This window comes from Lissotriton helveticus, chromosome 2_2, assembly GCF_964261635.1.
Source record: "Lissotriton helveticus chromosome 2_2, aLisHel1.1, whole genome shotgun sequence".
NCBI lineage: Eukaryota > Metazoa > Chordata > Amphibia > Caudata > Salamandridae > Lissotriton > Lissotriton helveticus.
Window position 1 is genome coordinate 66,794,576 of NC_136060.1, and position 72,089 is coordinate 66,866,664.

Here is a 72,089-nt window from a genome sequence, read left to right on the forward strand (position 1 = left end):
AATGGTGGACCTCCTGGGCCAGCTTGTGGGGGTTCTGAGAGACAGGCCTGCAGCCCAAACAACAGCTCCACTTCCCTCCAGTGTCCCGCAGAATGACAGTTCTCCCACCTCCCCTGCAGCCACAGAGATGGGTGAGTCCTCAGACCCCGCTGAGACGCAGCAGAGGCCCCACCGTCAAACGCTCAAGGAGCGGTCCAAAGAAATCCCATGGCAAAGCACCAGGCAAATGCCAGTCAAGGAGCCAGCCATGATGGCACCCCTGTTCACCTTGCCATTGACTTTGTTGACTGTCCTTACCCACATTGCCAGGTTAATGAATTGCGTCTGTTGGACTGGGTCACCACATCAATGTGGTGACTACTCAATTGTCTCATCTGCCATCACAGGCAACTCATTGTTTCCCTTTTCACCATTATGTAAATATTCACTTCCCTGTCACATATACCCATTGTAAATAAACACTCCTTACACACCTATGTTTTCGTGTCAGCTCATGTTTATCACAGGATGTACATTTTTGACTCTGTTTACAATGTACCAGCAGCACTGATTTTCTGGACTCATTGAGAGGCTGAAGGTACCTAGGAAAACACAAGAGAACACTATTCACTTGTCAGGTGATGGCATCGCAGCCATTACACAACACTTGTCATCAAGGTACTCAAATCTGCACACATTACAAAGAGCAACAGTACCAACATAGACATCCAGTAGCTGTGCATGACTACCCTGTCCTAGAAACATTAAGCAGCCCGCACCGAGCCAACAACAGGCAGCAGTCACAAAGCTCACCTAGGCCTTTTCACCAACAACAAAATCAGCAGACAATGGCACTGTTGTACATTTTCACTCACCTTGAAGGGAAGTAGCGGTTGATGAGCTAATGACGCATGTCGACACCTTCCTCCTCTCCACTATCCTCGTCACTTGACATGTGTGGGTTTGCAGGCGGTGGCCTCAGCTGCTCATCATTGTCCAGGAGCTGGGGGATCTCCTTGCACAAGGCCAGATTGTGGAGCATGCAGCATTCAACTACAAACTGACACACCTTTTGGGGAGAGTACATCAGTGCACCTCTGGTCTTGTCCAGGCAGTGAAATCATGACTTAAGTAGACCAAAAGTATGCTCTACCGCACAACGGGTCCTGCCATGGGCATCATTGTAGCGGATATCACCTGGTCTCCTGAGATTCCTCAGTGGGCTCAGCAACCATGGCCGATTGGGATATGCAGAGTTCCCTAGGTGTGAGATACACAGACCAATTTAGTAGGATAAACAGTAGCTGAGAACAGCATGTCACACATGCAGCACTATACTTGACTCTGCCTACTTGCCCACAATACACGCAAGCTCTGGGTGCAGATTTGCGATTAGCTGTGGTACGATGCTGTTCCACAGGATGTAGGAGTCATGGACTGATCCTGGAAATTTGGCACAGACATGGGAGATTATCATATCCACCTGGTATACCAATTGCACATTATTGAATGGAAATGCTTCCTGTTCCTGAAGATGTGCTCACGTGCCTGTCAGTGGCACCAACAACATTAGGGATGTGGCCAAGGACATAAAAATCACCCTTCACAGCCGCCAATTCATGCGACCTGGGGAAATGGATGTATTTGTCCTTGTAGGTCATCATAGCGGATAGGACATCATGTTGCACCATGCTGATCATAGGTTGCGCCATCCTACATGCGGTGGACACTATGTACTGGAATGAGCCAGTAGCAAAGAAAATCAGGGCTGCCATCACATTACACGTTGGTGTCAAAGCAGTCGGATAGGTTCTGCGCAGCCTTAGAAGGGGCTCCAACAGAGCACATAGATCTTCAGAAGACTCCTCAAGATCAGTAGCAGCACCCTCCCCCCCCCCAGCGCCTTGATACCCTCACGGGTATATAGTGCGCTTTAGAAGTGTCCTGATTGAGGATTGATCGATTTATTGGAAGGTAGGCCAATCCAGACGGAATTTACGTATGATGTCCTCATTCTCTATGTCCGCCAGCACTGTGAATGTACGATGCACATTTGGTCACCTCCTAGGTGAGAAGAAAGGGCACACATGCCAATTAAATCCTCCCATGGGATGTGCCCAACATCTTACATGTTGACTGAGACAGAGCCAACAATGATTGGAAAAAACACTGCAGTTTACAGCACAACTCACATGTAGGGACAACTTGACCTAAACTAGTCAAACACTTGGCCAGTATTCACAAACAGATTTCCCACAAAACAGATTCAGACTATGTAAATTCAAAAAGGTACATCCCAACATCTAGCACCACCAGCCCTGAGAGTAGATGACACTGCACATGTGTGAAACAGCAGCACTGCTAGCTTCAACGTAGCTGCTGTACCTGCCACATCTTCATGTGTAATTCAGAACAGGGCACAAATAAACAACACAATGTGCACAGTGTGTGCACAAAGATCAAGTATTGACATGAGTTCAGCAATCTACCCCGTGAAATAGGCAAAATATGTGGTCAGACCCTCATTACTGTGTCTCAAATAAACATCTCATACATTGAAATGTGTACACATGTGAGGTTCCATCACACCACAGATCTGTGTACATAAACAATAATTTCATAAGTGACATGTGAGTGAGTACTGTCTGTGCATGTAATCCTGTAAACTGACATGACATGTGTAGTCATCAGTGGTTGAAATGTCACACTAGAACTGGTATGCACTATCTGGTGGAATGATTTAAGTGTCTACTTTTGAATGTTGAGAACTGGCCATTGACCCTGCCACAGCATAATGTGTCCATAGGTGGCTTAAATGTGTACCGCCACCACAATCACAGCTATGGGCACCAATATCAGGTTGCCAAATCACGGTAGCGACCGCCTGGCCCCTGCAGTGTGCCACTGCCAATGCCCACCGCAATCACGGTAGTGATATACATATTGTAAAATGGCAGTTGGTGTGCTCTGCCACCACAATCACGGTAGCGACTGCCTGGCCGATGTGGTGTGCCACTTCCAATGCCCACCGCAATTGTGGTAGTGATATACACATTGTAAAATGCTTGTTTCCAGTCCATGGAGGACCTGGCTTGGCAGTTTGGGCTGGACTGTTCCCATGGGGCACAGGGTCAAGACTGATTTGCATATGGCTAGGTTCAAACTGGAATGGCATGGTGAGCAAGAAAACGATGGATTTAGGTCCAGATCTCTGTACTGGGGTGAATGTATGACATTGTTCTGAATTCTGTCCATCAACTGTTATTTTTACTTTGAACTATGGACTGGCCACTGGCCTTGCTGTTTGTTACTATGGATGCCCATTCCCTGTGCAGGTCCTCATGTACCCATGTGCCTACTTTGAACTATGGACTGGCCTCTGGCCTTGCTGTTTGTTATTATGGGTGGCCATTCCCTGTGCAAGTTCTCATGTACCTATGTTACACTTTGTAGTTGCCAATGGCCTTGCTGTTTCTCACTGAGGATACCCATTTCCTATGCAGGTTCTCATGCACACATGTGCCTACTTTGAACAATGGACTGGCCACTGGCCTTGCTGTTGTCTACTTTTGATGCCTATCTGGGTAATTTTAATAAATACAGTCAATCCTGGTGTCTGCTTTGTCAGTGTCCTTGCTTATTAAAAATCTTTTCTGTAAGGGTATGGTTTCATGTGACACATGCTCTATATGGGATGTATGATGGTACAACGCGTGCTTTCACAAAGCGTACCGTTACCACAGGTTTTACAACGCAAGTCGTTACAATGACTTGCGTTGGGGGGCGCTGGATAGTGAATAGTTTAATTTACTATTCCAACTCCAGTCCCCGTGGATAGTAGGGAAGGTGTTGGATAGTAAATTAAACTATTCCCTATCCTACAGCGCCCCCCAGCGCAAGTTGTTGTAAAGACTTGCGTTGTAAAACCTGCGTGGTAATAGTACCGCGTTGTGAAAGTTTCGTTGAAAAGGATGTTTCCTCTCTATATGCCACTTTGACATTGGCAGTTGCTTGTTTCACTTTTTCAGAGTTTGCCAGAGGTGACAGGCGCTTCAGTTCTTCTTGATTTGGGAGTACAATGGTGGCTGTTTGTGATGATCTACTGTTATCATAATTATTGTTATTGTTATTGTTATTGTTATTGTTAACAGATTTCTTGAGCGCCTGGCAGCCTGTAAGCGTCCCCGCGCTGAATAAGTACAAATGGAATCTGAGAGGAAGGTTTTATGGGAACAGCCAGGTTTTCAGAGATTTTCGAAATGCCAGTAGGTTGGGCTGTGCGCGGATGTCAGGGGGAAGGGAGTTCCACAATCTGGAGGCGTTGTAGGAGAAACGCCTACCTCCTGATCGTGATCTCTTGATCTTGGGTGTTAGCGTTAGGTGGGCATTAGAGGATCGAAAGGGGTGTGGAGGTGGTATAAGGACACACCAGGTCTCTGAGGATAGGAGGGGCTTTCCCGTTGAGGATTTAATGCGTTAAACAGAGCGCCTTGAACGGCACTCTTTCCAGGACGGGCAGCCAGTGAAGCGCTTTAATGGCTGGCTTGGCCGAACAACGGCTTTTGGTGTTGGTAAGGATCCGTGCTGCCGCGTTCTGTACTACCTGTAGTTTAGTAGTTACTTTCTGCGGGGCGCCCAGATACAGTGCTTTTCCGTAGTCCAGCCGTGACAAAATGAGGCCCTGGATCAGGAGTTTCCTTGAAAGGAGAGGGAGAAGTGGTAAAATTTTCCGGGCGGACCGCATAAGTCCATAACAGACTCCGGCCGTTTTCCTTGCCTGGGTATGCATCGTAAGGTCTTGGTCCAGCCATACTCCGAGGCTTTTGATCTCGGATTTGGGTGTGGGAGGTTTACCCATGCATGGGGGCCATAGAGAGTCCGGGCGAAAGTGGGATTGATTCCCCATCACCAGTATTTCTGTCTTGTCACTATTTAGCTTCAAGTGAGATCTGTGCATCCAGCTAACTATGTCTCTCAGGCAGGAGTAAAGGTCGGTGGTGTGATTCTCCTGCTGGGAGAGCGAGACGACCAACTGTGTGTCGTCTGCGTAGGTTAAGAGTTTAATACCATGGGGGGTGACTATATTTTCCAGAGGGGACATATATACGTTGAAGAGCGTAGGTCAGGTCAGGTTTGCTAAATGATTGTCATGTTAAGATGCACTACCAGCACAGAGGGCAATTCTATCCACAAGATTATAGGCAGTCTGGCCAGGGTCCATAATGTCTGTGTGATCTTTCTTGATGTGTGAACAGCAGTGTTGATGTATGCTCATCTTGTGATGGCCTGTCTTCCTAGTCACATGGGTACATTTGAATGTGTGCACTTGATTGGTCATACAGTGTGAATGGTCTGACATTGTCAGGAGCTGAGTGCCTGTTTGTTTCAATTGTCTTCCATGTGCTTGCGATTGTGTGTGCATGGAGGAGTTGTAGGTTGAGCACTGTGCAGTGTGTTGGTGTGTCCTTGCACTCCTGGGAGACATCTACTTCTTGTTGCTGCCGGTTGTGACTGCCAAGTCTGTGTCGTGTTTTGTTGATCAGCCAGGTGTCTTGTCACTGTTTGTGCTCACTATGCAGACCTGCCCAGCCACACTGACATTGTTGGTGCGTTTTCTCATGCTTTGCTGTAACTTGAGCCATTTTTGGCTCCAATATGGTATGTGGGATGTGGAGTCATACCATCCCCTATCTGTGCTTCTGATGCCTACCCATTGTGAGTGACTCCTCCATGTGTTTGTGTACAGTACACTCCTGTCGTACAAACCACTTCAATCTCATGTCACCTACCCCTTGGTTTGCCAGTGTGTGAGACTCCCCACCACTACATTTGCTGTACTATGCGTTGTGGTGCTGATCTGTGCACTTGACAAATGTGCCACTCAGGACATTTTCCCAATTCATATTGTGTGATTTGATTTTCTTGTACTGGTTTGCAGTAATGATTGCTCATGTGCAGTGCAACTGTTTGGACAGCACAGTCGCCTTCCTGAGTGTGATGTTGTCTGTGTGCTGTGCTGATGTGTGTTGTGGGGTACATGTTGTGGCACTGAGATGTGTGTGCTACTGATTTGGTTGGTGTGCACACACTGCTTGGCATGCATGCAGTGCTGTGAGTGTATGTTTCCTTGTACTTGCCTGTTGTGCATCCCACTGATGTCCAGTTGAGTCTGCAATGGGATGGATTGGCGTGTGCATCTCTTGTGTTTTTGTTGTGGATGTATGCAGTGTTTGACCTGTGTTGACTCTTTCTGCTGACAGATGCTCTGTGTGTGATTTTCTATTTGCATGACATTGTGTGTGAGTAGTTTGTGCATTGTGTTACATTCTGATGTGTGTTGCAAGTTTAGTGTGCATTACGTGTGTGTCTGTCACATGCAGCAAGGTGTGTTCTTGTTACGGGGCTTGTTTTGAGTGCACACTTGTGCTATGTCCCCCTATCTTTGACCTGTCACTTGTCAGGAATGTGTATGTGTATGCTTGTGGTACACTATGACACCATGTTAACTTGATAGGTGGTGTGGTGTCTCTGTCTGTGTTAGTTTCCTGTCACATTGATCCCAGTTTGTGTTCATGATTGTTTTGAGATGAAGCAATTCCTGTTTGTGTTGGGGTATGGTGTCTGTGCATTGGTCCTGAGAGACAATGCTGTGTACTCCTGTTCTGTCTGGGGTCCCATTGCCTTTCCACTGTTTGGCTGGCGGGAATATGTGGGCTTGTTTTACTTCTGTGTATGTCTTTTGTGAGGTTTGTGTTTGGCATCCCTGAGTGTGTGTGTGATGTTTGTGGATGCACCCCAGGGAATGTGATTGGTTGTCAGTGTACTGACAGGACATCATTTGCACCAGTTTGTGTGTTTAACACTGGTATAGAGTGTTGCAGGTGTGGGTTGGGTAGAGGAGAGTATTTGTCTGAAGGATCCAGCTTGTGTTTGACAGTCAGGGAGTGTGACAATGAGCCATGTGTGTTGTGCTGATGACATACACATGTCAAGTACATTGAGACAGATGTTTGGCTGATCACTGTTTCACTTCAGACACTTCCTATTATTTCTGTGCCTATGCATGGCTTGCCTTGATGACTCCCTGAGTTGTTGCACAGAGGTCACTTTGGTTGATTCCACTAACAGTGCCATCCATGTCTGATTTGATGGCCTAAGGGTGGTGTGATATGTTCCTTCTCTTGCATGTGATGTACACATGCTTTGGGGCTTGTTCCATGGGTTTCCAGCACTGCCCACTTCACTTTTGCCGAGCCCATTTATTGTCCTCCATTACTGCTGCCCTAGGGTATGAGTATGTGTCTGGGGGTCAGTGTTGGGTGTTTGTGTGTGACTTGACAGGCAGTGTGGACAGTTCAATGGTTGTTCAACTGCAGTGTGAGTCTTCATTTTGTGATTGGACTCAGTTTGCTTGACATGAGTGGAGGGTAGGTGGGAGGAGGAGTAATGCCCTGCCCCTGAGCTTCTACGCAGGCTGTTCCTCTTTACTCCCACCTTCTAAGACAGGCTCCCTGGTTGTTTGGTGTGTGTGGTGCAGGGTCTGGGTACACCTGGCTGGTAATTGTGCAGGGGGGCACAGGAGGAGCCCACAGCATTGGCTGTGGGGGGCATAATATGTGAAGTATGGAGGTGGGACCCTGTGAATCTTTGTGGACTTCTCATGCCTGGCGCTTGCCCTGCTTACTATATTAGTTGCAGGTCTCCCCACGTTTGCACCACCGTAGTGTCGTGTCCGGGACATTGCTGTGACTGAGGTTGATAGGTGACCCGGATGCGTGATTTTGTGACAGATAGGACATGTATGAGTACAAATGGGAATGTGTTCCTGTCCCCACCAGAGTGCCTGATGTGGACAGGAACCATATATTAGCCAAGGATATGTGTGTTGTATTTGTGTGCGGAGTCGTGTTTGCGTACCTGCTGTGTTCTCCGCGATGGTCCATTATTTGCTGGTAGAGGATCAGGTACAGCACCGGAAAGGCTTGTATAGCTGGATCGGTTGCGGTCCGGAGCGGGTGGAGGGGACCGGGAGTCTAGTTTTGCGCTCCGCTGTCATGCTTCCTCCGACTCCGGTTGGATGGTTTCTCAGCTGCTGTGTGACGGGCTGTTTGGGGCATCCTGTTTGTATAGACGACAGGACGTCATTCCGCATGGCAGTGGGTCTCTATTGGCTCCCACAGCCGCAGTGGTGGGTGCATTTTATTGGCGGTTCACATCACACTGCGGCGGATGAGAAACAGGATATGTTTGCCCATTGTAATATAGTGGCCATGAGGACTGCTGCTGGAGAGTGGAAAATGACATTTTCCACCACCGCCAGCACCACAGAGGTGCCTCCTCCCACCATCCTAATGAGCCCCTAAGTGAGGAGAAAGACTTGGGCACAGTGACTGAACAGGGCATTAGTGTGCCGACAGGTGAATATCCGAGGAAAGGCTCTGAAATACACAATTTACATTAAGAAGATAAACAAACACACTGTTGTTAAAAATGCCACCCCAACAGAGAACCAGTGGTTGACTGACATAAATGAGCTTCCGCAATTAACAATGAGTGATGAGCCTAGTATGCAAACGGAAAGCTCATAGTGCATGAGGGCCCTTGTTGTTTTCTGAAAAAAAACTCTCATTTTGAAAGTTACATTTCATAAAACAAAAATATTTATACAGAGGGTATATCAAACATTACACCTACTCAGTAAAGGAACACTGCCTTCAATGAAGCCACTTCAGCAACAGTCCCACTGAAGGAATGAAGAACAGAGATCGCTTCCTAACTGGTGGAGAACTCTAAATATGACTGTCAGTCATTCACCAGGCTTTAAATTATGTAACCCTGGGTGGTGAACTCCGCTCAGCTCGTGGAGTTTGCGGAGATTCCCGCACTCCGCGTTTCCTCGCTCGCGTTCACCAACGCCAAGTTATTGAGCACAAGCGAGGAGAATTCCCCTCCTGGCGAGATTTTTCCTTGTTGACGATCGCCAACATAAAGTTGGCGAGCGCAAGTGTGGAAATAAACCTCCCGGCAAAATTTCTGAATGCGGGAGGGGGGTCAGGTTTCTCATTGCCAGTTGTCGCGTACGCTTGTGACAGCTCACGTTGAGAAACTGCCTGTTCAGGTTGAGAATGCTGTCGCTCGAGTAAAAATCTACTCGAGCGGCAGAAAAGGTAAGCTTGTGCAGTGCATGGTGCTGTTCTAAATGATTGCACAGTGCGTAAAAGCATCCAGCACTGTGCAATCACCTCGAACGGCATTTTCCACGTAGTGCGCCTGAGTTTTTTTTGCACTTCGCGTAGCTTCGCATAGTGCAACTCTGCGTACTCTGCCCAGGGTTAAAATAATGCCCTTTTACTCACAGGGAATACTGGTGTAAGCTGAAATGCTTAGTATATCGCAAATGCATCTTGCAGGAGGACCCCATTATTGTTGTAATGTTCAGGTTTTGAAAATGTCCTAGCACTTCACATTTGAGCTCAGAAATATTTGTTTGTACTGTTGGGCACAGTAGGTGGAGCCTTAGGCAGTATGAATGAATGAATGGAATGTATTTCTTATAGCGCCAAACAGCTACTCAAATAGAGTGTCCTGGCGCTGACAGAAACGCGTGGCAGGGAGCTAGAATATGCAGCTAAGTTTTAAAAAGCCATGTTTTCAGATGTTTCTTGAAAACTGAGAAGACTGAGATGGCTATCAGAGTGGCAGGGAGTCTGTTCCATGCCAGCTCCCCCATGAAACCGAATGACCTGCCGCCAATCCGGGCCAAGGAGTAAGGGCAGGGTCAGAGAAGGAGGATATTAGAGAACGTGCTGCTTAACTCATTTGCTATGGTAGCTTGCTCCTTTTCCATGAAGGGCCTTGAAAAAGACAACAATGAATGAAATGGGGTTTTATAGAGCGCACTTCTACCCTGAGGCCTCGTAGCGCTTAGGACGGGTGGGAGGAGACAGCCATTAGACTGTGCAGTTAGTGGAAGAGGAAGGTTTTCAAAAGTTTGTGAAACTTAAGTAGGTCTGGTTCGCTACGTAGGGTAAGGGGCATGGAGTTCCAGCAGGAGGCGGCGTTCCATGAGAAAGAACGTCCCCCCCATCTAGCTCGTTTAATTTTCGGAGTTACTGCCAGGAAGGTGGTACTGGAGCGTAGATTTCTTGGGGAGTTGTAGGGGGTGACTAAGGAGCAGATCAATGCAGGGCCTGCGTGCCACATAGCTTTATGGGCTATACACATTGCTTTGAATTGGATCCTGACCTGTATAGGCAGCCAATGGAGTTTTTTCGAGGCAGCTGACCCTGAGTGTCTCCGAAGCAGTCCCAGCAATAGGCGTGCTGCAGAATTCTGAGTTACCTGAAGTTTTTTGATGGAGCGCCTAACTACAGGGCATTCCCATAATCGAGGCGGGACAGGATAATAGCCTGCACCATGATCCTACGGGCCTGAAAGGGGAGGAGAGACAGAATTTTCCTCAGCATGCTCATCAGGCTGAAGAAAGTAGCGGAGAGCTTGGTGGCTTGATGGTTGAAACCTAAGGTGCTGTCTAGCCATACTCCAAGACTTTTGATCTGGTCTTTGCGTTCTGGTAAAGTGCCCATACAGGTCAGCCAGTCAATGGCTGCTCTGGGTGATGGGGTTTTACCCAGGAACATCAGTTCCGTCGTGTCCCCATTTAATTTTAGATGGGAGAGTGCCATCCAGTCGGCTACTGCTTCAAGGCAGCTACCCAGAGTGCTAGACGAGCCCTCGGGGTGGTTGAAAGCAACCACCAGTTGGGTGTCATCTGCATAGGTGACAATTTTGATGCCAAAAGGGCGCACTATCTCTGCTAAGGGCTCCATATAAATATTAAAAAGGGTGGGACTTAGGGAAGAACCCTGAGGGACCCCGCAATTGAGGGGCCATGGTTTGGATTGAGTGGCACCCTCCAAGACCTGGAACACCCGATCTTCCAAGAAGGATTGCAGCCAGGTGAGAGCTAGCCCTGTGACTCCGAGGTGTCTTATACATGAGAGCAGGATATTTTGATCCACTGTGTCGAAGGCGGCACTAAGATCCAGCAAAATGATTGCTGTAGTGCCGCCTTGGTCCAGATACCTCCGAGCTGATTCTGTCACTGCCAAAAGGGCAGCTTACGTCCCGAGCTTCGGGCAGAAACCTGCTTGAGAGTCATGGAGTAGGTTGTTAGACTCCAGATGGTTGACCAGAGTGGAGTTGATATGCTTCTCTAGCAGCTTGCCCAGCCATGGCAGGAGGGATATCGGACGGTAATTAGCCATGATTTAAGGATCAAGGTTGGGTTTTTTCAATAGTGCTCTGACTTGGGCGCATTTCCATTCCAGCGGCACCATTCCTGCGGTGATGGAGGCAATTAGAATGTTCAGAATTACTGGTCTGAAAATATCAGCGACTAGCAACAGATGGCGCGGCGGGGCTGAGTCAGTTGGAGAACCAGATGATACTACTCGCATTAGTGTGTTCAGTGAATCCTCGTCAAGCAGGGGGAATTCCATTAAAGGGCAGAGTGCGGTTGAGGGAATGTACTTGACAACAAGGGCTTTGAATTGTATCCTTCTTTCAATCGCATCCAGGGATTTAAGAAGGAGGACATATGAGACCTTGGTTTAGGTCTGAGGATCGCCCTGGCCGTGGCATTTTGTACTACTTGCAGGCGCTGTACAAGACAGCTAGGAGGGTCCAGATACAAGACATTTGTGTAGTCCAGTCTTGACATCACTAAGGCCTTGACCAGTATTTTCCTCTACTCTTTGTTTCAGAAGTGGAAGACATTTTTTTAACATGCACAAAATGCCAAAGCAAGTGCCAACCAAAGTTTGGACCCCGGGCCTCATGGAAAGGGCATTATCCATAAAAACACAGAGGTTTCTCACCAAAGACTGCTCTGCATGCGGGGGCAAATACTCTTCTGACCACCATGCATTCCAATTACTAACTGCGGGTTGACCAAAGAAGACAATCTCCGATTTATCTGAGTTACATTTCTGCTGATTCAGCTAGAGCAGAGGTCTCCAACCGGTAGATCGCCAGCTACCGGTAGCTCGCTGAGACCCTGTGAGTAGCTTGAGATGCTTGCTGCTGAATTTAGTAGCCCTTTAGTGTTTGGGCTATTTAGGCTATTCCCAGGCTTTGTTGCCCGCCCTCACCCAAACCATCTGCTCTGATTGGCTTTGGGCTTAGCTGGAGCGGGGCAGGTTGGCCGAAGAGGATGACCTTCCTACACAGATCAGCATCTTCTTGTTACTTGTGACCAGGCATCTATGCGCCCCCCCTGCCTTTTCCTCACTGGCACCGCACTCATTGTGTGAGTCACGAGTGCGAAGGGTGCTACTGTGGAGCTGCATTAGGCTTTGAAGGGCAGAGCAGCTGGTTTGCAGGTTGCACAAGCAGTACAGAACTGCCGGGACCCGCGCCATCTGCCCTTTTCAGGAGTACAGCCTGCCACCTAACCTACGACAGAGCAGCAGGTAAGCAGTGGGAGCGAAGAACAATTCTGGAGTGTTTATTTACACTGGATGGCACGGGGAGGCAAAAAGCACAAGTTCTTATTTGCAGCTGCTGCCATTTTTTCAGAAACAATCTACTGTACACTGTAAAATAGGTAACGGTTACAGAAATTATTAATGAGCTGACACGGAATAGAGAAGGGGCCTGATTCATCCTATGTTCATGCCATAACCCAGTAAGACAATGTCTGCTTTCTCAAACAATTCCATACAGATTACAAAGCAAATTTAAAAAAAGGGAAGCTAGGCCAGTTGCCGGGTAGTCACAATCCCAATCATGCTTCATATCTACTATGGTGGAAATTCTTGCCAAAATCATAGCTAATCGCTTATCACAGTTGATGAAATTCAGCATATCTCCTGCAAAATCAGGCTTCGCCCCGCATCATCCTAATTCTCTGAATCGGAGGACGTTGTTCTCAGTACTGCATAGGACTAACACCAAGGTCCCAGCTACGGCTATACTTCATGATATGGAAAAGGCCTTTGACACATTGGAATGGCCCTTTTTCATGTTCGTCATGCGTCGCATAGGTATGACATTTGGCTTCATTGCCACCACTGCATTACTTTACAACCAACCCACAGCAAGACTTTGTTTAAATGGCACACTGTCCAAACCTTTTCATCTTTCCCGTGGCAGCCGCCAGGGCTGTCCCTCACCCCGCTCTTGTTATCCTCACGATGAACCCTTTAATCCGACATTTCCAAGAAAAGCACCTACACCGAGGTCTCCAATTTAATACTGGCCCCCTCCTGGTTTCATTATATTCTGACGACACAATATTATATGTCCGCGAACCCCAGGTAAACCTTGAGCCGGTCATCCGGGAGATCCTCCGCTTCGGTCAACATTCCGGGCTAGGTATCAACTGGCACAAATTTTTCCCCTGACCAGTAGTACAGTCAGGTGAGACTGTGAATTCCCCCTAGAATGGGGTGCTGACTCAGTCAAATATTTGGGCTTCCATATCCACCTAGACACAGAGCAGATTATTCGCCTCAACTATGGACAGGCGGAAGGGACACTCGAGACCCAAGTGGAGAAATGACTACGATTCCCTCTATCGATTGCAGGCAGAGTGGCCATCATAAAAATATTTGTTCTCCCCATCTCACTAGGCTTGTGTGTGTGGGGGGGGGGTAAACAGGCACACGTCCGCTGGCAGGTTCTCACTCTACCGTATGAGAGGGGCGGATACGGGGTACCGAACTTTCACTTATATTACTTAGTGGTCCAGTGTAGCTACACCTATGTGTGGTATCATCCTGATGCCAGGATCCCCTTACTTTGCCCAGAGGCAGATTTTATTCCAGACGCATTAAGTGCTGTCCTACCTCAGGGAGTGCCCATAGACCCTTCAGATATCCAGACTGTCTCGGCTACCAGCTGGGCTTGGGAAAAGCTTAAACAATACAAGGACACGCAGGTACTATACTCCTCAGCGATACTACTTCTGAACACCCGATTACTTCCTATAACAGGGGAGAAACTAGTGCAATGCACGCTCTCCAAGTTTGATATTTCTATGCTTGGAGGATTATACCCTGGAGGGCATACCTTTTCTATCTCAGACAACAACCGCTTCCAGGACGCCACATTCATGGACAGGTTTGCACTTACACGGCTGTTTTCTGCATTGCGGGCCTAGCTTACCGGGTTCCCTATAGAACCGGACTCCTTCAGGCCCCTTACACTGATCATCGAAAACGAGAAGGGAGTGCATCTCATATCCAAACTCTATAAGGACTGCGCCACAATGATCCGAGTTAACAACGACAAAGTTCGTAGGGCGTGGGAGGGAGACCTAGGCCGCCCCATAACGGACGACCAATGGGCCAAATGCTGTGCGGTCACGAGGGACATCTCTTTAAATAGCCGGCCTAAACTGCTACATTTTAAATTCCTGTGCCGGATTTACATTACTCCTGCCAAAGCTCATAGGCTCGACCCTACCAGACCCCATATTTGTAGGAAATGTGGCCCTCCACAGGCCCATTTTGCACATCTTACCTGAACGTGTCCCCAGTTACATCAGTATTATGAAATTGTTCGGCGAAATGACTAAGCTGTCAGTAATCCCCACTTCTGAGGTGGTGCTCCAAGGCTACACAGTAAATTTCCCTAAACCAATGTGAAAATTTGCATCCTCTAGCTTATTGTTGGCCAAACGATGAATCGCCCTTCACATGGGGACACAAGACTGCCCCTACCATGCAAAGCTGGTTGAACCGTTTAGCGAACTGCAGTACCAACAGTGACATATATTCAAGCACAATGCCTTGCTCTTCCCGACCTAAAGACATGGTCTGTGCGCCTGAGGCATACAGTGCCTCGGGCGCACAGCTGGGGTGTGGAATGGTCCCTACCGGGGCGGGCTGGATAGTTCAGGAATCAGGCACATCACACTTCTCACCTGTCCTGTACATTATGGGTCCTACTACTGCGCCCTTAATTCCACCCACACGGGGATGCCACCCAGATGGGCACGACCTGCATGGATATAATCCAAAGACCGGTTCTGTTGACACCACACAGGGATCCGCTGGATCAATATGCTAATATACCTATACACAAACTGGGATGTAATTGTCTACTGCTAATACTCGAAGATTTGATAGGAACTATTATGCACCATGTCCGCGTTTGGTATTTCACTGATGAATGCAATGTAATACAATGTGCATCTGAATTACAATTTCTTGTATGCACAAAATGATCAATAAATATCTTTCTATGGTGGCATATCTGTTGGTATTTGGCAGGGTGTTAGGAGTCATATATTTAGGAATATATGACGTAATCCCGCATACCATCAGTCCGCATACCATCAGTCCGCAAAAAAAATCTTGCATGTACTATTAGGCCGCAAATTAAAATAACTAAAACTTTTAGAACGAATATGCCTTTAGCACGCATGCCTTAGGCATGCATGTAAAAGGTATACTGTAAAAGTTGTAAAGGTAAGTAAAAGTACATTACCCTACCCTACACTCTAATGTAACACCCAGCACGACCCCAACACTACCATAAAGCACTTTACTACCCTACAAAAACACTACAACAGTACCTTAATACACTACCCCCAGCATAACCCTACACAAACACTACAATACTACACTAAACCCCTACACCCCCTAAACCCTAAAACAATACCCCCAGCATGACCCTACACTACAACACTACCCAAAACCCTAAAACACTACACCCCAGCATGACCCTACACTACGCAAACACTACAACACTACCCTAAACCCTAAAACACTACCCCCAGCATGACCCTACACTACGCAAACACTAAAACACTACCCTAAACCCTAAAACACTACCCTGCATGACCCTACACTACAACACTACCCAAAACCCTAAAACACTACACCCCAGCATGACCCTACACTACGCAAACACTACAACACTACCCTAAACCCTAAAACACTACCCCCAGCATGACCCTACACTACGCAAACACTAAAACACTACCCAAAACCCTAAAACACTACCCCCAGCATGACCCTACACTACGCAAACACTACAACACTACCCAAAACCCTAAAACACTACCCCCAGCATGACCCTACACTACGCAAACACTACAACACTACCCTAAACCCTAAAACACTACCCCCAGCATGACCCTACACTTCGCAAACACTACAACACAACCCTAAACCCTAAAACACTACCCCCAGCATGACCCTACACTACGCAAACACTACAACACTACCCTAAACCCTAAAACACTACCCCCAGCATGACCCTACACTACGCAAACACTACAACACTACCCTAAACCCTAAAACACTACCCCCAGCATGACCCTACACTACGCAAACACTACAACACTACCCTAAACCCTAAAACACTACCCCCAGCATGACCCTACACTACGCAAACACTACAACATTACCCTAAACCCTAAAACATTACCCCCAGCATGACCCTACACTACGCAAACACTACGACACAACCCTAAACCCTAAAACACTACCCCCAGCATGACCCTACACTAAACAACCACCACAACTCTACACTACGCTAACACAACACTACACTACACAACACTACACTACACAATCACTAACCCACGAAAAAATTAACACAAACCCACTTACCTCTCTCGTCATCGTGGTTTTCACAACGCAAATGCATTTACCATACATGCCTTTAAAACGTAATTCGTTGTAAAGGCATGCGTGATAAATGCACATGCGTTTTGAAAAAATGCGGGATAATGGTATGCGAGGTCAATGACCTTGCGGGATAATGGTATGCGGACTGAAAGTCCGCGTGATAAAAAATGCGGGAAAATGGCTGCAAACCTATTTTTGGCAATGAGAAAGCTAAGGATTAAACAGAGCTGCATTGTGTGCACCAGCGTTAATCATGTCTGGGATTGACTTTTGGAAGAGACTTATCCAGCGTCCAAATCGCAACAGAATTTCCAGGACAGGAAGTAAAAACAGGGATATTACCTTCATCACCACCTTGGACAGGGCTAAGCGTCTAATGGGTCCCTGCCCTGGGCAGATGGCTGTTTAAAAGGTCACCTGCAGAGTGATAAATTTAAATTCACCATGAGAAGGGAAGAATGGTGGCACTGTGAAACTCTTGTTTTTGTTGGTAGAGGATGAAAGGTAATCAGTAATGTCTCTTCTCTGATACCGAAGGACATGCACACCTAGAAAAGCCCCACATTATTTTTTTATACGGTCCGCTTAAAAATAGCTTTTTCTAAAATACATGCACCCTGAGTCTCTGAGAGTAACAGTAACCTATGGAAAGTTTCACAGGAAAATTGTACGCACTACTGGCACTTTCGGCCCGGCCAGGTACTCGGAAGCAGTGTCATAGATATCCTGCTGAATGGTCATGTTGCACACAGATTGCTTCCAGGCTTGATATTAACCCCCCTGCTCAGTATTCCTTGGTGCCCCATGGTGCGCCGAATTGTAAATGCGGCGCACCATGGGTGGCGGAGCAGCGGCGCAAAATAACTGGCGCATCCCTGGGGATGCGCCAGTTATCATAAATCTGCCCCTAAGTATCCAAACCAGCTCTGGGTACTGCAGCCCAGCTCGTTCCTCCTTAGTAGTTTGGTGTGTCACAGGCAATGAGCTCCAATGAGCGTGCAAAGTGCTACAGACCTCACAATGGCAGTGCGGCATTTGGTTAATTGATGGGTCGTCCAGATACTGTGGGTAGAACACCACAAACTGTACATTTGGTAATGCTGTGAAATACAGACTGTAAGAACTTCAGGTTATGCAGTGTGGTTCAGTAGTAGGGTTGATGGAAGGGACTGCGTGTTGATTGGAACTAGGGAAAAGAGAAGGGCAGATCAGGGACGCAGCAAATTTTAAATGTTTCTACCTGGACAAAGAGGGGAGAGGATGCGCCGTTATTACCAGCGCTGTTGACTTTGGAATTGGGGAAACAGGTTCAAGCCTTGGCGTCTGATCAGCATCCTGTGATCAAGACTGTCTAAGATTTTTGGGCTAGGAGGGACATGAACAAGAATGGGTGCGCCACGAAGATGAATGGGCCGTAGCTACAAAACAACAAAGTATTTCAGAGATTTGATACTTTAGGCCAGCGATTGACACCTGTCGAAATGTTGTCATTTTAACACCATAACCACCAACCAAGGATGTACGTATCTTGTTTTCTCCTCTGACCTTTTGGTACTGTGGGTGATGCTGAAATCCGTTCTTTTTCCACTCCTGCTGTGTAACTGCATCAAAACACGTATAAATAAAACAAAGGATTTTGTGGATATTTCTGTGCTGCACTTTTGTTTGTCCACTGTAGGGAGTAAAACACCCAGCATAATATAAGACGGATATTTGTAGGTTACAACGGTTGATGTCAACAAGGCATGGGGTGTGTTTAAGTGGGGAAAAACACTAACGTTGGGATGAGGATTAAGGCATTGAACTGCGGTTTCTGGTTGGTAACCTTGAGCTGGTCACCTGCACCCTCTGGTCTTAGTTTACCCAGCAGTCATTAGCTAATAATTACACCTGATTCTGTAAACTAGTCTTCAGAGCAGCTATATTATTGTGCTGGAATTCTTTCCCGATAGGATGTGTGGAGTGGACACAAGTACTAACAAGAACTTCCCAAACTGGGGAGCCCCAACTGAGAATTCGACCCCCTTACTCACCCCTCCCACGAAAGAGTGCACTGACTGTCCTGATGGCTTAGTGGCCTGGTCAAGTCCTGACTCGTTTTAGGGCTAGACCATTGCTCCTTTCACACTGGATGGCCCTGCTGAGTGAGGTGAGGGGTTAGAAAGGTTGCAGGGGCGTAGCTTTCTGTGGTGCAGCAGGTTCCGGGGCAATGGGGTCCAGAGTACTGAGAGGCTAACCGAACCATCATTATTGCCGTAGTTCACAGTTTAAAAAATGGCCAGGGGGCTTATTACCGTCCTTGCAGTAGTGCCCATGACACACTTGCCACACCACTGAAAGGTTGTTTTTTTGAATGTAGGGACCAGGGATGTTCTGAAGCAGCTTCTTATGAAAGCAGCAAGATTAGTTTGTAATGCCCTTGAACACCTTTGTGTTACTCAGCATGTTCCAAAACAAGGTAAGTTTTGAAAGAAAACAATATTCCTTTCCCTGCACTGGCACATAAACTGCTGCCTAGTGCCAACACAGGCACTCCCTTCCATGGTGCAAGGGTGCCTGTGTTGCAGACAAAATTGCTTTTGCGCAGGAAGGTGCACCTTTTGCACAAAAACAATCCTCTGAGGTATTTTCCTCTTCCTATATGTGATGCAGAATGCAGCACACATTTAAAAGTGGGAAAAAGAGGAGTAATAAAGGTATTTCTCCTTGTTACGTCTCACCTGTGGTGGCGTAGCATTTTGACGCATTCCCAGGTCCACCACTAATAATAAATCTGAGAATGAGCCAAAATCTATGGGTGGATGCATGGTAACACCCATGCTCCCACTCATGGAACGCCTCACTGGGGCAGAGTAACGCAACATAGCAATTTGCGCTGCCTTGCCGCCATATCTATGAGGCCATTCAAGTCCACACAGGGTGGCTATGCGTCGCCTCATTGATTTTGTACAGTGCACACTCAACCTATGCATTTCAAGGTGCTGTCATATGTGATAATGAAGAAAGGGGTGGCATTGTGTCACATTATTATTAGCCCGTACTAACCAAATGTATAGTTCTGAAGCACTTACCTACATGGGCAGCAGGCTGTGCCATATAGGGTGTGTGGTTGAAAGTGTTATCCTTGGTTTGTAATCTTATGTGAAAAGTTTTTCCAAGGCATGTCTGATGAACACCAAGCTGCGCTTAATTTTATTTATTATCTGATTATCATGTTATGGGACACACTATAGCAGGGTGGTGAAAAATGAAGTGTTAGATATTGGTTTGAAATGTGGGTGATCCCAGTCACCATAAGCCTGAGGCCGCAAGGCTATGCCACAAAATCTGCAGCTGTAATGGAATATCATTATCTGGAGTAGTTTTGAATGATTGTCCGAATTCAAAAAAGTCTAATGTTTGCTACAAATGTAGGAGTACCCAATAGAAATGATTTGCAAATCCTTCACCTTTGTGAATCAGGTGCTTGGTGTGGTACAATTTTGAGTCATCTTCCTATTTACAGAAGTCGACTAAAGTCCATAGAAGCCCAAAACTATGCTTTGGTCATCAAATCTCAGGTCATTCGTGAAAAGCAGTCTTCCTGCGTTCATAATTAAATATAGCTAAGGTGAGTTAATTATCTCACTTTCCAATGGTGCTGTTTAATTTACCGGCATTGCTGCTACTCACAAATTGTCTGCAATACAAATTATTAAAGTGTCCACTTGGTATTCTTGCCTATTATGGATTGGGTGTTGACTTCATCAACATTTTTACTCTTGCTTACAGCCTTAACAACGAATCATGCATGAGGAGCCAGGTCCCCCCAAAATAGCAAAGAATAAGACTTACTACTTCCATCAAGAGTGGGAGAACACATTTGTATTCACACAAATTAAAGACAACTGTGTATGTTTAATCTGTGAAGCAAAAGTTGCCATGGGAAAAAAGGGCAATGTTGAGAGGCATTTTTCAACAAAGCACATGCATTTTGAGAGGAAGTTCCCTAAAGGAAGCATCCCGAGGTCACAAAAAGTAAACAAACTAAAATCTGCATTGCAGACACAGCAATTGTTTATTACAAAGCCAATGAAGAAAGCCAATGTGGCAATGGAAGCATCCTTCATAGTTACTCATCACTTGATCAAGCACAAAGCAACATTTTTAGATTGAGTCAGTGTTTAGGAAGCAATGCTTCTAATGGCAGAGTCCTTATTCAAAGACTTTAAAAATAGCCCTGAAATTATGTCTGCCATTTCAGATGTGCAGTTAGAGTCAAACACTATGACAAGAGGGGTATCTGCATTATCGGCCAACATGATAGAGCTTTTAGAGCGGGGTTTAAAGACATGTAAATATTTTTCACTTCAATGTGATGAATCTATTAATGCAAGCAATATTGCATGGTAGGCGCTGTTCGTTGGGATGGTTTTTGAAGATTTCACTGATAAAGAGGAATTTTGAAATCTTTTGCCTCTGAAAATCACAACCAGAGGATCTGACATCCACAATTAGGTAAACAATTATTTTGTGAAACAAAATGTCTCATTGAAAAAGTTAGTGGCGATAACAACTGATGGTGCACCCGCAATTATAGGGCGGCATTCTGGCTTCATTGCCAATTGTAAAGCAGATCCAGATTTCCCTCCGTTATTAAACTACTTTTTCATAAATAAATCAACCGGCAATGGGGTTTGATCATGTGATGAACCTGTTGTTAAAATTATTAATCCAATTTGTGCAAAGGCCAAGCAGCACCGAACATTCAAATTGTTCCTTGAAGAACTACCAGCTGAGTATGGTGAACTTTTACTGCATATTCAAATCTGATAGCTTTGCAGAGGAAAAATACTGCGAAGATTCCTTTCGCTATTGCCAGAAGTCAAAGCTTTCATGGAGTCTAGAAATGAAGATACCACACAGTTATCTAAAACTGAATGGTAGCTCGATTTATCTTTTTTGACAGATGTGACAGAAAAATTAAATGTATTGAACTACAAGTTGCAAGGCAAAAACAAGACAATAACCAGACTGCATTGCCACAGGTGACTTTAATACTAACTTATTCCAAGGTAAAACAGCCGAAACCGAGGGGCCTTTCTTATTTCCCCTGACCGAGGCAGTAACCCAAACAAATCCGCCTAATCAAGCCTACTGCGGTCTAGGAGAATTCTGTGTGATGCGATTCTATAGTGCAGGCTATCTGGTAATGAATGGTAGATCGGAGGGTGATACCCCCCCCAACTGGTCTTGGACAAACGGAAATAAACGATCCTACCTGGATTACACCATCTGTAATTCAGCTCTGCTCCACTGCTTGGTCAGTTTCTGTATCCATCCACGATCTGAAAGCGATCACCGACCTCAGGTTATATCCTTCAACATTAACTAAGAGAAGCATAAACCAGCACTCCCAACCTGTAGGGGAATACATTCTGAAAACTTAAAGCGCCTCAGATGGAGTGAGGATATTAGTCCAAATATTCTACAAGCAAGCATGGTCCTGATTAGTGATGGAAGTGATCAGAATGTCTCCCTGATTGCGACATGGACAACGCTATGCACGCACCTTATTAACCTGTTTCCAGCAAATTTGCATCCCCCAAGGAGAACCTCCTCGCGCCAGTTTACACTCTCACAACAGTCAAAGCTACTTGAAAAAGAGAGAAATAAAGCTCTATGGTTACTCGGAAAGGCACCGGGGATTAGCGAATGTTTAAACGTATATCAAGCAGCTCAAAAGTCATTTAAGCTGGCGATCACCAATGACAAATGGACGCACGAAAACCAATTCTGGTGCAAGTTAGTTTGGGAGAGCAAGAGCCGCAATTCACGAAAATTCTGTGCCCTAGTCAACCATTGATATCAGAGTACATCAAGTTTTGGATCGGCAAACATCCAGGAATCGGACTCGGTAACTTTCCTTACAGAGCACTTTCGGTCTCCAGAAGGCTCAGGAACAACAGAGAACAGCCCTCTAAGTGAGAATGACACAGAAACTAGTAATATACAGATTACAGCCCCGGAGTGCTCTCACGCTGCCTACGAGGACCTCCAGATGTCGCAGGAAAAGGTTGCTACGGCTATGTCAAGAGCCAGATCAGATGGAGCGCCGGGCCCAAATGGCCTGCCACAGAAACTGTTTATATCTGATATAGCTCTCTGGTCAGGCTTGTTGACAAACCTCTTCAATTATGCTCTAAGAACTGCAACAATCCCAGACTCATGGCGGGGTGCAATCATCCAACCTATTTATAAATCGGGACCCCGCGCCTCTCCTAATATTTATAGACATATAGCTCTTTTGGATATAGAGGCGAAGCACTACGCTGGCCTCCTCCTGGAGGAGCTGAGGACATGGGCAAAGGACCAAAAACTGATCCCAATGAACCAAACAGGTTTTGTTGCCAACTCTGGGACAATGACCAATCTATTAGCACTGTCAACTATTGTCGACAAAGCACTCTCAACATCTAGGCCAGTGCTTTGCTGCTTTGTCGACTTTAAAGCCGCTTTTGACAGGGTCCCAAGGGCGGCTTTGTGGGAAAAGTTGAGGAAATGGGGGATTCCTGATAGACTATTGGACGCAATTATTCAACTCCATTCGAATACTTGGGTTAGGGTGAAGCTGGGGTCCGGCATGCATCTCTCGCGGAAAATCTTGACAACCAGAGGTGTGAAGCAGGGATGCGTGCTGGCCCCAATGCTTTTCATTCTGTTTATAGCAGATTTGTCAACTACACTGGACGAAACCAACAGTCATTCCCCAAAAATAGGAGGCACGGCATTAAGCAATCTTTTATATGCCGATGATCTGGCACTTTTCAGCCTTACGAGGGTCGGGCTGCAAAGGCTCCTTGATAAACTGCACATTTATACGACCATAAATCAACTAGAGGTTAATTTAAAGAAAACCCAAGTTGTCCCCTTTGGTAGTAAATATCATGCGGGCGGAGGATGGTCATATAACAACACACGCCTCGCTATAGGTCAATCATATAAGTACCTAGGTGTCCATCTGGACTCTAGGGGTAACCTCATCAAACATCGGAATGAGATAGCAGTTAAAGCTATGACCCTTGCGGTCTCATTAGCCAAGATCTCAAAAAATCTTTCTGGCCCAACTCTCCTGCCACTCTTAGAAGTCTTGAGAGCAAAAATTGGCCCTACTCTATCATATGGCATTGAGTTATTCAGGGGCAAATTAAACACTGCCTTAAATCGACACACAACAAAAATCTATAAAAAAGTACTCCATCTCCCAAACTCTGCATCTGCAGCTCAGGTAAGTCTAGAGCTTGGGCTATTAAGTTATGAGGCCTCTAACATCGGCTCATACTTAAATCTCTGCCACAAACTGAGACAGGCGGACATTGGCACACTGGAATCCTTAGTCTGGCTAGAAATTACCCAGAAAAATCCAGGAGGTACGTTTGGTCGACTTTTCAAGGACTATATTAATCAATTGTCGGCAAGCGACCTTTGGGCTCTCAACCCCAGTCGGACTGCATTCAAAACAGTCATTAAAAAATGTGTGAGAATTAGTTCCCTCGCAATAGACAAAGCACTCTTTTCCAAACGTAGGCATGCTTGGGCCCTTGTCAATTCTTACGAGCGGGTAGTACCGGCCACCTATCTGCCTTGCACATATTCATTGTACATAAAACGAAGTTTAATGGCAATTAGAATGGGTGACTGGCGCTTCCTGCAAGATTTGCCTTCTTGGCGACGAACGGCGGATGACCTAACCTGTAGAGGGTGTAGTAAGGCATCTGAAACTTTGTTACATGTGGTTTGCCTCTGCCCAGCCTTTAACTCCCAGCGTAAGCTTAAACTCAAAGCAGAATGGAATAGGTTGGGTGTGCGGACATGTAGGCAAGCCATTATCGTGGCCCTGAACCCTGAAAATACGGTTTTAAATCTAGGATTAACAACTTCTATCCTACAAGCATACCGTTCCCTTAACTCAAAAGAGGCCCGCTAATAAAACTTAAGGGAAGAGACACGAAATGATATTATGTTGTGCAACCTGACAGTTTAATACATCGAACTGCTCCTTAGGATTTCCAGTTGTCTTCGATATGCATGCGGTATTTTGACGGTCAGTGTAACTAAAAAGGGGTGAACAGCTTTTTTACATAACTTTTTTAAGTTCTTGCTTGTTCCTTTTTAAAATGTCACAGAATTAGGAGGTCCAGGATGAGGAAGACTTCCATTTTTTTTTAATAGCCACTGAAGCGTTTGCTTGCTTTCTCCCAATTTTAAAAGCTTGTATATAATGTGTACTTTGTAAGTTTCTTTTAAAGATATCTGTGTAATATCTAAATAAAGATTATTATTATTAAGACAATAACCAACATGATTAGTTCTGTGAAAACATTCAAATCAAAATGTAACCTTTTTATACAGCATGTACAGAAAAGAAAAATGCAGCACTTTCCCTCTGTGCTCCAAATCCTTTCAGAAAACAAAGCTGAGGCTGAGCTCCTGGACATGGAAAAATACAGTAGCCTCCTCCTGAGGCTTATTCAAGATTTTAGTGACAGATTTAGTGATTCTGAGAAACTGGAGCCCTGTGTGATGTTCACTTCAAACCCCTTCTGAACCTTGACTCTGCCACCATGGAAGTGGAGAGTGTCACACTTTACAATGACATTGAATTGAAATCAAGGCAAGCTGACATTCATTTCTGGAGTCTTGTGGATGTTGAAATGTTTTTAAGAACATCCACACAGCTGCATTGAAACTTTTTTCCCTGCTTGGCTCTACCTATCTTTGTGAAACAGCATTTCCCGATATGAACTTCATAAAATCTAAGGGGGTGATTTATGAAGGCCTTGCGCCGCCGGTGCGTCATTTTTAACATGGGAAAAAGTGACGCACCGGCGGCGCAAGGCCTTCATAAATCTGCCCCCAAGTTTCACACACATCTGACTGACGAACATTTAAATAACTCCATAAGAGTTGCCCTCTCAAGCGACACCCCAGATTGCAAGGGATTAGTGGACACCAGGCAGTGTCAAGTCTCTCACTGAAATAATTTGTATGCATTCACAATCTGTGACAGTTCTTGGTGAAAACTCAAATCTAGGTATCCGTTTCATTACTAACACCGTGATTAAAGTTGCTGCAGAGAAGAATCTTCAGCCACCTGCAAAGTTTTTTTATTAGTTGAACAAAAACAAAGCAATGTGTACTGCGGGCCTGGTTTACAAACACAATAAAAAGTAGCTGGAGAGAACAATCTTTAGCACCTTTCCAAATTGTTATTTGCTGCACAAGAACAAAGCAGTGTTTGCTAAAGGACTGGTTTCTTGAGATCAAGGAAAAAAGATCGCTTTAGAGAAGAATCTTCAGCATCTTTCAAAAGTCCTTTTGTTAGTAACAGTTGAACAAGTTAAAAGCAATGTGTAGTGCAGTCCTGGTTTTCAGACGCCAAGAAAAAAGTACTTGGAGAGAAGAATCTTCAGCACAGTTCCAAATGTTTATTTGCTGCACAAGATAAGTACAAAGTAGTGTTTACTGGAGGCCTGGTTTATTGACTTCAAGAAAAAAAGATAGCTACAGAGAAGAATCTTCAGCTAAGTTCTTTTAGCTGAACAAGAACAAAGCAATGTGTACTGCAGTCCTGGTTTACTGGCCCTACTAAAAAGTAAAGCAAGCAATGAAAATAATACTGCAAACATGACCGGTGCCATATAACCTTAAAGTCAAAACTGAAACTTCTGAAGAATTCATAGTGGAGGACACAATCAGTACTTTTCAAAACAAAGCTGAAGTTCAGCATTTCGGCAATTGAAAAACCCAGCGATCTTGTCGAAGCTACAGTAGAAGAATCCATCTGCAATTGTGATTAAGCAAAGCTTTGCACCAGCTGACTGCCACACACTGTGACTACTTCACTACTATAATGACTTCTTCAGAACTGCCCCCCGCCAGGCTATCAGATTACACAGTATGGGAGGACATTATACAGTACCACATTGAAGGTAAGATAGCTTTTCCTGTATGTTTGTTAATCGAGCTGCATTAAAATGATTATTTCAGTGACAGTTATTAATTGAAAGGTCTTGATTTTTTGGGATTTGTGTTTCTTGACAACACAAATCCAAAATCATACCTTTCAGTGTTTCTAGGGAACTCTTAAGTATTTTGTTCAAACCACAGTACGGGCTCTGAAGAAATTAGGCTTAGAAGTCAATTAAACTGGGCGTGGGTGGTCTGTCAGAAAAATGTGCGATTTGCTCTTGGGGTTTAGTAGATCACCCCGATTTTCACTGACCAGAAGTAGCTCTCACTACACAAAAGGTTGGAGATCCCTGACCTAGAGCCACTGAAACACCTTTGTAAGACATGCTCTGATATTAACACAGTCAAAGGCAGTTACTTTTTGGCAGGTGAAATTCAATTGCGGGTCGTCCACATAGGATAAAATATTAGCACCGTTTGCTTCTGCCACAGATGCCAAGGGGGACAAGTACAGGTTAAAAAGTTTCAGGATAAGAATAGAGCTCTGGGAACTCCAATCAGTAGGTGAAAACTCTAAGCTATGCTTTTCAGCCTTCACTGAAACTTTGAGAACAGTTGCTTGGTAGCTTTAAGGCAAAGCTGACTTCAAAGTCCCAGCTCTCCTGCCAGAGTGCAACCTTCTCGAAATTTCGAGTTCCTTTACAAGGTTAGATTATAGCATTGAAAAGATTCTAATTCTGAATCCCTCATGATCTGATTCTGCATTTTTACAGAATGCTACGAGGCAAATAAAATAAGTAAACTTCATGCTGAAACCAAGCTCATATCAACACCTGTGAAAAATAACTACAAAAACTAAGGATGACTATGATGACCCAACCCAACATTACAACCCTGCACGGGAAACAGCCATCACATCACATGCGTTACAATGCATGCGATTACATCGCGCTACTATTACAATGCAAGTCGTTGTTTAGGGGGCCCTCTAAACTAAGGAATAGTATAATTTACTATTCCAACTGTTGCACACTCTAAAGTTGGAATAGTAAATTCTACTATTCCTAAGTCCACACTCTTCCCAATAACATCAGAAAAATTGAAAAAATACAAAATTACTCATTCCTTGACCGCATCATTTACATCAAAGCTCATGCTGGGTCACCAGCCCCATAACACTCACTCACCCCACGCTCCAGGATTATATGCCTGGTCAGTGTACGGCCTAAATATCCTTCATGCCTACTAATGATAAGACACACCTCAAAGTTTTAGGAGGTGCCAGTCTTTCACCTTGCATGAGAATCCCATCTTCCACAGAGACTTCTGGTGCTATTTTCAAAAACAACTAGGGCACTCAATTGTAGCATTTTCTTTTCTTTGGCCAACCATTCTTTACTGACAAAATCACCTGTTAAGAAATAGGGCTGACTACTATTTCTCCACTCTATTCTGATTCACAGATAGCACTCGTAGGTTCTAGATCAATAGCTGTGATGAGACAATAAGACAACTCTCTTTATCATTATTTACTGGCAAACCTACATCACCCTCTTCTAAAGGCAACCGAGAGAGATAATCTGTCCTAATATTCTTTCCACCTTGGGTGTAGGCAATATCAAAATCATACTAGGGTAACTTCATTGACAGTATCCCTATGAGTAGAGCATGATCATTAAACTTCTCACCATAAAGTATAGAAGCTAAAGGTTTATGAACAGTTTCAACTGTACTTTCAATAGAGTAGAACAGAGTGGAATTGAGAAGTCAGATTGTCACATTGCTATCTCACCTATGTTGAATGAAAAAAAAACTATTGGTTGAAGAACGAATAATGGTAGGCGTTCTGAATGAAAACAAGGCTTAAAGTAGCATTACAATTAGAGCTTCAATTACGGTTTTCACCAGATCGTACATACACAAGACGATGAAGCATGGTTACTATTTTGCATTTCAGTTGGAACTTAGATGCATAACGAGGCTTGAGTTCAATCCAATTGAGACTTCAGACGCTTCTGAAAAAAACAAGATCAAACACCTCCAACATGATAGTGAGGCTCCAAATCAAGCTTATGTTTCAATCAGAGTTTTGCCTACACTCCAGAGCAGGAGTTGAAAGAACAAACTTTAAAGTGGGCCAGTGCAGCAAGGCCTCAATCAGCAACTGCACAGAAGATGCACACCTGAAGCACCTACGACATAACAAATGGGTGGCAGACACTATGACCAGTAAATGTTGGTCATGTAGAAGATTTCAAAGGAACCACTTGTAAAGATGACGGATTAGTGAAAACGAGGTGATAGCGACATACCAGCAAGCATGTGAGAAGGTGATGTTAGCACCACAGCTTGAACACTTGTCGCAAGCAACCGACTAAGGTACTGAATCACAACTCACACACTGGTGCTTCCATCTGTCAATGTCTGTCCAATTGAAGACCAAAGATCCTCAGAACATAGAATAGTCATATCTAGAAAAATACAGGCTTGATGGTAACTAATACATGATTTCTCCTCTGAATAAGTTTAACAAACCTAACCAAAACAATATTACAGAATATAAATGAACAGGTTACATGCAAACTACATTTACCAAAGGTGCTTTTAGGACCAAATGCTGAAGAAATTCTAACCTAAGAGTAAAGGTGAATTGAGAGGGGGTATTTCCCTTTTCAGGGCAGTAACCCTCACCCACACCCGCTTCACTAAGGATTGCCTCCTCACACTGTTGAGAGTTGGAACCAGTGTGGGCTAGAAACCACTAAACAGAGGAGCACTTATGAATGTTTTCAGAGGTAATATTCCTATGATACTTAGGTTTGGAGGGATTAACGCAGCTCGGTGAAAATATACGTAGAATTTTAGAGTCCCATGAACAAAAATACCTGCAATGGAACACTGGAATACAGGGGAATATTTCAACCCCTTTTCTTGGTGAACATGTTTAATCCCTCTTGCTGTCCTCTTTAGAAGTGCTGGGGACTTTCACCAGGATCTATATATTCCAATTCTCTGTGTACATGCCTAATTTCAGCTTGGAGATAATGTAGTATTACAGGGGTGTACCCATGGTATTTTTCCCCGTCTTTCAGTTCTTTGGTTTGTAGACATGTAGATTACAGCAATTTCTCTTAGTGCAATTAAAAGAAAAAGCTCAACTGCAAACACACCGTGTTATGGTATGCCATGTTATGTGTTTTTGTAAAGTGCACAACTCACACAGGAGGGTATCACGGTGCTGAAAGCAGGAGTTACATGAGCCACACCTTGGCCAAGGTTAGTCCAAGAGCCATGTCTTCAGTTTCTTGCACAAGAACTGAGGGGTGGTTCTGATGTGTAGGGGCAGGTCATTCCGACTTTCTTACAGTGGTAGGAGAAACACAACTGCTGGATCTAGTTCTGAGTATGTAAGGTATGTATGCAAGTATGAGTCTGGTCAAGTGGAGGTGTCTAGTAGGTTGTCCCATATTTGGAGGGGGAGAAAGTGAAGGTCTTTGAGGTGCAGGGTGAGGTGGGTGCAATGGGGTAGCCTAAGTGTGACTTTGGCAGATGATGTCTGTGTGATCTGGAGTCTTTTCGTAGGATGGGCATTAATTCATCTGTAGAGTGTGTTGATGTAGCTCAGCTTGCTGGTGACAAGGCCGGGGTGAAGGTTATGCTGGTGTTGAGAGGAAGTAAAGAACTCCAAAGTTTTAACAAATGCATTTAGACATTCAGAAACTTCATAAGTTGTTTATCCCAATGCATTTCGGGATGCAGGATCCCTTCTTCAGGAGAACTGTTGAGAAATAAACAACATTTCACAAATAATTGTATAGCACAACAATGGCGGCACAAATTACATATGACAATATTGCATAAAATGAGCTCGAAAAATGCTGGCAGGTTATCAGAATGAAACTCCACCAAACTGAAAACACCCGATGTGTAAGTAAGAAAAAATTGTTAAGACCATGCCACTTACCAACCAAGGAATTCAAATGCTAACAAATGTGGTTGATGAAGTTTAAAGCGTAACACAATGAATTCTGAAATCAAAAAGCGAACTTGTGTTTAAAATCCCTGCTTACTAGAGTATCTCAATTGATGTCTGTTGTTTATAAGCCCAAACGTATTACCTTTAAACAGTCCTGCCAACTGCTGTCTCTGGGTGTTATGTAATGGACCGAAGCCACTGGTTTTTCCAAACAAAATGATCACTGCAGACATAAAAGTACACTGTAAATGACTGGTCTACTGTCAACTGATGTGACCACAATAGCTATATGTACAATAAGTCAACCACTCTCTGAAGCAACTAATCATTAAATCTCCCGAGTTACCTTGAAGCGCAATGCAACATGGTTCTCCAAAGATGACAATGAGTTCATCAAAAACCTTATGGGACGCAATGCGAACCCCGCACTGTCAACCGCCGCGTTTTCAACCTGTGATCTATAAACAATAAAATCGGTATGTGAGGCACACCAAGATGCATGCGCCGCATTTTATATAAACTCTTATTCTGCTGAACTGACCTGTAGAGATGCCGACAATCTTGCCTTGAACACCGTACCGATGGGAGGCTTTGAACGCTCATGGAGTGCCGGGTTCCCCCAGTTCAAATACCGTAATATCCATAACCATAAAAAATGGACTACTCTGAAAATCACTGAAATGAAAACGGCGGCCATCTTATGGTGACTCTGAATCCCTCGCTTCTAACATACTGGTGTGCCGATCAAATGCGATTCAAATGTCCACATGCCAGTTTACCGATCAAACGCGATTCAAATGCCAACAGGCCCCTGTTAACACAAGTTGGGGTTGTTCCAAACAACACAGACAAAAATGAAAAAGCAACAACCATAGAGCAATAACTCTATCAACCTGATTTCTGAACCACTAGTGTGTCATCTAAACCACGTATTCGTCTTAGTGTATGAAATCAAGAGGTGGAGACTGCTTTTACTTGGTTGGTCATAGCGAGCTGGTTATAGACTATTATTGTCAGATTCTTCCCATTGTTGGGTGAGTTGGGTGTGGGTTTGAGTTCAGCTGGTCACCAGGTGGAGTCCCAGAGCAAGTTGTCTTTGCCGAACATGGCTACTTCCATTTCAGCTGTGTTGAGTTTGAGGCAGTTATTTTTCATTCGCCTGGCGACTTCGGACATGCAGGCGATTACGTTGGTACAGGAATTTGTTGTCTTATCAGAGAGGGAGAGAATGAGTTTGGTGTCATCTGGTTGGGATATACCATTGATTCTATGGGCATGAATGATGTTGGTGAGTGGGCCATGTAGGTGTTGAACAGTGTAAGGCTGAGCAAGGATCCTTGAGGTACTCCAGCGAAGAGGTTAATGATGACAGAGGTGAAAGGAGTCAGGTTGACAGACTGGTTTCAGTCTGCAAGGAATTAGCAGATTCAGTGAAGTGCAGGTCATGGAGGGCAGTTTTAAAGTAGGTGTTCAATGAGAATGGGGTGGGAGACCAAGTTGAAGTCAGCGGACAGGTCTGGAAGGATAAGGGTTGCCACTGCTCTCTGACAAAATGAGCACTGATTTCTGCATCAAAATAAAATGTAATGCAGATTTGTGAAGGACATTTTGCCGACCCCTCTCAATTTTATGGCTGTTATTCTATGGGAAATATTTAGTAAAAATTAGGTTTGTAAAAAAAGAACAGTTGATAAAGAATAGCTACAGATCTATATAATTTCTGGAGATTTGGAAGAAAATATTCACACACAGTGTATGTTAGTAGATTCCTGAATGCCAGTAAAATCACGGGCATATCCAACTTAAACAGAAATCTTTCCAAAAAATACAGTCCCTACAAGAAGTGCACAGCAAATGGTTTCAGCACAAAACTGCTTACGCTGCGGAACAGTCCATGAAAAATGTTCGGGAACAAATGGTTTTAGAGCTGAATTGTGTCTGATTCTTTTTAAGCTTGTATTTTGCCAAGAAAAATAAATTCACATTACAATATTAAAGCCCTGATTATGAGTTAGGCGTAGAGGTCATTTCTGCATACAGGTTTACATAGTCCAAGACTTTTAACAAATTGTCTGATCACAGTTAAAAACCACATGTGCTATTTAGCATATCCACTAAATATCGCATCTCTGTAGTCCATGTGCACTATTTACCGCACATGCTATTTACCACACATGCTACTTACCACCCACTATTCACTAAGAAAAAATGCATGTAGTAATTAACACCTAACAAGTAACAGAGGTAAGTAAAAAACTGTGGAAAGTACTACCTTAAAATACCCACAGTCAAAAGTAGGTAGTAAAAATTCCTGAAAGTATAGAGCATTATTGAAATGTGTAAAACAATACAAAATAACAATACCAACACAATAATGCAAAAAAAGAAATACTGTACATACATTTTTTGAACTGAAAAAATTAACATTTTTCAGACTACTCCTCACAGGCCCAGTCCTACTTAAACATCTATGGATAGTTGAATCTCTCACAAGTTGACTGCAGCAGCTCATACTTCCATTCTGCAGTACACCTTCATAACTGTAACACTTCTAGGCCATGATATCATGCTATGCCAGATCCCTGTTCTGCTGCAATAAACCATGCAGCATGAGAATGGAAACCAGACCACCAATCAATGACCTGAAATGGTGCAGCGACACGGGATATGATCCATGATTGACAGAGTAAGGCTGAAACCAAGAAACATGAGTCAGCTTGGGATCTGTAGGACACACAGTCTCACTATGGGCATCATAAAAATATATTTTCATCATTACAGATACTCTGACACCCAACATAAGGATTCACTAGTATACCCTCTGCATGAAATTGTTAGCAACTCTAGAATTCTTTGCTGTAAGCACCACACTGACGACAGTAGGAATGGGACGTGGCATTTCTTAGTTAACCTATAGTAAAAGACTCCGCTAAGTGCTGGATTCCTTGCGGTTTGTGAATGAGCAGCATATACGGTCCACTTGGACACCCACACAGCTAACGCTAGCAAAGCATCATGTTTGCTGTAGCAGGATTTACTGACATCCTAGGGCCAATTGACTGCACTCATGTATGCCTGGTGGACTCATGAATATAGGAGCAAGTGTGTTGAAACCATAAAATGCAGCACACTATGTATGTGCAAATGCTGCGTGGTGTGGATCAGTGTTTGCTGAACTGCTTTGTCATGATCCTGACAAGAAGCAACACTAATCATACTGTGGTGACACATCACTCATAAGCTACTGGGAAGACAAATCAATCTTTCACCATCAAGATTACAATGCATTATGGCTGTTGTAGTTCAGTCTCAATAAATGCCAGCAGCATCATTAGGGAGTTATTAGCACCCTATGACATCACATGCATGGCTAAATGTGAATATGTGCAACAAATTACATCAGTTGTTTTCACAATCAAGTTGATTGTCAAGCAAAGCTAACTTTTTAAGAACTACATGCACTTACATTACAACTCTAATATCTTTTACCTTGTATTCCTCTAACATGAAGACCTTCCTTTATGTTTAGTCTACCACTCAAGACATGTTGAGGATGGTTATATTTTATTACCCATGGCTCGAGGTAGATACTGAGGTGGAGAGCTACCACCATTTGCCATGCTTTAGTGCTTGACAACTCACTTAAGTACCTAGGGTCTCATTTATGAGGCCGTGCGTGACTTTTACGCCGCCAGGTGCGTCACTTTTTGTGACGCACCAGCAGCGTAAAAAATGTGCCTTGTTGCACCATATTTACAAAGTGACGCATCTAGGTAGATGCGTCACTTTGTAAACCCCTGCGCTACATTATACCCGGGCCAGGTATAATATATGCAGGGGGGCGTTCTGACGCAAGAAAATGTCATAGAAGGAACACAGTGAAATCTATAATGAATGAAAGGCATTTCAAAACGCGCGAACTTAGCCCCAAGGGGCATCAAGGCGCAAAACAGACACACAAAAGTCCAAAACTACCAAGTGCAAAATCAAAATACCATTAGGAGCGGAGCCGCTAATAAGCCTGAGAGAAAAGCCAGGTCTTCAGGCGCTTCCTCAAAACCACCAAGGAAGACTGACTGGAGAGCTCCAGAGGGAGGGCGTTCCAAAGTTTTGGAGCCAGGGTGGAAAATGCTCTACCTCCCCATTTAGCCTTCAAAAATCTAGGAGCCGAGAGCATGTTCCTAGATGCTGAGCGGAGAGTTCTTTGAGGGGTATAGATGCGTAAGAGGGACCTAATACCCTCTGAGCCTGAGCCATGAATTGCACCATGGGCCAGACAAAGAAGTTTGAAGAAAATCCGAGAGGAAATCGGAAGCCAATCTAGGTCCCTTTCTGGCCATGGTTACAGAAGCAAGCCTAGGAAGATTCAAGACCATCCTGGCCGCGGCATTCTGCACCATCTGGAGGCGGTGGATGGAGCTTTTGTTAATGCCACTATATAGGGCATTACAATAGTCTAGCCTAGATGAAACTAAGGCCACAGTGGATTGTTTCCGGGCTGACTGAGATAAATACGGGGCAATCTTCCTCAGTGTTCTAATGATGGCACAGCAAGTAGACACCGTTCTGTTTACCTGAGAATCAAATGAGAGAACGGGGTCAATTAGGACTCCAAGGTTCCTGGCGGAAAGAGTAGGAAGAGGGCAGTCCCCCAGTGAGGAGGGCCACCATTCTTTTGACCACAGATCTTGACTGCCTCCAAAGACCATAATTTTGGTCTTTTCACCGTTCAGTTTTAAAAAGTTACGCACCATCCACTGGGAGACTGCCTCCATACATGCTCTAAAATTGGATGCAGAGTCACTGGCCGACTGGGTAATAGATACCAGGATCTGGGTATCATCGGCGTACGATAATACCTCAAGACCAAAGGATCTCACCACCTTGGCAAGTGGGGTAACCTAGATGTTGAACAATAATGGGTTCAATGAGGAGCCCTGTGGTACCCCACATTGCACTTCTTGAGAGGCGGAGAGAAAATTTACCATTTTAACTCTCTGCTCCCCGTGAGGTAAGAAGGAGGAGAGTAAGCTGAGGGCAGTACCCTCTACTCCGATGTCCACGAGCCTGGAGATCAGGATTGACGGGGACAGTGTATCAAACGCTGCTGTGAGATCTAATAACACTAGCAGAGTAGGATGTCCCCTATCAACCTCCATACGGATGTTGTTAATCACAACCGTTAGGGCAGATTCGGTGCTATAAGCTGCTCGGAACCCATGTTGGGAGGTATCTAAGAGTTCAGAACTCTCAATCAAAATAGAGAGGTTTCGGTTTATATGAGACTCCAGTATCTTAGCTGGGGCTGGGAGCAGGGAAATGGGACGATAATCTTTTAGAACTCCGGGGTCCAAAGAGGGCTTTTTGAGCAGTGGTTTAACAATGGCGGTCTTCCAGGATGAGGGGAAGACTCCCTCACTGATGGACATGTTCATAACCTCCAAAAGAGGAGGGAGGACCGACCCTCTGCAGGTCTTCAAAGTTCTTAGGGGGCAAGGGTCGAGAGGTGAACAAGACTTGGTGTAAGATTTCACTGCGCCACTTCTACGCAGGCCCTTTCACATGGGACTTTCCCCATGTGAAAGGACACATTGCTGGAGTTGCGTCACTTTTGTGACACACTCCAGCAATGCGTCACTTTTGCGCCATACAGATATGTCAGAAATACTGACGTATCTGTAACTCCTTGCGCAATGATGCGTCATACTGTAAATATGACGCATCATTGGTGTCGCAAGGAGGGCGCAATGAATAGTGACGCATCGCTGTTTTCACGCAGCGCTGCGTCACTTTTCATAAATGAGGCCCCTAGAATCTCAAAGTGTTGATACTTTTTTATGTTATCAACATCATGTGGATATAATTCAATATTGATTTTGTACATTATTTCCTTTCACAGGCATGCTTTTGTTTCTTTTATTGGCATCTTCAGCATGAGAAGGCACATTAGAGGCTCATGTTGTCTTACCAACTCCTTGGGCAGGACCACCAGCTCAGAATTCGTAAATTTGTACTTGTTTTTCCTGCTTGGGTCCATGATGTAAGAGCATAGCAGGTTTCTGCTTGTGATGACTGAGTAATATCAGAGGATGGGATTGGATTCTGTTTGTCTTGTTTCAAGGTCTTTGTACACACAAAATGAATACCTACACACTCCCACACAGGGAAGAGTTGATGTACTTTTGCGGTGTCCGGAGGTTCTTTTATTTATTGATTCTCACTCCAGGAATTTCCAATGCCTGAAAATCTGCAATTCTTGATGGATGTGCATGTACTATTTATTAGGTGATGTATTTATCACATGTGCTAAATAACAGATATTCGGTATTTAACACATGTGCAAAAGTCGTAATCAGGCCCAAAGTCTTCGCAAAACTTTGAGGTTGAAAATAAATTATGCATACACAACCTGAAATTAATTTAAGGCGAAGCTGTGCATTTGGTAACCGAAATGCTCTAGTAATACTTTAACTCTCTGCGATAAAAGAATGTTCATTTTGTAGATATTGTAGAGGCATACCTGAGCAGGAGAATACATTTGATACAAGGCTACCACACACAGCCTTAAAAATGTTCAGAGAATTTCATCACTTCTTGTTGGCTTCTTCTAATCGAATATTGCTCATGTTCAGTTTTTAAACCAGGAGCTGTCCTGCATTACATATATCATCCACCAGTTTTTGACACGGTTTAGTTCTCAGAATAGTTTGTCTTCCTCTTTCAAAATCCCTTTTCATTCATCTTGCTGGCCCCCTACCCTTTCATCTTTTCGTTTTTTTTATTTTACTTTCTTCTATCTCAGTCACTTTTTAGAGTGAGGAGCGAAGTAAATGTGCTTTGTTCGTTTACCTTGCTTAGCAGTCCCTGTCTGCTTGTGTTGTTTCCGTGCGCGATCCTTCAATTTCAGATGATTTTCAAATGCCCTTTCATCCCTCGAATCTTTCTCTCCTTCCACCATGTCCCATGACAGTTATTTATTCAGCGATCGGATGTACTGCAGTTTCTATATATTAATGTTTTGAATCCTCGGGTGACCCTCTGCATTGTCCTCTTCAGCAAAGTTCTGATAACAGAATTAGTTCACACCAACTGCCACCCCGTTGATGTCAGTTTCTGGGAAAATTCACCTCCAGATTTGCATTTAATTTAAGTGAATGGGTCAAAGGACATTGTACTTCAATCACATCTTCCTTATTAAACCAAACAGACTCAGCGGAAAAATCCAAATGACAAGGATAGCCAAGATGAAAAGGCGAAAGCATGAAAGCCATTCAAAACCACTTAACTAAGAAAGTAGGAACCGTGCAAGTTCAAGAAGTCAAAATGGTTTATTTTTTAAAAGTGAGATTACACTCTGCAGAAGAAGTATAACATATTAAATACAAGAATACTATATGGAGCTCTACTGCCCTGTGTCTGAAATGCTCACCTCAGGGTGGGAGCTCATGTAAAGATTGGACCGAGCGAGCTATCAACATTTAAAAACCAACAAGAGTAAAAAACACGATCTTTGCACAAATCAACTAGTATGAAATGCATGTTTTGAAGAGGTCGTCACAAACGTTATTTTAGCACTAGAGCTTTGGGTGTAAACGTTTGTGCAAAACTACTCAACTTCAGCAAAGTTGGCATCCACATATCCACAAGCATGGGAGAAGGTGAAGTCGTCCACAGATTAAACGCTGGTCGCGAGCAATAGACCAAGGTACCGACTAACAATGCATACACAGGTACTTTGGTCGAGCTCTGCTTCCAACTGTCAATGGCTGTCCAATTCAAGACCAAACCTTCTAAGAAAACAGATGACTCATGCCTAGAAAAAAACAGGCGTCATGGTAACTAGTACATGACTTTTCCTCTTAAAAAACGTAATTAACCTTAATAATATTGCAGAATATAAATGAACAGATGACATGCAGACTACAGGAACCAAAGGTACCCTCAGGATGAAATGCCGCAGAAATTCTAACCTAGGAGTGAAGGTGAGTTGAAAAGGGGTATGTATTTACCTTTTCCGGGCAGTAACCTTCACCCACACTTAGGTGGCATGCATCAGCATAGAGTTCCTCCTCACACTGATGACTTAGTCATCAGTGTGGGTGTTGGACTTGGCACTTTTTGACTAAAGTTCCCTAAACTTTTTGCCTTCCCCCTAGACCTTTTTTCTGACATGGTGTTGCCAACTTAGATGCTTTGGACACTTTACCACTGCTGATCAGTGTCAAAGTGCAAGTGCTCCCTGTATAAAGTGTAATGGCAATTGGTTTTCCATAACTGGTATATTTGTTTTACTAGTAAAGTCCCTTGTAAAGTGCACTATGTGTGCCAGTACTGATAATGAAAATGCTACTAGGGGGCGTGCCATTAAGATCAATGGGGTTACCCAGTTAAACACAGAACCTGGGGATAATTGAAGTAAACGAACAGTGGTTCTGCTGCTATTTACACTAAAACTTTATTTTCTTTTACAATAATACCCACTAATCAGCGATTTGCATTTAATAAAATAGAGATAAACTGATTACTTCAAACTTCAAAAAATCACTAAAAAGTAGTGAAATGTGAAAAATGTATATATATTAAATTGTGTAAAGCATGACATTTAGACACACAAGAAACACAAGGCATCACACGATTGAGTTTTTAGTCCTGATGAAGACCCCGCAGCATTGATTTTAATTCTTTCACTTCTTTAAGGGGTCTAAATGTCAATGTGTTTGAAAGACAAACGTCCTAGTCCAGCCAAACTTGAAATTATTTGATTATGTTCTTACGATTAGCTAGGAAAGACTCATAAGATGAAGGCGTTGTTGTATATGTAAATCAACTTTTGTTGTTTTAAAAGCATTGTGGTTAATGTATATAATTGTATGTACCTTTGTACTTTAGTTTCATTTGTTCATTTTTTCTGTTTGTATTTATACTTACCTATGAATAGTCTCTTGTGTGTCTAAATTGTATTTATTGTATTTGTAGAGTGCACAACTCACACAAGAGTGTATCCTGAACCTGAAAACAGCAGTTACATGAGCCAACCCTTTGCCAAGGTTAGTCGAAGAGCTATGGCTTCAGTTTCTTGCACAAGAACTGAGGGGATTGCTCTGATGTGCAGATGGAAGGTAATTCCAGGCTTTCTCACAGAGGTTGGAGAATGCACTACTGCCAGACCTGGTTCTGAGAATGTAGGGGATGAATGTGAGTATGAGTCTGGCCAAGCGGAGGTGTCTGGTATGTTGTGCCATTTATGGATGGGTCGTGTGTAAAGGTCTTTGAGCTGTGGGGTGATGTGAGTGTGATGGGGTAGTTTGAGTGTGAGTTTAGCAGCTAAGTTCTGGGTGGTCTAGAGTCTTCTGGCCGGTTGTGCATTAATTCCTATGTAGAATGTGTTGACCTAGTTGAGCTTGCGGGTGACAAGGCCTGGGTGATGTTTCTACCAGTGTTGAGATGAAGACACTTGATAATCTTCTTGAGTATCTTAGTGTATGATATCAGGAGGTGGAGACTGTGCTTACTTGGATGGTCATAGCTAGCTGGTTGTAGACTACTATTCTCAGGTTTTTCTCATTATTGGTTGAGTTGTGTGTGGGTCCAAATGCAGCTGGTCACCAGTTAGAGTCCCACAGCAAACTGTCTTTGCCAAACATGACTACTTCCATCTGGGCTGTGTTGAGTTTGAGGCAGTTGGTTTTCATTCATCAGGGGCTTAGGACATGCAGACAATGAAGTTGAGTTTTATCAGAGAGCGAGTGTATGAGCTCGGTATGGGATTTACCATTGATGCTGTGGGCATGAATGATGCTGGTGAGTGGGGTCATGTAGGCATTCAACAGTGTAGGGCTGAGCGAGGTTCCTTATAGTCCTCCAAGGAAGAGGTTAGTTGTGACCGAACTGAAAGGAGTCAGGTTGACCGATTGAACTCAGCCTGTAAGAAATGAGCAGATTCAGTGGCGTGCAGGTCTTTGAAGGTCAGCTTTAAGTAGGCATTCAATAAGACTGGATAAGAGACCGTGTTGAAGGCAGTCAATATGAAGAACTATTATGCAGCCATTACGAAAGCTAAATGAATATATGACGAGGAGCGTATAGAAAAAAAGGAAATAACTTGATTTTTGTAATTGATAAGAGTTTTATGAACCCATCTGCCTGCACTCCTCCAAAGATGCCTTGGGTGAATGGTGTAAAGACCTGGAAGGTTTTTTCGCATCCAAAATCAAAAGTGTTCAGGTAAGCCTAGGAGTAAGCAGAATACAGGCTACTGATGCAGAAACTCCAAGTATGAAGATATCTGTAGGCAATTCAAAACAGAGCCCCTTCGAATCCATCACTTTGGAGGGGTCTCTTACGCCTCTCTAAACTTTAAAGTCAGGTTCCTCGAATGACCCATGCCCCCTAAACTGCTAGCTGCAGCGGATGATTTCATTAATCCACTGGTCAATGGGATTTTAATATATCTCTAGGAGTATACAGTTCCTACAGTTTAGAAACAGATAATGATTTAAAAAAGCAATCAGTAGAACACACATCCCATATAACTCCAGACCCATCTCCGTGCTGCACCCTTTTTCCAAGATATTAGAGAAGCAGGTAAATGGACAACTGTCAAATTATGTGGAGGCTAATGGGATTCTCCACCCAAATCTATCAGGCTTCAGGGTCCAGTACAGCACAGAAACGGCTCTATTTGGAGTATCTAAATTAATTTGGGGTACCCTGGACACCCGGGGTGCACTAATATTATTTGATCTGTCAGCAGCGTTCGACACGGTCCTGCATGCTCTTCTCTTGGATCGTCTTCAGGAGATAGGAGTTACAGGACAAGCCTGGAGCTGGTTAAAATCCTTCTTAGAAAACAGACACCAACAAATCTGGATTACCCCCTGCTCTGCAAGTCCCCAAGTGGTGGATACATGAGTCCCTCAGGGATCGGCGTTGAGCCCTACGCTTTTCAATATTTATCTTATCCCGCTGATCCAGCTAATAGAAAAATTAGGAGCAAAAGTGATCCCCTACGCTGATGACACACAGTTGTTCTTCTCCTGGAATAAAGTAACAGAACTGAGGAGCTCTCATGTTAAAACCTGTCTCACCACAGTCTTTCATTGGCTAGCAAAAGCGCAATTGAAATGTATTGAGAATATAACTGAAATTCTCCTGTACAGGGAGTTCCCCCCACAGTTCTGGCTAATCTTTTGGCCAGACGATGCACCTGATCCTCATGGAGATCTGGTAAAAACTTGGGGGATTTGATTTGATAATATGCTGTCATTTGGAGCCCAAATTAAGGAATTGGCTGTAATCTGCTTTTGGATCGATCATGAGATTTCTGAAGATGTTTCTGCCTCTCTTATCGCTCCACGCAAAGAAAACAGTCATCCATGCATTGATCACATCCCGTATTGACTATATGAGCCTTCCAGAATATCTCCTGCATAAACTTCAGGTGAACCAGAATTCAAATTTTGCTCATTCTCCCAACATGAAGGTGCATCAGGCAACCTATTTGGGAACTTCATTGGCTTACCATTAGGGAGGGAGTGTAATTAAAGTCGATGCAGCCTTTTATGACAAAGGGCCCACCTAAAAAAGCACCAGATTTAGCTTCTACAACCCCAAGACTGTTTCTAACTACCACTACATTTCTGGCATGCACCCCTAGGATCTGGAAACAGAAAGCAGGAGGTTAATCACTCACTTTGTTGGGTGCAGCGCAGGGCCGGACAGGCTATTCCGAGCACCGGACAATCCCCCGGTAGTAGGCTGGATGTTGTGGGGGCTGGTTTTGTGACCGGGGGCCGGTTCAGTTGCTGGGGGACGATTTGGCCGTGTCGGACCGACCCTGCAAACAAACCTTGCATTAACTTCCATTCCTGCACATTGCCGCCTGAGCACAACGATTCTCTGCATAAAATGCTGGTGCTGTGATGTGAGCAGTGACCTGACCCGCTGGCTGATTTCAAAGTCATTTAGGCAGCACGCAGGTCAGGCCTGACTCATTATAATTTAAAACCCACCTGACCATGTGATCATGACGACAGAGAAGCTTGCAGATGTCACCACCTCCGCGGCTGAACTCCGCTGTTTTGGTTTAGTTCAGCCTTAGGGTGGGGGCCTGCTGCCTGGTGCTGCTCACGCACATTGGTGCTTGCGCAATTAAAAGTGCATTTGACTCTGAGGCGAAGTCGAGGAAGAGGCAGACATCGCTCGCTCTCAGAGGCCAGACAGACCCCATAATTTAATTCCCCCTGTCTGCCGCCCACAGCCGCAGGTGAGTCTATTTACGACTGGACCATACTCTGTCCAGTCGTTTAAATTGCATGCAATCCTTCCTGATCCTCCTGCTCCGGGGCTGGCCTGATCCGATGATTGATCATCTCATTCATGGGTTGTGGCCGGGGCCTAGGCCCTTGCCCCTTAGGCCACTTTTGCTTTTAATTCTGGCCCGGTCGTAACAGACAGGTACACGGTGGCACTGTCTGTTGCGACCGGGCCACAATCAAAAGCAAAAGGGGACTAATGGGCATGGGCCTAGGCCTAAGGGGCAAGGGCCTAGGCCCCAGCCCGCTTCCGCAGCCTGCACAGTAGTGGCTTTTTTTGGGGAGCAGCCAGCAGGGGCGGAGAGAGGTGGTGGCTGGCCTCTGGCTCAGCCTGGCTCTAGTCTAGGACTAGGTCACGCTCTGCCCGTACCATGGCCAGACGTTTAAACGCTTGCATGTGAAGAAAAAATCCAACAATTAACGGGTGATGGCTAAAACCAAGTCCAGGGCAATAAACAGCTGAAGTATACAATTGCCCAATTTAGACTGAAAAATAATTTGAATAATTGCAGGGAAACTGGAAGCAAACCGCAATTTGTATTAGGTTGCATTTTCAAAGCGCTCTAATCTTTTGGTTCAATTTATGCCTTTCCTCTAAAGAGGAAGCCACTGCTCTTGCACGATGCCTCCATGTATTCGCTCCCCTGACTGTACCCTGGAATCCAGGGTTAGTGGTAAATCCAGTGGTGGTTGTTGGTGACTGCGATTCGTTATGTACTCTCAAGGAGACCCCTCCATCCGTCACCAAGCAGCCACACAGCCTTCCTTGATCACTGTCTACTCCATCGACCACCCCACCCCTGTCCAATTCATCTTTGCCTCAGTGTCGCACTTCTTCTCTTGTCTCCAGCATCCTCGATCACTTTACATTCACTCTCTTTTCGTCTCTCGCGCACATGCCTCTCTTTGACTTCATTCTCATCATGTTTTTGCTCTTCCTCCCTTTCTCTTACTCCCTCTCCTTCCCTGTTACATCGCTTCTCCTTCGCTCTCACTTGTAAACTGTTGGTTATCGTTCCTCCCCATGCCTGTCTCTCCTTCTCTTCCTCCATTCTCTCTTTCCCTTTCACCACATCCCTTTCCCTCTTTCTTTTTCCCTCTTCATTTCCTCCTTCAGTCCACCTCTCTCCTCCGCCTCCAGCCCTCTGGTTCTCTCCACCATTTCACCTTCTCCCTCCTCCGCCGCTTCTCTTCTCCTCTCCACCAACAATGTAAAAACTTTCTTCTCTCATCAGTGTGTTTCCTTCGTCCCACCCCTTACGTCCATCTCCTCTCTACTCTTATTTCTCTCACACCACTCTTTCACTCCAATCCCCCTTCCTTTCTTCATCCCTCATTCCTTCTCTCACTTCCTTTCTCTGTCCCCTTTCCAGTCCTATCCCTCACTCCAGTTTTCCAACAGGTGCTTCCTGCCTCATTTGCATTTCAACCCTCACCTGCCCTCTCTTCTCTTGTTCCATTTTCCTGTGCCTATTTCACTCCCTCTAACTCACCCCTTCCCTGCATAATCACACTCTCTCTCTCCACTGCCCTGTTTCTCTCTCTCCCCCATCCTCACCGTTCGTCCTCGTCCTCTCTGTCTGGCTGTGTGTGTGCTCATCTCCTTCGATCCCCCTCTCTCGGACTTTCCCTTTTCTTCGCCCCTGCTAGTCTTGTTCTCCCCACCCCTCAGCACTCTCCCTCACGGCCCCCTTCACCCTCTCAGTAGCAGCCTCCCACGGCCCTTGCCGCGCATGCCCTCTGCCTGGTCTCAGTGGCTGCGAGCTGCTGTAGTCTGTGCTCATGGCTGTCAGTCTTTCCCTCACTGACCTCACGCAGTCAGGGCAGAGCCCGTAACTCACAGGCTAGGCTGAGAGGAGGGTGCACACTTGCACTGGGCTCCTGTCTGGAGAGGACACACACACCCACACTCTGGGCTAGGGGAGGGGTGATAGCTAAGTTTGCACTGCCGCCCGTCATGCCCAAGAACATTTGAACGTTCTGCCTGAATTCTGTTGTTATCCAGCCAATATGGTCAGGTGTGCCCGTCCCTCAATCCAGCCAATATGGTCAGGTGTGCCCTCCCCTCAATCCAGCCCATATGGTCAGGTGTGCCCTCAATCCAGCCAATATGGTCAGGTGTGCCCTCAACCCAGCCAATGTGGTTTCACTTGCTCGCAATATTTAAAATGTTAAATAATACTTGTGACAACATTTATTTGGTACTTTGGCTAATGGTGCTCGAATAAATTATTGGAAGCGGGGGTGAGGCACAGAATTAAAAAGTGTGAAGACCATTGGTCAGATGATAAGTTGCTGAGCTTTGAAATCAACACCAAATGTATGACGCAGTTCAAATAATTCCTTCTCTCTCTGTGCCTACAATTGCAAATCTGTGCATCTGTGTAATGCACTTAGGTGTAAAATCCCATGTACTGTGCAGAACTCTACATATGTTCCAACCCTCCCCCTCAGCCCCCGCACGTGTTACAGCCTGGCAGACACCTTTAAGAAGTGACTGCACAGCTATTCATCTGAGCTGTTGAGCACAGGGGACATTGTGGTAAACACAGCTTAGTGGGTTAATGCATGTGTTGGTGAGCAGATCTCTATGTCGGGGGACAGATTAAGACATTTCAGAGGGTTAATGTAGCTGTTGTGAAGCTCACTAACCTCCAGCTTCCAATCCGGCAAAATAGCATAGAGATTAATGCACCTGCTGCAGAGTACCAGCAGAGAACAGACTTTAACTTGGCATTTATCAAAGATTTTAGGTGGACAGTCCTTATCTGGCCCTCCGATTCTAAGGTCCCTAACTTTACAAGCAAAAATTCTGGTCAGTTTCACAACAATGACTGTAAAAATCCTCAGTCAGGGTGATCCACGTCACCCATGCAGCCCGCTTGCATTTCACATTTTACTTCTTGCATTTCTTATGAGTGTTTTCTTTTTCCATATGTGTTTCTGTAACTTTTACACAAGAAGGTCTCAAGGATTAAGTCAACTGGAGACCGAAACGTCGACCACACGTCTCCTTATCTATGATTAATATGCAATGATGATGATCTTATTGTGAAGGAATAGATATCATCTCTTTGATTTTTTTTAGGAGTGGACTTTTCTGCAAATTAATTATAGTTTGATTCTACAATTCCTTATTTCATTTGTATAGCTCTGTGTTTCTACCAGAATTTGTTGATCTGTACCCTGTTGACAAGAAAAAGTAATATATAAACTAAAGCAATTTTTATCATAAAATCCATTATTTCCGTGTCTTTATCATCTCTATTTGTAATTGTTTACACATTCAAGTTGGTTGAATGCTTTGTTCTCTATATTGAATGCAAAGATAAAGTGCTGCAGTCTCTAAATGTACAGAGAGGATTCTAGGATTATTATAACATAGAACCTGAAACTGGAAAGTAATCTTCTGAAATAAAGTCCCTTGCTGGCATCATTGACCGTATATTGTTTACATTAGCCCAAGCCAGCAAGGGTAGATTGGGTTTTCCCACTTCTCTCTTTTTCTGATTCTCAAGCAAAGCCAGCTTTTAAGCAACTACATGTCCTTTTATTACAACTCTCTTGTCTTTTACCTTGTATTCATCCAACTTGAAGAATGGCTTTCATGCCTTGTCTTCCGCTCAAGACATGTTGAGTATGGTTGCAATTTTTTCTTCCCATGGCTTGAGGTAGAAATGAGGTGGAGAGGTACCACCAGTTGCTATGGTTTAGTGCTTGTCCTTGCCAACTCACTTAAGAATCTAGAATTTCAAGATTTGAAAACTGTTTTAGTGTTCTCAATATCATGTGAACATGTTGATTCAATATTAATTTTGTCTATTATCTACTTCCACAGGCATGCTTTTGTTTGTTTTTGGTGTCAACTTCAGCATGAGAATGCACCATAGATGGACATGTTGTCTTACCACCTCCTTGTGCTGGACCTCCAGCTCAGGATCCTTACATGTGTACTTCCTTTTCCTGTCTGGGTCCATGATGGAAGAGTCTGGAAGGTTTCTGCTTCTGATGACTAAGTGAACTGATTGGATTCTGTTTGTCATGTTTCAAGGTCTTTGTCCACACAAAATGAATGCCTGCACACTCCCACACAGGGAAGAGTTGGTGTACCTTTGCAATGCCCTAAGATTCTTTTGTGTGTTGCTCCTCTCTCCAAGAACTTCCAATTCCTGAAAATCTGCATTTCTTGATGGTGTGTGCAGTGCTATCTATCAAGTGCTCTATTTACCACATGTGCTAAATAGCACATATTCAGTGTTAAACTCATTCCCTAAATAATGATTCAGATGTAAACAGTAAAAAAAATCTTAATCTTTGTTATTTAATATATGTATTTTGCGAACCCCATGTAACCAGAATTTACCTTACCTGCAAGTAAGGAGGTAGTACCAAACTAATCAAGGCCTATGTTTGAAAAAAATCCCTTTGGAGGCGATAAAGAAAACATCGGAAATGTAACAAACTGGGCGCCATTGGCTTTGAATAGCTGCAGCAGTTTTACAAACTCTTTCCTTCTCTTGGCCGCAGCTGCTGTCATGTCCGAAAAGATCCTACATTTAGTAGTCTCAGAGATTGTAAACTGACGTTGTTGATAGGCTTTAGAAAGAATCTGCTCCTTGATCCTAAAATCTGCAAAATTCAATAAGATAGTTCTGGGAAATGGAGAATTCGCAAAACGCTGAGCTGGTACTCTGTGTGCCCTAGTTGTCGTTAGGTCTCCCTCAAAGTCTGGCAGGACTACTTTCTGAATGAAGGTATTAACCCAGCGTACCGTGTCGGAACCTTCTGTTCCTTCGGGAACACCCACAATCCTCAGGTTCGATCTACGAGAGTGGTTCTCCAACTCCTCGAGTTTATTTTCCATGGAGATCCTCTTCTTTGTAGCCTCTCTCGTCGCTCCAGATACCAGATTCATTTGATCTTCCAATTTTGATATCCTTGATTCAGCTTCCTGTATTCTATTAGGGAGTGCCAGAGTTATCTCTTCCAACTTATCTATTCTAATGTGGATGGCAGCTAACTCTGCTCGCTGATTATTTTTAATTTCGCGGATCTCGTCGAGGATTAGATCGAGCATCTCGCGTATATCTAACTGATATTTCGCCTCAGATCTTGCTTCAGAGCCCAGTAAACTTGAGTCGAGACCTATTTCTTCCTCATTCCCGGGAGTTGTAGTTTGCACAATATCACTATCATTCGCTACCTCAATTGCTGTTGGGAGTTGGGTTTGAGGTACTGTAACTATCACGTCGGGGCCTTTAGATAGGGCACTAGATGCTGGTGAGTCCAACGTAATAGAGACCAAAGGAAGCTGTGATGGATGAGGAGGGAGAGATTTTGGAGTTGTTCTTTTTGCGAAAAGCGGAAAGTCCTTCACTTCCTTCCCGCCAGTACTCCTCTCTCCCCTTGCTTCTTCTACTTGAGGTGTTGGAAGAACCGATATTGGAGAAGGATTTGGAGTTGGAGTTTGAGGATGGGGATGCTCTTCCACCTCTGATTGAGGGAGCGAGGCTATAGCATTGATATCATCCGAATTACCCCCCTCCATTCCTGTCTTTTGCTGTGTTTCGTGCTGCAGGGGAGTAGAGGGGGGGGGTGATTCCTCATCTGAAGATTCAGGTGTTGTATTTTCAACTACAGAGCTCTCCACCTGGTTGCCATCTTTGTTTTTGTCTCTGGCCGCCTTACGTGCAGCCTTTCTAGCCAGGGCAAGTCGAGTTTTAGCCTTTTGTCGGGCAGCTGCCTCTATTTTACTTAGTTTGGCTGCGTCATCTCCCTCCTTCTGTGGTTTGTCCATTTTTTTTTCTTTTTTATCCCTTCTCCTTCCCCTTTCTTCCTTCAAAAAAGCCCACTTTTTTTTCTCTTAGTTCCTCTTAAAGTTTTTTTTTTTATTTTTTTTTGAGAAAAAAAGGGCTTATAAGCTTTAACTATAACCGTCCTTTATGGGCTTTAACAATCACCAAAAGTTTTTTCACCCCTAATAGTTCTTCACAATTTGCAGTGGTTGGATGTCTGAGACAGCAGTAGCGTACTTTCTCCCTTTCAGTCCAGCCAGCCTGCAAGAGCCTTTAAATCCAGCCCGACTGATCCAGCAACAAACAGCAGTAATACCGCTTAAATGAACTCACCTCGGGTAGACAGCCAGAGGGAAAAGCCGAGTTGCGCGTTGTAATTCATCTACCCAGGCAAACCGAGTCAGTGGGGCAGACTCTTAAACCATATCTTTCATTCCTTCGCCGCTCTCGCGCACATCCCTTCATTCGCGGCTTGATTCTGTGCTCGCGGCTCCCGGCTCCCGACGATCTGCTAGCATCTCCGGAGTGCGGACGCCATTACGGAGGCGGGGTCACGGATCATGGGTCACGGGCTAGGCAGAGGCGTGGAACTCTGCAGCCTCCATCTGCTGGCGCAGCAATCAAAGCTGAAGGTTCTTGTAAAGGGAAAATTATTTTTGTTCACCGACTTAGAGGAGGCTCAGACTCTAATCAATGAAATATCCACAAGGGCTTAGGCTTAAATGCTTAACGGAGTTACAATGTGAGGAATCCAAGGTTCTAGTCTGAAGGGGATGTGATAGTTAAAAGAAATTGTTTGAAGGCGGGTGCTCCTGGGTTATTGGGTCACACCAGGGTGTACTACGAAGACACCCGAAGAAGAAATCAGAGGGCGGGATGTGGGCAGCGTGGAAGGGGGGGGTTCCCACGTTCCAGGGGGGGTTCTGGGTGGGGGGGGGGTAAATGCAGCAAAAATTACAAGTGCAGTAGGTTTGTTATTTTTTATATTGTTTGGTACAGAATATGTTTAGAATTTTACAGATTTAAGGATGAGATTTGATACATGTAATATCCTGTCCATTAATGCGAATGGGCTGCCTAATAAACAGAAGTATGGAGCCCTGTTGAAATGGGTAATTGCCCTAAAACCCCAGGTGGTCTTCCTCCAGGAGACTCACCTGAAAACAAATTCTCCAAAGTTGTTTCTGCCAAGATATTTTTCTCATGGGTTTTTTTCCTCCGCTGGGGTCGCCCAGAGGGGGGTTGCTATTTATTTCTCTAGGAATCTACCCTGGGAAATTCTACGGATGCCAAGAGACTCTAAAGGTAGATGGCTTTGGGTTTTAGTAAAATTGTCGGGAAAAGTATTCAACTTTGTAAATTACTATGGCCCAATTTTTGATGACACCTTGGCATTGTCTGAAATTAGTGAAATTTTGAGGGGCACTATGGGACAAATTATAGTAGGAGGCGATTTTAATTACATCCAGGATCTAAAGAGGGATACTTCTAATAAGAACAAGAAACAATTAAAACCAAAGACGAAAGGAGTACTGGAGGCTTTCAAGATAGAATACCAATTGAGGGACTCTTGGCGCTCCTTTAATCCCAATTTAGAGTCTTACACATGTTATTCCAATAGGTTTCATACAGCCTCCAGAATAGATTTTTTTTTATCCTCTAAATCACTTCAAATTTCCAGCGCATTGATAGGTTGCAATCCCTTTTCAGATCATGGGAGGGTTGAAATTGAACTGATACTGGAGGGCATTGAAGGGGCGCGTTCTAGGTGGCAGATGGATCGCACCCTTTTACAGAATATGATATGGGTAGAGGGCTTCAAAGATTGGATAAAAGATTTTTTTCTAGTAAATAATGACTCCGCAGAGCCTTTTGCGGTATGGGGAGCATTTAAAGCAGCAGCCCGGGGACAGATTATAGAGTTTTCTAGTAACAAGGCTAATATTCGAAGGGAAAAAATATCTGCCCTTCAGTATGCTTCTGAAAAGGAGCATGCATTAAAACTGAATCAAATGCCTAATAAATGGGAACAAGCCAAAGCAATGCTCAGGGACTTTTTTGTTCTAGAAGAGATAAACAGCTCAAAGGCCTTTCAGCAAAGGCTGTACGAAGATAGTCAAATGATGGGAAAGCTTTTGGCTAATTCAATTAGAAAAAAACAAGAGTCCTCTATTATTTTGAAAATTCAAGACCCTCTGGGGGGAACAAACACCCAGAGCGAGGGGATTGCGAAAATATTCCTTGATCATTATGAGAGAATCTACTCTACAGATATTCAAGTGGGCGGAATGATGATCAAGGAATATTTTGATAATTTGGATATTCCCAAAATCTCCGATTTCAGGCGTAACCAAATAGGCTCAGAAATAAATTCACTTGAAATTCAAAATAGTATAAAAGAAACAGCAGGAGCAAAGGCTTCAGGTATGGATGGATTCCCGATCGAATTTTATAAGATCTTAGTGAAGGAATTGGAGGATCCATTAAAAAATGTATTTAATTTCATTAGAGCTGGTGGAAAGGTCCCATCCGAGTTTAAAGAGTCCACAATTATTAGCTTTGTGAAGAAAGATAAGAATCCGGAGGATGTGAATTCCTATAGACCAATTAGTCTTTTAAATTCCGACTACAAGATTCCTATGAAGATCTGGGCTCAAAGATTTGTGTTGGCAGCCCAGGAGGTAATACACAAAGATCAGACGGGATTTATAGCTGGGCGATATATGGCAGCCAACACAGAATACTTGATACAGGCGTTAGACTATTTAAATGTTAATTCGATCGCTGCATGCATCTTAATGATTGACGCTGAAAAAGCATTCGATTTAGTTAATTGGTCAGCATTATTTTCTTCCTTAGGTTATTTTGGTTTCCCTGCCCCAATTATTAGGATGATACAGAATATTTATGAAGGAGCGTCAGCCCAGGTGATAATTAATACTAGGCAAGCAGGGAAGATAAAAATAAACCGCGGCACTAGGCAAGGTTGCCCCTTATCGCCCTTGCTTTTTACTTTTTTTATCGAACCCTTGGTAATAAAAATAAGGAATAATGACGTAATATACCCTCCAATTGCTGGAATGTCAAAGTTAAAACTGTTTGCGGATGATATTATTTTGTATCTGGCTCCAGATAAAGAAAATATTTTATATCTCCTGAAAGATCTTAAGGAATATGAGAAGATCGGGGGTTATAAGATCAACGAGAAAAAAACGGAAGTTCTTATTTTAAATTCAAGTATAGATTTTCTTCCGTTAGATCTCCAGTTCCAAGCACAAAAACGGGATCCAATAAGATATCTAGGGTGTTTTGTGACCAGCGAGTATCAGGAAATGTAACAAACTACTTAAATGGCAGCAATCAAAATCTTCACAAAACTTTTAGGGTAAAAAAAACAAAAACATATACACTCATCCTGAAATGAATTTGAAGTGAAGCTATCGAATTGGTAACCCAAATTGTGTAGTAATACTTTGCCTCTCGGCCATGACAGAATATTAATTATGTAGATATTCTGAAGGCATACCTGAGCAGGACAATACATGTGTGACTAGGCACATACACCCTTAAAAATGTTCAGAGAATATAATCACTTCTTGATGGTTTCATTTTAAATCCAATATTGCTAATGTTTAGTTTTTAAACCATGAACTTACCTGCTTTACATATATATCTGTCAACATGCTTTGACACGGTTTAAATCTCGCAATAGTTTGTCTTCCTCTTTCAATTCCTTTTTCATTCATCCTGATAGCCCTGATTACCCTTCCATCTTTTCTGCGTTTTTTTATTTTACTTTCTATCACTTCTGTCACTTTTTTTATGTGACGAGCAAAGTAAATGTACTTTTTTTGTTACCTTGCTGAGCATTCCTTGTCTGCTTGTGTTGTTTCCGTTCGCGAATCTTCAGTTTCAAATGTACTTTTATCCTTCGAATCTTTCTCTCCTTCCACCATGTCCCATGACAGTTGTTTATTCAGCGATCGGATGTACTGCAGCTTCCATATATTAATGTTTTGAATCCTCGGGTGACCCTCTGCATTGTCTTCTTCAGCAAAGTTCTGATAACAGTATTAGTTTGCACCAACTACCACCCGTAAAATTCACCTCCAGATTTGCATTTAATTTTAGTGAATGGGTCAGAGGACATTGTAATTCAATCACATCTTCCGTATTAAACCGAACAGACTCAGCTGAAAAACCCAAATGACAAGAATAGCCAAGATCAAAAGGAGACAGCATGAAAGCCATTCGAAAAAACTTTAAACATAAAATAGGAAACCGGGCTAATTCAAGAAGTCAACTAAAAAGGTTTGTTTGTGAAAAGGGAGATACGCTCCCATAATAAGTATAAAATAAAGAAAATAATGTATCGAGTTCTGCTTCCCTCTGTCTGAATTGCTCACCTCAGTGTGGAAGTTATGTAAGATTGGACCGAGCGAGGTATCAATATTTACAGAACCAACAAGAGTAAAAAGCACGACCTTTGCACCTATCAACTAGTATGAAAACGCAGGTTTTGAACAGGTCGTGACAGACGTTATTTGAGCGCTAGAGCGTAGGTTTAAATGCCAGTGCAAAGAACCAAGGGGCATATCATCAAGGGATTTATCTGCACGTTGGCTTAATTTTTTGGAGATAATGCAGTGATAATTTTATCGCCCTATCAACAAGGCGTCGCTAAACCCCTTTGGCAACAGTTCTTCGGCGATAGTAACAGGAAATGTTATCGCCATGCATGTTAGCGATATTCATCTCTAATGATATGCAAAGTAGGCGTTCCTGACTAAAAGTTCATGAAAACATTTGCTAGCACAGCTTCGCACTATTATCAGTGATATCGCTGACCCGAATAGCTAAAAAAAGTCACACTAATTCCCGTTGTCTCCAGTTATTAACACCTGATAAAAACCTGACTTACAATGGAGATAAGTGGGTGTATATAAGGGAGACTAGGCCAGAGCTCCCTCAGAACAGTCTTAGAAGCCACGGAGTTAGTCATCATTCAGATTGGAGTCCCACCAAGGCAACAACAACCACCGCCAATGCCAGGACCCCCAGGACCACCACCACCGATGCAACGACGAAGAAGACAGCGGGCACTGCGCAGACGTGTCTGCCTCGCTGACTTAACGCCACAGGAAGTCATAGTCCACTACAGGCTCAAAAGGACATCCATCCAGCATATCCTGACCCTGATTGCTCACAGGCTGACGCCACCAACACAGCGGAGAACCAAGATCCCTCCGCAGACAAAACTGCTTACTGTGCTGCATTTCTTGGCCTCAGGGACATTTCAACCAACAACATCCAGAGTTGGTAGAGTATCACAGGCAGCCTTCTCAGGCTTCCTCCCCACTGTCCTAGGTAGCATATTCAGCCTGAAAGCCGGTACCTTTACTTCCCCAACACTGTGCAAGAGCAGAATGCCATCAAGCAAGGATTTGTTGCCATTGATGGCTTATCGCAGGTGTTAGGTGCAATTGACTGCACACAAGTATCATTTGTGCCCCCTCCGGACTGTGCACACGTATACCGCAACAGAAAGCACACGTATTCAATGAATGTGCAGGCAATAGTGGACCACCGTGGACTGTTCACAAATGTAATTGCCAAATTTCCAGGGAGTGTGCATGATGCATTCATCTTCCGACACTGCATCGTAAACCAGCGCTTCCAGAATCGAACATGGAAATTCATTGCTTGTTGGTAAGTGCCAACTGAACACACCACATGCCCAAAATCCACAATCATGTTGTTGCTTCAAGAGGGAGGATGCAAATACGTTGCCTAGGTACCGATAGTGGGGGGGGACAGCAAAAGGCATGAGCATATCACGTAGTGTCACATGCTGATGTATCGTGTACGAGGATGAGATCCACAGGCTCTTGAACCTCTATATAGCAAATTAAAGTTATCCTCATTGGTATCTCAGTCCGGTGTGTGGTCGTATTGTCGCGGAAGATGAAAATGTTGCTGTCCTTGTTGCTGGTGACCTATCATGCTTGACTCAATGTCGCATAAGTACTCACACATGTCTAATCAGTGTGTTAAGTCAGAGCTTTGTTGTGACCATAGTTGTAACAATGCACATTGAGTTTTGGATTTGCATTGCTGGGCAAATGTGTATGCACAGCTTGAAAAATCTGTCCTAAAACACAGTCTAGCGCCATTGGTGTTGACTGCAGTGTTGTGGGTGCTGCTGTTGATGGTGGTGTGCAGCATCTCCTCTCTGACTCAGCAACACATTTTTCTCATTGTCCCATCTGGGATATGGTGCGTCTTGTGGTTGCCTGATGAGTAAGTGGATGTGTATTTGGTCACTACAGGTGTGTTGAATTTGTTGTGTCACGTGCAAATTTATTACAAATGCCAAGAAGTGTGCAAAGGTGTGCCCTGCCATGTGTTTCAGTGTGGTGAAGTGTGTGGACAGTCTGATCTTGTCAAATAATCCACAGAGTTTAATAGATTATGAGTCGTGGTTTGTGAGTTTGAGGCCCTGCTTGTGACTAAGGACGCAGTACAGGAAGTTTACGTCGTGCCATGTGATGTTGTTGATGGTGTGTGCAAACTGTCACTGCCCTCAGTGGTCCCTGCCGGTGAGGGGGCTGCTGTCCGTTGCTTTGTTTAACCTCTGGACATTCAATTGTATGGGTTGTGTGTCAACACTGCCAACACAGCATGCATAGTTAATCATGTACACATCTCCCTATTACGCGGTAGAGGTGATCAAGGATATGTTCTCTACCCGTGGATGATGACACCCATACAAAACCCCACCACCCAGGCACAGTGGCAGTACAATGCTGCCCATAGACGCACATGTGGCATCGTGTAGCGCACATTTGGTGTGCTGAAGTCATGTTTCCGTTGCCTGGATATCACATGTGGCAAACTGCTGTACAGCCCAGAAATGGTAAATAAAATCATACGAACACAACATTTGTGTGCGCACAAATGCGCCCTTATTCCAAGTGCCTGTAGCACTGGGCGATGACCAGAATGATGAGGAAGATCAGCAAGGTGGCCCACACCCCACTGCCACTGCTGCAGGAATTGCCTGAAGGGACAGGGTAATAAACAATTTCTTCACTTTAGCACATCACATTGTGACTGACAAAAACAAAGACATGTATGTTGAAAATTACCTCAATAACTGTTTGTGACAATAAACAAACTCAACACATATACCCTGTCTGCAAGTTACTCTCCTGCATTAGTATATCACTATGAAATGTTACCAATGTACAATAATTGCAAGTATTTTATTATTTATTTTTATTTATTATTTTAGTAGTTTTGTATAGCGCTAGCTGGACCAAAGGGTATCAGAGCGCTTCATAACATATACAATAATGAACAGACATGTGATTCAGGAGAGTGAGGGAACATGTGGGTTAGGGCAGGCAGGGGGTAGGATCTGATATTCAACCATACATAATCGGGAATCAAAAAGTTGATACACACAAGGCTTTCTTGAACTGCGTCAGAAGGTAGGGTCTGATGTTCAAGATTACAAAAGTAAATTCAAGGTGTGTATGTCTCCTTATGACAGAGATGGCATAGTGTGTCAATTGTGAACAACTTGACTTTCCAAGGAGTTAAATGTGGCACCCAATTCTCTCATTAGTGTGTCAAATTGTACGTAAACTATGATTAACAGGGTGTACTTGGTTTAAAAACTTGAAAGAGGCACAAGAGAGTGGTGCCCTTTGTCGCCCCTTCTTTTTGTGTTCTATATAGAGCCTTTGGCCCAAGGGGTCTGGCATAATCCATTGATCACCGGGATTAAATTTGGCGGCTATTCATAGGATCAGTCTCTTCGCTGATGACGTTTTGATCTCATTGTACAACCCCAGTCTCGCGTTGCCAGCGTGCATAGCCGACTTAAAGATCTTCGTATGGGCTGCAGGGTTCAAAGTGAACATGGATACGTCGGTAGCCCTGGATCTCTCTCTATCGCGCCCCACCCGTGAACATCTTCAGGGCCTCCACCACTTTCAATGGGCGACGGAGATGGTTCCATATCTGGGGATCCAATTGGCTTCCCCTCTCCCGAGCAGAGGAACCACAAACTACGCACACTTGCGGCAGAAGATCCGCAATGAGCTTGGTCAGTGGAATCATTTTCCTCTCTCGTGGCTTGGCTAAATAACAGTGGTCAAAATGACCATCTTACCCCAGATCCTTTATTTGGTCCGAACTATCCCTCTCCGACCGCCTCCAGGTTGGATATAGCAGACACAATCGGAACTCGCACAGTTAATCTGGAACGGTTGGAAGCTGCGATTGAAACAGACGCTAACGATCCTCCCACCGGAGGGGGGTGGACTCGGGATCCCTGAGCTCCGGCTCTATTTCCCAGCGGACCAACTGTGTCACCTGGTTCAGTGGAGTAGATGGGAGTCAGAGAAGCACTGGTTGTTCCAGGATCAGGCAGTAGCTGCCAGACCTCTGCAAGAAATCCCATTCTTATGCAAGCGTCATAGGCCCCCCAATTTATATGCCTCTCACATCACACGAGTTACCCTTGAAACATGAGATCACACTAATATGAAGCACGCTCTCACCACCTTCCTGTCTCCACTCACCCTGCTGTTAGATAACCCCGACTTTAGCCCGGGCATGGACAATGTTGCCTTCGCAAGATGGAGATCCTCTGGATGTCGCTGTTTGTACAACATGTTTGACGCGGATGGGGTTATTCCATTCCATCAACTTAAACAGGAATATGAGCTGCCTGAAATGGAGAGACCCTGCTACCTCCAGGTACGGCATTGGGCGCTCCACGCTCAGGTCCGACCTGAGGCCGGTAGGCGCCTTTCCACCTACAAGTGGTAGCTTATCACTCGCACATCAGATAAAAAGCTAATTTAAAATTTGTCCGAAATGCTACAGGCCATGAATGCTTACATGTATAATTCCAGCCGGGTGCGCTGGGAAAGGGAACCAGGCAGAATACTCAGCCACAAAGGATGGGAAGGGGTATATCATAGGGCTTGCCATTCAGCAAACCACATGGGGCTAACGGAGACCCTCACAAAAGTAGCTACCTACTGGTACTATACCCCAGAGCGTCTTCATTCAATACATCCCACGGAAGGTGGGACATGTTGGCGGGACTGTGAACATGTAGGCACACCTATTATGGGAGTGAGAATATAACAACCTTACTGGAACCAGTTTTGGATGAAGTGGATAAACCCTTCGATACAGAAATTCCACGCTTCCCGGCATATGTCCTCTTGGGCCACCCAAATCCTCTGACTTACCCAGTGTGATCCCGAAGAGGCCGCCTGATGGCAATTGCATTAGGCTCTGCAATACAAAATATAGTCACACACTCGCGTGCTTCCCACATACCAACCTTCACCTGCTAGCTACATCACTTGTGGCATGTTCTCAGAATGGAGAAACTGACTTTGACAATAGCAGGGGTGGAGTCCAGGTTTGTTGAGCTGTGGCAACCCTTCCTATTTCTCCTAGCCTCGGAGTTGCAGGAAGTTACCTGCCCCCGGTACCATCGACTGTTGCGTCTCTCCGATACACAGCAGAAAGAGAAGTGATTGGGGCCAAGTACAGTTTCAGACAGCCTAGTTAGCGGACAAGGAACACAGGTGGGGGTGGTGAGGGAAGGTGAGCGGTGGGTGAGGTTCATAAGTTCTTTCCCCTTTTTTCCCTTTCTTCTGAGGGTTCTCTGCTCTGTTTCAAGCCCGGTGTCATGTTTTTGCTGACCTTGATTGGCCATTTAGACCATATATTACACAACACTGGTAACGCAACAGCTAACCTAAGTGTAACATTCTTGTATGTTAAAATTTAATTAAAGAGATTTAAACCATAAAAACCTGACATGTATGGTGTCGTAAGTGGTAAATAATTACTTTGAATGTTTAGCCTGTGTGAAATGTAACTGTTCAGGGTGTGAAATGTGGCTCAAATTTGAAAACTGGGTGTGAAATGAGGGTGACATATGAATACTGGGTGTGAGATTGGGGTCAATGAAAATATATATCAGCTTGCAGCCAAGACTTTGAATGAGCCACCAACTCAGAAGCATTCTTCTCAATACCCGCTCCGTACACAAGCACGCCGTTGAACTCTGGGACCTACTCGGCTCAACCTTCCCAGACGTCGCCTTCCTGACGGAGACCTGGCTGAACCCCTCTTCTGCACCCGACGTCGCCATAGCCATCCCGGACGGCTACAAGATCTGCTGCAGGGATTGCAACAACAGAGTAGGAGGAAGAATCGCAATTGTCCACAGGAACACTCTCTGAGTCTCGACCAAAACCCATGACACCCTCAGCTCTGCCGAACACCTGCACTTCCAGATCCACACTGATACCAACACCACCCTCAGAGGAACCCTCATCTACAGACCCCCCGAATCCTGACCGCAGTTCAGCAACTCCATCGCTGACTTCCTCAGCATACACGCCCTTGCCTCCACTGACTACATCCTCCTCGGGGACCTGAACTTACACCTCGAGAACAACAACGACACCAACTCCACCACCCTGATCGACAACTTCGCCAACCTCGGACTCAGACAACTCGTCACAACACCCACCCACTTCGCCGGCCACACTCTTGACCCCATCTTCTCCGCAAGTTGGTTCACTTAAGACTTCCAGGCCTCCAAAATGACACTGTGAACGAAAATCTGACAGCTACGCAGCCCACAAGAATACCACCCGCAGACACCATCAACTTATCAGGTCCGCCAAAAGGGCCTCCTACAAAGAACACCTAGACAACAACGCACACAACAGCAAAGAACATTGTGAATGAACTCTCCAACCCCAGCTCCAACACCAACGACATCCCACCTTCGCAAGACCTGTGCGACTCCCTTGCCACCTTCTTCCATCGCAAGATAGCAGACATCCACGACAGCTTCAATGCCGTGACCGCCCTGACAACCACTGAGACCTCCGCACCCACAACCACCATCCACACCGACCCCCTGCTCTTCTGGACCAACATAAACGACAACAACACCATCAAAATCATGAAAACTATCCACTCCAGATCTCCATCAGACCCAATGACACACCACATCTACAACAAAGCCAGCACCACCATCGCACCCCATCTCCGGAAAGCCATCAACATCTCCTTTGAGATGGAAGTACACCAAAATCAACACCTTACTCAAAAAACCCAAGGCTGACTCCAAGGACCTCAAGAACTTCTGACCGATCTCCTTGCTCCCGTTCCTGGCGAAGGTCATCGAGAAGACTGTCAACAAACAAATGACCAGCCACCTCGAGGAGAACAGCAACCTGGACCCGTCCCAGTCTGGCTTCCGCAGCAACCACAGGACCGAAACTGCTCTCATGCCACAGATGACATTAGGGCCCTGCTAGACATCGGAGAAACCGCGGCCCTCATCCTCCTGGACCAGTCAGCCGCCTTCGACACGGTCTGCCATAGCACCCTACGAACACGCATCCACGACGCTGTGATCCAAGAGAAGGCCTTGGACTGGACCACCTCCTTCCTCTCTGGCAGTACCTAGAGTGGCCGCCTCCCCCCTCTCCGCCCTGAAGCCACCAAGATCATCTGTGGCATCCCCCAGGGCTCATCCCTCAGCCCAACACTGTTTAACATCTACATGGGACCGCTCGCCCACGTCGCCCGACTGCATGACCTCAACATCATCTCCTATGCCGATGACATCCAGCTGATCCTCTCCCTCACCCAGGTCCCCACTCCGCCAAAACCAACCTCCACGAAGGAATGAAAGTCGTCACCGAGTGGATGAAGAACAGCCGACTGAGACTAAACTCTGACAAGATGGAAATCCTCATCCTCAGATCCACCCCCACGGCCTGGGACGACTCCTGATGGCCGACCGCACTGGAAACAGCTCCAACACTCACCGACCACGCACGCAACCTAGGGTTCATCTTCGACTCCACCCTCTCCTTGAAAAAGCAGGTCAACGCCGTCTCACCCTCCTGCTTCAACACCCTCTGCAAGATCTACAGGTGGGTCCCCACTGAAATGAGATGAACGGTCAACTACGCCCTCGTCAGCAGCAGGTTGGACTATGGAAACGCCCTCTACACAGGAGCCTCGGCCAAACTCCTGAAACAACTTCAACGCATTCAGAATGCCTCTGCACGCCTGATCCTCGACAACCCTTGCCGCAGCCACATCACACCCGACCTGAGAGACCTGCACTGGCTCCCCGTCAACAAGAGGATTACCTTCAAGCTCCTCACCCACGCACACAAGGCACTCCACAACACCAGACCAGCATAACAGACGACTCAGCTTCTACACCCCCATCTGCCAGCTTCGCTCCACCGACCTTGCCCTCGCCACAGTCCTCCGCATTCGAAGAGTTACCTCCGGTGGCAGATCTTTCTCCCACCTCACCGCCAAGACCTGAAACACCCTCCCCATCCCCCTACGGCAGACCCAAGACCTGCTGACCTTCAGAAAAGTGACCTGGCTTTTCGAGCAGTAGCAGCATCCCCCTCAGCGCCTTTAGACCCTCACGGGTAAGTAGTGCACTCTACAAATGGTCTGATTGATTGATTGATTGATTAATTGAGCAGAGCTCACATGTACACCATCCCTGAACACCTGCAGGAAGACTGTCAAGACCTGTCTCTTCTTTGAAGAAATCTGCATATCAGCAGTATGACCCAACAGACCAGAAGAACTATCTGACCATCTCCCTCATCCCCGCGGCAGAAAAAGTCACTGAGAGACTCGTAAACACCCAGCTCACTGTCTCCATTGAAGAGAACCCCATCATGGACCACTCCCAGTCGAATGTATGATGTTACAAGGCATACATTAACAACGCATGCCCTTTTAAGGCGGTTTTACATTGCAACATCCACTACAACGCATTCCATTACATCACCTGACACTAAATTGGAAAACTTTTGGAAAACTACCTGTACAACGCATTCCATTACATCGCATACTACCTTTACAACGCATACCATTACAACACATACCATTAAGTTGCATTTAAGGTAAGTATTAAATAGTATAGGGGTAAAAATTACTATTCTAACACCAGGGGGTGCAACAGTAGGGTAAGTGTTGGATAATGTAGGGGTTAAAAATTACTAATCTAACTCCAATGGTATGAGTTGCAAGGGTATGCGTTTTAATGCCTGCGTTGTAGTGACATGCGATGTAGTGTCATGCCTTGTAATGGTATGCGTTATAATGCCTGTGTTGTAGTGTCATGTGTTGTAAAAGATGTTGAGATGTAATGCCTGCGTTGTAAGTGTAGTGTGATGTAATGGTTGCTTTGTAAAGGTTGTTTCCCCTCCCAGTCTGGGTGTGGCAGCAAGCACAGCACCAAGACCGTCCACCTTGCCACCAACAACAACATATGTATGCCACTTGACCGTGTTAACATTGCGGCCCACATCCTACTACACCTCCCTGCAGGCTTCAACACCTTCTCACAACGCTCCCTAGCAGCCTGATGCCACGACCCTGGAATACGAGGAACTGCACACTCCTGGATCCACACCTTCCTCACAGCATATCATCCCATGCAGATGACACACAGCTCATCCTCTCCCTCATAAGGAATGCTTAAGTCATAAAACCCTGTTCCCAGGAACGAATGCCTGAACTTGCAGATTTGATGACAAACATCTGCCTAAAGCTCAACGCAAGATTGACCTCCTCATCCTCGGGCCTTCCACATCCACATGGGACAACCCCTGTTGGCTCTCTGCCCTTGTGAGCCTGCCCTCACTGACAGACCACGCACACAACCTCAGCATCATCCTCAACTCCTCCATCATCATGACCTGCCAGATCAACTCGATTGCCTTCACCAGCTGCAACTGCCTACTGATCCAATGCAATACATTCAAATGGATAATCCCCCTATTCATCAGAACGTCAACAATGCACTCATCACCAGCAGACTGGACTACGGCAATGCCCTCAACACAGGGATCAACAAAATGCCCCTACACAAGCACAAAAACATCCAGAAGGCTGCAGACAGAGCCCTCCTCAGAACCCCACGTGACAAACACATGAGCCAACACATACAAAACCTCCATTGGTCACCGTCAAGTATAAAGTAACCGTCAAACTACTCACACACACCTACAAATCACTCCACATCATCGGACACAAATACATCAATAAGAGAGTCACCCTCAACATCCCCAAGAGGAACTGCTGCTTTGCCAACCTTGCCCTAGCAGACTCTCCATGGATCCGCAGATCCAGACCGGAGGAAGAGCTTTCACCTACGTCGCCGGCAAAGCTGTGAATGAGATGAAAGTCAACATCAAACGCTCTACCACCCTGAACACTTACAGGTGGAACAACAAGACATGGATATTTGCCTGAGATGGGGCTGCACTCATACTCCCCCCAGCGCCTGATGAGCCTCACGGGTGAGTAGTGCACATCATGCCCCCCTTGTCTGATTGATCTGCGCACATACTCATCACCTACAGGCCCACACACGTGAGTAGTGCCCTTACAATTCACATCATTTTTGGAATGAATGTTTGAAAAAGTTGATATTGAGGTGTTGATGTGTCATGTTACATGCAATTTAGGTTATTTCCTCTGACTGTCCATCTGTGTTTGAAATTGGTCTTCGCGTGAAATATTCACGCTAACGCCATGTTTTTTGGGTCAGCGCTATGGAAAAGACATCGCTGGACACACTCTCTGTACAATACAGTATCAGCCTAAGGACATTTGCGGCCTATTTGCGTTCAGATTTTTATCGCTTACTGAAAAACGCGCTGCATACACATTACAGTATCAGCCTGAGGACATTTGCGGCCTATTTGCGTGCAGATTATTATCGCATTTTAAAAAAAGTCCGCAAACACACAGGAAGTGATGTATGCATGCTTCCTGTCTCCCAAAGGAGTGGGTTTCACTTTCACTTTCTCTTTTGAGCACATTGCTGGGGATTGTTCTGAGTGAAGGAGGCTTCGGGTGGTTTGTGTTGTTGGCTTGAGATTTAGAGAGTGTTGCTGTGTCTTTTGTACTGTAAAAAGTGTCTTCTAAGTTAGTTTTAATTGTTGTAAATTGTTTAACTGTCTACAGTCCGCAGTGTTGGGGTATTTAACTTTAGTGTTTTCAGAGGGTTATTATTTGTTTTGCTTGAGTGGTTACTGGGGTGCTGGGAGATGCCAGCTGTGGGCAGATCAGGAAGGATGTCAGAGGGGGCATTGGGGGGCTTCCTTTGGATGGTGAAATATCAACTGCCATTGATGTTTGGAGAGGGGTGGACGTATCTTGCAAGAGTACAGCATCACAGTGCGTAAGCTTTGTTGCGAGCTTTGTGTGTACAGATGCTCCAGTTCTCTGGAGTCGACAGAACCATCCGCCAGTGGAAGCACCACTGGCAGGACATGCTGGCACGTGAGTGTGACATCCTTGAGTTCACCGGAGTCATGCCTGGCATACAGGGCGGTACAAAGAAGTTTTTGTCCATAACTAATGTTACGTACGTAAATAAGTGAAGTGTGGGGTTTGTTTGTGCAAGGTGTAGCCTACCGACTTTTGGAATCCCTGGTGTTTCTCTGCAGCGAAGGACAAAACCCTTCACTAGCTGTATCACGCTGCGAGTGTGCTGGGACCTGGACTGTTGTTTCCCCCCGCCGCCGCCAGTTCCATCAAGCGGCCGCAGAGCAGGGGGACTAAAAGCCCCACAATTCCCGGTGGTCCTTCCCCGCACACCCACGCCGACTTCCGCGCCTGGAGGCGCTAAAACATCGCGGCTCCCTCGGTGGAGCGGGTTGTCTGTGCAAGGTGTAGCCTACCAACTTTTGGAATCCCTGGTGTTTCTCTGCAGCCAAGGACAAAAACCTTTACTAGCTGTATCGCGCTGCGAGCGCGCTGGGACCTGGACTGTTGTTACCCCCCGCCGCCGCCAGTTCCATCAAGCGACCGCAGAGCGGGGGACTACAAGCCCCACAATTCCCGGTGGTCCTTCATCGCCCACCCACGCCGACTTCCGCGCCTGGAGGCGCTAAAACATCGTGGCTCCCTCGGTGGAGCGGGTTTTTGTGCAAGGTGTAGCCTACCGACTTTTGGAATCCCTGGTGTTTCTCTGCAGCCAAGGACAGAACCCTTCACTAGCTGTATCGCCCTGCGAGGGCGCTGGGACCTAGACTGTTGTTCCCCCCCGCCGCCGCCAGTTCCATCAAGCAGCCACCCAACGGTGGGACTACAAGCCCCATAATTCCTGGTGGTCCTTCCCCGCCCACCCACGCCGACCTCCGCGCCTGGAGGCGCTAAAACATCGCGGCTCCCTCCGCGTCGCGGGACGCGCGCGGGTGGCGCCAGGCTAAGACTGGGCAAAGGGCGGGCCGTCTGAGGCCGTCCGGGGCTGGCCAAGGCTGGGCTGGCCATTACCCTTGGTCAATATCATTCGGGACATTGAAGTAAGAATCTACCTTTTACTGTCAACACACGTTATATCTAGTAAGGTGTTTATGCTTTTTTAGTTTATTGTCCTGAAACACCTGTACAGAAAAAGACTAGCACTTTCAGTTTAGGACGGAAATCACTGGCGGGAGGCTCTGTTAGAGGGACTTTAGATGCTTTCATCACCAGGGCCACTTCTGTTTTAGAAAAATAAATTTTAATAACTGAGAGACGTATATCTTCTGAATGGCAGAATAAAGGATCATCCTTGGGGGCCATTCAGTCAGTTAAGACCCCCACACAGGATGGTTCCAGAACAGGGCAAACAAATGATATAGGCATTCCCCCCCAGCTACAAGATCTATCCAATTGCTCAGGGAGACCCGGGGATTTCAATCCAATTGATATTAGCACTGATTCGCAAATTGAACAATCCCAGGCAGAGTCTTCATTAGTAATAGCCAGTACTCACACTAACGAGAGGGATGCTAACATCAAAACATTGGATCGAAGCACTTCTATAAAAAGAAAAAGGGGGGCTAACAAGCAAAAGGGGAATCGAGCAAAAACACATAAGATCACTACGAGTCCTAAGAAATCCAAAGGACCAGTTGTAAGCAAAGCTGATCAGGACCTTTCAACTATAGATTCCCAGCAAGCTTTAATGAATAAAATTGAGCAATTGATTAAATCTTTGATATTACCTTTAGTTGAGAGGGTAAAGCGAATGGCTGAACAACTCGGTTTTATTACAGCGATTGGAACTGCTAATACCCACCTACTTAAACAGCTGTCGACAAAGATTAACCCCGTGATAGCCCCTGAGCCGAAACAACTAACCATGTAAATAGTGGGAATCGGCAACTTATAGATCACGATGATATTACGGATACACAGCCAATAATCAAAGTCCCTGAACCATCTAAACATAGGGAAGTACCAGATAAAAGCAGGGCTGGACAATCAATTAAGAAAGGCCAACAGGAACATGGCAATAAGCAGAGAACTCTCCATTTGAACAAAGAGATCATAGGCCCTGCTCAGTATATAGATCTCCCGCCGGAGGCTGAACCCTATGTCACTGTATTAACAGGGGTGCCAGAATTGTCAGGGGGGAAGTTTGAAAGCCATCAGACTCTCAAGAACAAGGTCATCCACTGGCTAAAAGTGAATAGGCCATTATCCCCAAACCTAGATGGAGAAATCCTACATGTAAGAAGGCTAGGTTGGGTGGGAAGAAGATCAAAAGAGGTACCTGGGGATGTTATCATTATAAATTTCAGGGATCTTAGGGCAGTAACCTACATTAGAGATTGGTACCCAGAAGGCTATGAAGGAGGTATATCCACCAGAGACTTAACCTACTTCTATCCAAAAGCCTTAGTAGGCAACCCCCTAAGAAGAGGAAATATAAATAGTAGATTTGTAGTGTTCAATATCACTACCTCAAATAGTTTCTCTTCACTCGTAGGAATGGAGGGGGTTGATTGACTCTCACACGGGAGTGATGGAATTTTGAGAGAGCATGATGACATCCCCATGACCATAGATGATGAGGAATTAAGCGAGCAAAAAGGCCAAAATTATATAATTTACAGGACAACAGGGGCTGATATTACTGACAAGAGGACACATAAAGGCCAATTGATCATGTCCTGGAACCTAGCGGGCATGAAGAACAAAATGGATGACCCTGACTGGTTAGAGACAATACATAATTATAGTATATTGTGTTTCCAAGAAACATGGCTGATCCATGAGATACATTTAAAGGGATATCAGACTTTTAACACCCCAGCCATACCAAGCAACCATGGCAGAAATAAAGATGGCTTATGTATTTATATTTCAAACATTATAACCACTGAATTTATCTCGGCAGAGTTTTTTCAGGTCTTATTAGTCAGTTGGCCGGGAGTACATTTTTATAATAATGCCCATCTCTCCTTAAGGGCCGGTATTATTTCTGAATTAAGTAGGCAGCTAAAGTCACTGGAAAAAACAGGTCTTGGAGACCTGGCACTTATATGGGAAGGTGATTTTAATTGTTCAATCTGTACTGGCAGTGATACTGGTATCTGCCCCCTGAAGGAGAACAGGGCAGAAGTACTGACCCACTTTGCTCATTTAGGGATAGGAGATCTGTTAAACGCATTGATCTATGAGTTTGACTTGGGCTTTGTAAACGAATGTTGCTCTCCAGCGGAGGATTTCAAACCAACCTTGAATGGAAAAGGGGTAAACTCCATAATCGATTTTGCCCTTCTATGCCTTAGGTATCGAGGTTTGGTTCTGTCTTGGGAGACGTTAGATCTTGCCCTCAGTGACCATTACCCTATTTCCTTCTCCTTGTTAACAATGGGACAGGCACCAACTAATGAGGTGATCTATCATATGCCAATAACTTTAGGCAGCACAAACGGTTATTTTATCAAATGGGAGAGAGTAGGACCCGATATCTTTTTATATAAACTGGTCACCAGAGTTCTTGACCATTTACTGATTTGTTTGTCCGAATCTGAAAGCCATCAACAAATCCTTGATTCTTTTGGGGAAATTACGACCGAAATAAAGAAATTGCTGTTAAGACCACATAAAAAATATTCTCACAAAGGGAAGGGTTGGTTTGACAAAGATTGCTCAAAGGCACATACAAATCTAATATTGGCATTACATGAATCACCAAGATCACTAGAACCGGTAAAACAGGAGCGAAAACTCTACCAGACTGCTCTAGGCAGAAGGAGACAAGAACTAAAACATGAAATTTGGCAGAGCCTCCACGACGCTTGTTTAAAAAATGATAATAGTGCCTTTTGGAGGGCTGTTAACGCCCCTTTTTTCCTAGACAAAGATAAAGACATAATCGATATAGCAGTCCCAGGAGATTTCTGGGTTGAGCATTTTTGTGCCTTGTATAAGAACCCTAACCCACGGATGACTAATAATGCCACTGATAACCAGGAGTCCTCTGAGCAGTTTCCACTGGGGATTGTCTTCGAGTATGAGGAGATAATGAGGGCTATTAAGGAAAGTGCTTCAGGGAAGGCACCGGGACCAGATGGCGTTCCAATCGACATATATAAAAGTAACCAGCACTATGGTCACCCCTATTAACAAATGTCCTAAATAGTGTTAATGTTTTAGGCTTCATCTCTACGTGGCCAGAGGCAATAGTAGTGCCAATCTTCAAAAAAGGGGATAGGAATGATCCTGCCTGCTATCGTCCAATATCTCTTTTGGATGCTCTAATGAAGGTAGCAGGCAGGATCATTCTTAATAGGTTGCAGGACTGGGCGGAGGAAAACCAGGTTATATCTACCCTACAATATGGTTTTCGCACAGGCAAGGGCACGATAGAACAGGGCCTGGACTTAGCACTGCTGACTGCGAAATACACTCAAGCAAAGAACGAAAGTCTTTTTATAACGTTCATGGACTTAAGCTCTGCGTTTGACTGTGTAGACCATTCTATGCTTTGGGAGACGCTAGAAAGTATGGGCATAGATCAGCAGATTACACTATTTATTAAAGAATTGTATAGGGAAGCAGGGGCGAGGGTAAGGTATGGGAGGGACGGCGCATGCTCTGATAAATTCAGCATCAAAAGAGGAGTGAGACAAGGGTGCATTTTGGCCCCTTTTCTCTTTATTTTATATATAAATAACGTGGCAGAGCACCTTAAGACCTTTCAGTGTGATTATTCGGCTGTGGGCGGAAATTCGATTCCCATCCTTTTGTATGCGGATGACGCTGCAATTATATCTTTCACCGTTATCGGCCTGCAAAGGGCGGTGGCTGAATTTTCTGACTATATGAATGCACGCGGGCTTTTAATTAATGTTTCTAAAACATATTCTATGAGATGTAGTGCCTCTCAAAAAACTCATAAGGCAATCTTTTTGAATAAGAAAAAAATAGAAAACACCACTAGTTTTTCTTACTTAGGAGTAAACTTTGACAGCAGGGGAAGTTGGACTATAGCAGTGTATGCCAGAAATCTGGCTTTCAGTAGAGCTAACGGTGCCTTGAAAAACTTCGCGAGGAAATTAGGTGGTCGCCCAGTTAAAGAGCTTATACAAATATATAAAGCCAAATGCATTTCCACCGGCATTTATGGCGCTGGTATTTGGGGTTTTACAAGAACTGACCAGATACAACTTACCGAAAACGATTTTATTTGTTATTTACTGGCAACACCTAAATCAACGTCCATTTACTTCAGCCATAGCAAACTGGGGATTCCATAAATTGAGGATATAATTAAATCCGCCCCCCTTCTCTTGTGGCACAAGATCTGGATTACTCCAGAGACATCCCTAAACAGGGAGGTTATTTTGGATTGCTTACAGTTGGATGGATCACGAAACATCAAATGGTTACATTAAATTAAAAACAGGGCAACAGATATTGGTCATAAAGAATATTTTGAAAACGCAGCGTGCTTAGAAGCTGTCCTTAGGCGTATGCTTAAGAAACTGATTTTGGAATTTTTAGAGAACAAAAGATGGTTGTCGAAAATGATAAACATACGGTTAGGGCAAGCCAGGCCTTTTCTCTTTATAAAGGTATAAACCTTATTTAATGACAGACTTTAGTCCCTTCTCGAGAATGTTACTGACTAGGTTTCGGGCAGACATCTATTATCGTCTGGTAACGTTCCCAAACTGTAACGATTGGTCCAAATACCTAGAGAAGTGCCCATGTGATGGGTTATCGGACCAATCAAATATTCATTCCATTCTCTTCTGTAAATTTTATGTGGCACCAAGGAAACTGTTTTTAAAGTCTATTTTTATTAAATGGGGTATTAGGGGCTGCAGAGCTGCTTATTGTAAACTGAAGATGCTGGAAACAGCTTTTGTGGTAAAAGCAGTGGCATCACATTTGAGAATAGTAATTGCCTTGAGGAAGACCATGTGAGCTGCGGGATTGCATTGTAAGCTGTCTTAACTTTTTTATCCCCAAAAACCTGCTGTTTATAAATGCACGTTTGTATCCTAAATTTGGATTGATTTTAACTAAAATCATGGATTGTCTATTATGATTGTTTTTATCCGTGACATATTTTTACGATTTTCTTTCTTTTTAATCGTAAATCATTGTATTAAATGCATTGTATTTGTACTTTTATGATTTTGCTTAAAATCGAATAAAACTAATTTTTAAAGTAAAAGTAAAGTGTGGGACAAGAAGGTATGACATCATAATGCTGTCTCAACACCTTGACACTGTTACAACGTGGTTAAAGTTTCCAAAAACACTTGCGCATGATGCACCGGACTTTGGGTTTGTATGACTTAGTCTTCCCACTACAGTGTGTGCAACAGTAGGGAAGGTGTTGAAATTGTCAATCCTGACATCCTTCGTTGTAGAGCGCCATCCAGTGCTAGGTGTAGTGACGAGTTGCGTTGTAATGACCGCGTAGTAAAAGACTTGCGCTGTAAAGACTACATTGAAACATAGGTCTCTTGTGTGACCCATCCAATCAATCACATGCTGGTTGTGAGCATCTACTCAGCAGTAAGGGTCGCAAGGTGCGGGGGGATTTTGCATGTTGGAGTACATCAAGGGGGGTGTCTGTCAAAGCTTTTGGGTTTCTTTGTGTAAATGGTGAGCAACGTTGTGTGTCGGGGGTGGAGCCTAAGTTCATTACAGGCTAGGTCTGCAAGGATGGAAAAGGAGGAGACTCACGATCAGGTCTCTCTGGCGTGGGTGAACCTGGTGTACGATAGGTGGTCTGATCTTAGGGTCCTTTGATGTGCTTGGAAAGTGAGTCGGACGTTAAGGTATGCTGGCCCAGTGTTGTGGAGCGTTGTGTGAGCGTGGGTGAACATCTTGCTAGTGACTCTTGCTTCGATGGGGAGAAAGTGGAGTGTGCACAGTTGGTGGGAGATGTGTCAGTGTCCTAACAGTGTGAGGATCAGTTTTGGGGTGACATTTTTGATGACCTTAAGCTTGCAGATGTGTTTTGTGTTAATTCCGGCATGGAGTGTGGTGCCGTAGTTGGGTGATCTGTTGCCCAGGGCATGAGTGACTGTCAAACTGTGTTCTAGTGGGCTTCATTATATGGTCAAACATAGGATGCAGAAGGTGTGGAAGCAGGAGGAGGAGACGGAGTAGATCTTGCAGTTATTTTTGAGATCTGATTCCATGATGGTTCCCAGGTTGCGTGTGTTGTCTGTGGTGGTGGGTGGGTTTTCAAGGGCTTTAGAGCACCAGATATAATTCCAAGCATCGGTGTAATGGAGCCTGATGTGTACTTACTTTTTATTGTTGTCTACTTGTAGGCAGCTGTTTGCCATCCATCTTGGGAGGGCTTCCTGGCCTTCTCAATAGTTCTGTATGGTGGTGTTGTGTTAGTTGGATGTGTAGAGTAGGAGTTGTTTGTCGTCTGCGTATGAAAGAATGTTGAGTCCATAAGTTATGGCAATTGTGGCGGGTGGAGCCATGTAGATGTTGAAGAGCGTAGGGCGGAGTGAGGATCCCTGGTGGACTCCCCAGGTGGTTGGTGCAGGGTCCGAGAGGAAAGGGGGGAGTCTATGGTGTCGCAGTTGGAGTTGCATCTGTGCATGTTTCATGATGCGGTGTTATGCTACTAATTTTCCGCAATGGTTGGGGTGGAGTTGATGAGTGATGAGTTTAGTTGTTGAGCGGTGATTCTGGTGCTGTTTGTTCGTGGGAGTAGGTGCTGGTTCCTGTGGATGGTGACTGTTTGGAAGGTGAAGCGGACACATCAATGTTCAGTCCATGGAATTTTGGTGCCCTGGCTGAAGCTGATAAGAGTTTCCAGTTGTGAAGTGCAGCCGCGGCCCGTGGAGGGAGTTCCGTGGGGCAGGCAGGCGGGGCGGGGGCGGGGCAAGGTGGGAGGTGATAAACACCAGAATATGGATGATTGCAGGTAAGTAAACAACTAAATTAAGAAAACAAATTTCGTTCTGTGCCCTGCATCGCAAAATGCAATGCAGGGCGCGCTACGAAATTCATTTTATTAATTTAATTGTTTACTTACCTGCAATCATCCATATCCCGG